Raw genomic sequence first — 71,703 nt, 5'->3', positions numbered from 1 at the left:
CAAGGCAGGCGGATCATGAGGTCAGGAGTTTTTTTTTTTTTTTTTTTTGGTAAAATTTATCCTTTTTTATTTTTTTTAAATCTTATTTTTTTGAGACAGAGTCTTGCTCTGTCGCCGAGTTTGGAGTCCAGTGGCACGATCTCGGCTCATTGCAACCTCCGCCTCCTGGGCTCAAGCCATTCTCCCACCTCAGCCTCCCCAGTAGCTGGGATTATAGGCGCTGGCTATCACACCCAGCTAATTTTTGTATTTTTAGTAGAGATGGGGTTTCACCATGTTGGCCAGGATGGTCTCGAACTCCTGACCTCAGGGGATCTGCCCACCTCAGCCTCCCAAAGTGCTGGGATTACAGATGTGAGCCACCGCGCCCGACCGAAAAAATTATTCTTGAATTTAACTGTCTCAAGTAGAAGGTTCACGGTGTCTGACTTCTGAGTGGTACAACTGTCTCGTGATGTGTAATGTGAACTATATCCATGATATAATAATGGCGTAATGAACTATGTTGATGATATATGATACGTATTTTATTTGGTTTGGTTTTTCTTTTTGTTTCTTGCTTTTTCTTTTTTTTTTGAGACGGGATTTGGTTCTGTGGCTCAAGCTAGAGTGCAATGGCATGATCTCGGCTTGCTGAAACCACTGCCTCCTGGACTCAAAGGATCCTTGCACCTCAGCCTCTCGAGTAGCTGGGACCACAGGCATGCCCAGGAGGTGCACACTCCAGAGGCTGAGGCAGGAGAGTTGCTTGAGCCCAGGAGGCGCAGGTTGCAATGAGCCGAGATCGTGCCACTGCACTCCAAACTGGGCGACAGACCTCACCCAGCTAATTTTTGTATTTTTTGAGGAGATGAGGTTGCCCAGGCTGGTCTCAAACTCCTGGGCTCAAGCGATCTGTCCCACTCAGCCTCCCAAAGTGCTGGGATTGCAGGAGTGAGCCACTGTGCCCAGCCTGATTACTTATTTTATTTTATTTCATTTTATTTTACTATTTTATTTTATTTTATTTTGAGATGGAGTCTTGCTCTGTTGCCAGGCTAGAGAGCAGTGGTGTGATCTCAGCTCACCGCAACCTCTGCCTCCCGGGTTCAAGCCATTCTACTACCTCAGTGTCTCAAGTAGTTGGGATTACAGGTGTGCATCACCAGGCTCAGCTAAGTTTTGTATTTTTAGCAGAGACAGGGTTTTACCACATTATCCAGGCTGGTCTTGAATTCTTGACCTCAGGTGATCCGCCCACCTCAGTCTCCCAAAGGGCTGGGATTACAGGTGTGACCACTGCACCGGGCCCTGATAGGAATTTTTTAAAAGAGAGCACTTTAACAAGGAAGCTTTCTTCTGTTTATCAGCATCATCCATAAAAGAGTCCTAAGTTCCATCACAACAAAATGAAATGCATGGTCCTGGATTGGATCCTGGTTTGAACAAAACAGCAGTAAAGGACATTTTGGAATCAACTGGGGAAATTTTGTGGATTAAGTATTAAATAATGCTAGGACGTTATAGTTAATTTTGTTGGGTGTTATATTTTGATTTTGGCTATGCAGAAAAATATTCTATTTTTTTGAGACAAAGTCTCACTCTGTCACCCACGCTGGAGTGCAATGGTGCGATCTTTGCTCACTGCAACCTCAGCCTCCCGGGTTCAAGCGATTTTCTTGTCTCAGCCTCTGGAATAGCTGGGATGACAGGCGCCCGCCACCACGCCCGGCTAATTTTTGTATTTTTAGTAGAGATGGGGTTTCACCATGTTGGCCAGGCTGGTCTTGAACTCCTGACCTCAGGTGATCCGCCCGCCTCGGCCTCCCAAAATGCTGGGATTACAGGCATAAGTCACTGCGCCCGGCCAATATTCTTATGTCTTAAAGATACATACTGAAGTATTTAGGAGTGGAATGTCATGATACCTTTATATATGTGTTTAAATATTTCATAAAAAATTAACGAAGTGAGCTAAAAGAGAAGACACTCTTCCCATAAGGCACTAGGCGCGCAGAGGAAAAGCATGTTGAGGTTGTAGTAAACATCAAGTTCAAGCCACCGCACGTAACTCCTTGGCAAGGAAAGGAGTAGCATTGTTTTCGCCTTTCCTTCCTGCTTAGACCCCTTCCTGACTCCCTCTGGTTGAGTTTCTGAGAAGCTCATGCCTCCACCAAGCTCAGGCCTCCCCGGAAGGGCTTAGCCTGGAGACTCAGGTGTGGAAAGGGCTGTCCCGTGGAGAAGTGGGCCCACGGGGACCGAAGGAAGAACACTGGAGGAGGGAGGTTTCAGATGGATAAAAGGCAAAACGGAGCTGGTTTCTTACGGGAAGCAGTAAAATGTCCATCCCTGGAAGGGTCAAGCCCACGCTGGAAGGCTTGTTGGGAGTGACTGAGTGGGGAGGGAGGCTGGCCTTGACATAACTTCTACTACGGCACCTTTCAGCCTCAGACACCAGGACCCAGGAGAAGAGTAGATCAGACTGGAGATGGTAAGAAAGAGACAGAGAGGCAGAAAGCAAGGCGGGGGCCAGGCACTGACTGAGCTGGAACTTGAGCTGTTTCTCTCATCTCTGGCTTCCCTCCCTGGGCCCTGCTTTGTGGTGCTGCTTCCTGTCTCCTACAATCTGGAGAAGCCAATTTCCTGTGGTGGCTGATTTCATTTGATAAGAAAAGGGAGGGCAGCTCAACGAAGCCATGGCAGGGACTACCCTTGAACAGAAACAGAAGCTCAGTCTTGGCACGTCCTCCTGCCATCCTGACCATTCCAAAAGGAGGGAGATTTAGGAGAGAAGCCACAAGCCAAATGATCATAAGGTTTGTTTTGAACTTTGCAAATAGTGTATTTAAAGCCAACAAAAAACAGTGACCAGCTTATTTCCTCGCTCCAGGGAGAAAAGTTCAATAGATGGGGCCCTAGGGCCTGACTGTGCTGGGTTTGGACAGGATATAAAGATGAATAGACTACCCTGGAAGCGTTTGCAACCCTCAATTGCAGCCAAAAGGCTGGAAAGAAGATCTCACTGTAAAACAAACTTAGTCCTGAATCACCAGGGAAGAACACGGAAACATGTAACAGACAGACTATATGCCATATTCCTTCTGATCCCTTTAGAGTGGTTTCGACGTAGCCCTAACGTGAGGGGCAAACAACAACAGCACCTAAAACCAATGACCCCTCGGTGGTCTCATTCAGACCTCAGATTCTAGAGGTACATCTTCCTGTGAGTCTCTCTTGGCCCCGGGGAAAGAAAGAAGCCACCTTCCCTGACAAGGGGCTAGGAGCCAAATCCCTAGAAATAAATCCACCTGGTTCTGTGCTTTTTTCCTCTCAATGGCCCTGGACCCCTCAGGAGTTCAATTTGAAAAATGTACAACTATTATGTATCCATAATAATTACAAATAAAAAATTTTTGACCTGGCCTTGTGGCTCATGCCTGTAATCCCAGCACTTTGAGGCAGGTGAGGCTTTGAGGTTGAGGCAAGGAGGATGGCTTGAAGCCAGGAATTCAAGACCAGCCTGGGCAACATGGAGAGACCATATCTCTAAAAATAAATTAACAGATGTTTTTTAAGCCAATTTGTCCCAACACCTAATTCTTTGGCTTAAACTCAAGCAATATGCCCATGAGACAAGGGCCAAAGTGCTCTTGAGAAAGAGCTAGAAATGATAAATAATGTTTTAAAAACACTCCACCACAAATGCAAACTTTTCACATTATTATCTTCCTTGAGTATCTCAATTCTGTGAGGTATTTATTATTGTTTTTTAGAGACAAGGTCTCACTCTGTCACTATACTAGAATGCAGTGGCACGATCACAGCTCACTGCAGCCTCCACCTACTGGACTCAAGTGATCCTCCTGTCTTAACCTCCCAAGTAGCTGGGATTACAGGCATGCACCACCATGCCTAGGTAATTCTTATTTTTTGTGGAGATGGGGTCTTACTATGTTGCCCAGGCTGGTTTCAAACTCCTGGCCTCATATAATCCTCCAGCCTTGGCCTCCCAAAGTGTTGAGATTACAGGCATGAGCCACTGCACCTGTTCTCTGTGAGGTCTTTATGAAAGACATTGTTAATACCCATTTATAGATAAGAAAACTGAGGGCCGGGCACAGTGGCTCATGCCTGTAATCCCAGCACTTTGGGAGGCTGAGGCAGGTGGATCGCGAGGTCAAGAGATCGAGACTATCCTGGCCAACACAGTGAAACCCCGTCTCTACTAGAAATAGAAAAAAATTAGCCGGGCGTGGTGGGGAGCGCCTGTAGTCCCAGCTACTTGGGAGGCTGAGGCAGGAGAATGGCGTGAACCCAGGAGGTGGAGCTTGCAGTAAGCCGAGATTGCGCCACTGCACTCCAGCCTGGGAGACAGAGCGAGACTCCGTCTCAAAAAAAAAAAAAAAAAAAAAAAAACCCTGAGGCCCAGAGAAGGCAAGTGACTTGCCCAAAATTAACTATGTGACCTCTAACCTAGTTCCACCATGCCCAAGATAATAAACTCCCATGAACATGTTTATCACCTTGGCCATGGTGGGACTAGTTTAGAGGTCACACAGTTACCACGCTGCCTCTACTGTGGTATACCGGGGTACCGAGGTGGTATAAGGGCATTGTAACAGTGGATTTCAGGGAGAAGCAGTGAGAAGGTCCTAAGATCACATTTCTGGGGATTTCTGCAAAACGAACCCTCATTACAGTGTTTTGATCCCAGCCCCCCAGGTCCTACCCCCAAGCATTTCTTCTCCACATGCCATGCGTGTGTGGACAAAGCTATAGACCAGATTGCAGGTGGGTGTCTATGTTCTCATCCAGTCTAGCAAGTGAGTGGGGAACTCAGAGATGTGTAAGAAAGTGTGAGAGACCTTTGCCTTCCGGGTGATGATAGTCTTGGAGATAAATGTGATGCCTCTGGGGTAGGTGAGGAACTGGGGGAGCCAATCAGCTTTTCCCTTCCCTTATGCTGTGTTTCTTATTTCCAGAGTGACTAGAAGGTGATTATTTGGCCAGACCTATACTCCTGACCATTAGGGAAAAAATGGGAAAATGTTGGGCATGAGGGAAGGGAAAGAGAAGATTGAGAGAAACTAGAACATTTATGGCCAAAGCAGAGGATAAGAAATTAGGAAAAAGCAAAGAACAAAAAGCCATGTCCTCAATAATATTGAGTGCATCTTCCTCCTTCCAAAATAAATGGCTGCCAGTTTTAGAGAAAACATATTGTGACTCAACTCACCACAGGTGTGGGTTTGACTCTGAAGTGGGACTGAGGAACTAGCTTACTTTTTCCATTCTATGTGTTTCCTCCTCCAAGTTCCTCCCCACAGGGCACCCCATAGCACCCCACCCTACCCTGAGCACCTGACATGTGCCGCTGCTGCCCCCTGCTGGGAGAACACTGTTGGATCCCGGGGAGAGGGGCTCCTTTCAGAGTGGCCACATCAGCGGCAGGAGAGGAGGGGACTTTGAGGGGTAGGTAATAAAACAGAGCATTTAAATATAGCCAGACACTAAAATCTTTGCACAAAATGTCTGAAACATCTGGCTTATAATCAGCATACAGGCCTGTGAAAAGGGATCAAGGAAGTATAAGGTAGTTGGGTACCCACCTGAGATAGAAGCCTTTTAATGAGGCCTAGACTACCCATCTCCTCCCTTTGGTGTATCTGAAGCATTTTAGTCTTCTTAAGGCACAATGTTTATTACGTGGTAAAAAAAAAAAAAAAATTCTTCAAAGACTACATGGCTAAGATTCATACTATTCAACAACCATTTTCTTCCCTTTTATTCCAAAGTCCACAAACTGACCCCAACCTACCTCTTTAGCCTTGCCTCCCACTGTTCTTCCTTGCACAGGCTGTGACCTATGTTGTCTTCTACCAACGCACCCTGCACACACACTTATACCTCTATAAATAACACATATTATAAACAAAGTTATGAAACAAGAACTGACAAAAATGAAACAAGAACAGGCAAATATTTTTAAAGCCAATAACCTCATCATTGTATTTCTTATTCTTTGAATTCTGTAACATGTGCCTATGTTTCATATTCAAAAACAATGAATTCATTAGTTTATTTTTAAATCAGAAAAAAATGGTTTAGAAATCTTAGGAACGTGATATATGTTTAATGACTTTAAAAAGCTAATAGAATAAACTCCAGACTGAGCACAAAGAGAAAATTTGTGAATTAGGACATGACAGAGGAGTAAAGACGATAAAGACATTTTTTCAAGTCAAAAATACGTGACATCAGCTAAGCAATGGAGACAATACATTGGGTCTCTAATATATCCCCTTTAAAAAGCCTCAGAAGAAAATAACAGTAAAGGAGAAATGATTGAATAGATAATAGTTCACATGAATATCCACATGTAAGAGAATGAAGTTGAATTCCTACCTCACACCATAAAAAAATTCTAAATTCTCATAGACCTAAATGTAAGAGATCAAACTATAAAACCCTTTGAAGAAAACAAAGGAGTAAATCTTTGTGACTTTGAATTAGACAATGGTTTCTTAGCTATGACACCAAAAGCCCAATTGACAAAAGAAGTAAATAAGTTGGACTTCAACTCAACAATAAAAAGACAAATTACCCATTTTTATTTATTTATTTTTTATTTTTGAGACAGAGTCTCACTCTGTCACCCAGGCTGGAGTGCGGTGGTGCAATCTCAGCTCACTGCAACCTCTGCCTCCCAGGTTCAAGCAATTCTTGTGCCTCAGCCTCCCAAGTAGCTGGGATTACAAGCTGTTACCACCATACCTAGCTAATTTTTAAAATATTGTTAGCAGAGACGGGGTTTCATCATGTTGCTGAGACTGGTCTCAAACTCCTGAGCTCAGGCAATCCACTCACCTCGACCTCCCAAAGTGCTAGGATTATAGGCGTGAGGCACCGCACCCAGCCAAATTACCCATTTTTTAAATGGACAAAGGATCTGTACACAAACAACTTAGATGCCTGTGAGGAAAGCATGCTTAGTTCCTACTCCTAAGATTTCCATTCATTTCAAGGACCTCTATTGGTGTGATAGTCTCAGTTTCTCTGCCTCTTTACTCATTCTGCTCCTTGGAGGACAGACTGATGTTAAATAGTAAATTTAGGAAGAATAATCTGGATTTGTTAGTTCTGTTTTTCTTTTTGGGGAGCAAACTGCTGGTGGTGTTTTATATATAGATACATTTATCAAATTGTTTGTATATTTGTTGCCTCGATCTACTAAACAATCAGCTAACAGACCTAAAGCTACATCCTCTAACCTGGTCGCTATCAGCAATAAAGATAATATTTTGGCTTCTATAGGGGTCAAACCCAAGCAGGGAACCCCATCTTTTTATTGGATCCTCAAAGACAATATCAAGTGACACAAAAGATGGTGAGATATGCTACAGTCATGGATGAGAATGCATTTCATCATAAAGATACCAATTCTTCTCTAGTCTGTTGATTCAACATGCATATTGATTTGAACTTTCAATTTTCAATAAAAATCCCAACAGAACTTCCTGGTGACTTGACAAGGTACATTCTAAAATCTATACAGAAGAGCAAAGGGCCAAGAATAACCAAAACAATTTTTTAAAACCAAAAGTTTGAGGGAATTGCTCTTTCAGAACGAAGACTGGGGCGGGGCACCCTGGCTTATTCCTGTAATCCCAGCACTTTGGGAGGCCAAGGCAGGTGGACTGCTTGAGCCCAGGAGTTCAAGACCACCCCGGGCAACATGGTGAAACTCTGTCTGTACAAAAAAATACAAAAAAAATTAACCAGCACAGTGGTGTATGCATGTAGTCCTAACTACTTGGGAGGTTGAGGTGGGAGGATCACTTGAGCCAAGGAGTTCAAGATCAGAAGTTAAGCCCAGGAGATAGAGGCTGCAGTGAGCCGTGATCACAGGGCTCATGCTTGTAATACCAGCCTGTAATCCCAGGAAGATTGCTTGAGACCTGGAATATGAGACCAGCCTTGGTAACATAGTGAGACTCCAGCCCTAGAAAAAATATTATTTAAAACATTATAACAGATCTATAAAAAAGATTGACCAGGTGTCATGGTGCACACCTGAAGTCCCAGCTACTAGGGAGGCTGAGATGGGGGTATCTCTTAAGCCCAAGAGTTCAAGGTTACAGTGAGCTATGATCATGCCACTGTACAACAGCCTGGGTGACTGACCAAGACCCTGACTCTAAAACAAAACAAAAACCCGAAGACTGATTATAAAATGAGAACAACTAAGAGTGTATGGTACTAGCCTATGTATAGACAAAGAGGTCAAAAGAATCAGACAGTCCAGGAGCTGGCCCATGTATACGTATGTATGGAAGCTTGATAAGTGACAGAGGAGGCACTGCAAATCAATGGAAGCATAAGCTATATTCAATAAACAGGAGCAGGATGAAATGTTAACCATGTATTTTCAATAATGAAATTTCTACTTTCTCCATAACAAAAATAAATTATAGATAGATTAAAAACCTATATTAAAAATGTTTTAAAGACTATTTCTCCTTTTGCTTTGCAGATATGGACAAAAGCCTCAAAATACCTTTTATGCCTTTCATGGCCCGTGATGCAAACTTGTCACAGTGTTGTCAACTAATACAAGCCCTAGGTCGGAAAACCTGTTTAATAAATCGCCAGGGCCAGAGGTGTAATGTAGAGGGAGGGGCCAGAGGTGTAATGTAGAGGGATAAACAAGTGTGTTAAGTGGATGACCTTTGTGAGTCTTTTTTCAATAAGCTGGCTCTTCAGGGAGGGCTACAAACCCCTCCTGTCTAAACTGTCCGGATTATTGGGTTGTTTCTAACGTTATTTCTTAGGCCAGAAAGGCTGAAACCTTCCTTGCAAAGCCACGTTGGTCAGATGATCTCTGATTCCTCCATAATTCTTTTTTTTTTTTTTTTTTTTTTTTGAGACAGAGTCTTGCTCTGTCGCCCAGGCTGGAGTGCATTGGTGTGATCTTGGCTTACTGCAACCTCTGCCACCTGGGTACAAGCAATTCTCCTGCCTCAGCCTCCCGAGTGGCTGGGATTATAGGCGTGCACTGCCACGCCCGAATAATTTTTGTATTTTTAGCAAAGACGGGGTTTCACCATGTTGGCCAGGCTGGTCTTGAACTCCTGACTTCAGGTGATCCACCTATCTCAGCCTCCCAAAGTGCTGGGATTACAGGAGTGAGCCACTGCGCCCTGCCCTCCATAATACTTAATAAATGTGTGAGGCAACAAGGAATTTTATATTCCCTCTCCTTGTACAGAACACATGATGTGTCCAGCTCTGCCCAGCCTAAGCACTCTTCCCCATGAAGTGGTGAGAATCTTGGGCACTATGTGCATCCCCTACACCTGCAGGTTGAAATATGCCTGTACCATGTGTTATTTTTGGTGCTTGCCTTTGTCCCTTGCTTAACAGAAATACTGATGGTGGAAGAAACAGAAATATTGATAGTGATGAACAATTAGGCAATATCTAACAAAGGTGGAGATGAGCATAAGCTAGAACTCAAGAATGTCACTTCTCATAATGTATTCTAGAGACTAGAGCACATACATACAGAATTCATTCTAGCTCTGTAATCACAAATGGGAAACAACTTAAATGGTCGTGAACAGAATAACTGATAGACTAGTACGTTGGTGAAATGGAATACTGTGCGGCAGCGGTCCCCAACCTTTTTGGCATCAGGGACCCGTTTCCTGGAAGACCATTTTTTCATGGCCTGGGGGTGGGGGGATGGTTTGGGATGATTCGAGTGCATCACATTTATTGTGTACATTATTTCTATTATTATTACATTGTAAGATATAATGAAACAAGTATACAACTCACCATAATGTAGAATCAGTGGAGTCCGAGCTTGTTTTCCTGCAACTAGACAGTCCCATCTGGGGATGATGGGAAACAATGACAGATCATCAGGCATTAGAGTCTTACAAGGAGTGCCCCGCCCAGATCCCGCGCATGCTCAGTTCACAATGAGGTTCACGTTGCTATGAGATCTGGTGCCGCCACTGATCGGACAGGAGGCGGAGCTCCGGCAGTAATGCCAGTGATGGGGAGCGGCTGTCAATACAGCTGAAGCTTCACTTGCTCAGCCGCCTGCTGCTCCCCTCCTGCCATATGACGCAGTTCCTAACAGGCCTTGCACCTGTGCTGGGGTTGGGGGCCCCTGCTGTACAGCAATTAGAACAATGAGAACACTGGGACACAGGGTGGGGAACATCACACACTGGGGCCCATCGTGAGGTGGGGGCAGTGGGGAGGGATAGCATTAGGAGAAATACCTAACGTAAATGATGAGTTAATGGGTGCAGCGCACTAACATGACACATGTAGACATATGTAACAAACCTGCACGTTGTGCACATGTACTCTAGAACTTAAGGTATAATAAAAAATAAAGAAGTGACAGCTCTATGTTTAGGAATGGACAAATTACAAGAACGCGAAGTTGCAGCAGGACAGAAGCAGCTCATGGCACACGCGCATGTGTGTATATCCTGTATGTGGTTTAGAAATATGCAAAAAATGCTAAGCCTTCTTTATAGATCATGGATATGTGAAAACATAACAAAGAAAACCTGGAATTGCATTAAAAAAAAAAAAAATACAGGCCGGGCGCGGTGGCTCAAGCCTGAAATCCCAGCACTTTGGGAGGCCGAGACGGGCGGATCACGACGTCAGGAGATCGAGACCATCCTGGCTAACACAGTGAAACCCCGTCTCTACTAAAAATACAAAAAACTAGCCGGGCGAGGTGGCGGCGCCTGTAGTCCCAGCTACTCGGGAGGCTGAGGCAGGAGAATGGCGTAAACCCGGGAGGCGGAGCTTGCAGTGAGCTGAGATCCGGCCACTGCACTCCAGCCTGGGCGACAGAGCGAGACTCCGTCTCAAAAAAATAAAAAAAGAAAAAAAAAAGAAAAAGTCTTTTCCCAAACTAGGAGGAGATTGAGAGACCAAAGAATGACTGAGACAAGTCCAGCTTGGCGAGTAGACGAGTTTATTTGGACCAACATGCAAGGCCTCCCGGGCAGCCGCAGGACGGCGTTAGAGACCTGCACTGTCTCCCACTCTTTTTTTTTTTTTCTTTCTTGAGACGGAGTCTCACTCTGTCCCTCAGGCTGGAGTGCAGTGGCGTGATCACAGCTCACTGCAACCTCCACCTCCCGGATTCAAGCGATTCTTCTGCCTCAGCCTCCCGAGTAGCTGGGACTACAGACGCCCGCCACCACGCACAGCTAATTTTTGTATTTTTAGTAGAGACGGGTTTCACCCCGTCGGCCAGGATGGTCTGGATCTCTTGACCTCGTGATCCGCCACCTCGACCTCCCAGAGTGCTGGGATTACAGGCGTGAGCCACCATGCCCAGCCACACTCTTGAGCTGCCTTTAAGCTAATTTTCTGGCTCTTTGCCCACTGTGTGTGCGATGGACTGTTTTTCTTGGTAGTTTCTTAGAAACCCTCCAGGATGTTTGGTTCCAAGGGACACCTGCTCCCCTGCTGGGGACTATGACCTTGGCTCATGGCCTGGCCTTCAGGGTTCAGGCAGCTGACACACACTCTTTAGTAACTTGGCTAGGGACCCGTCACACTACAGAAAAGCATAAAAACAAACACAGCAATGACACGTGTCAGGTTCTAGAGAGGGAGGGAAAGGAGTCAAATCACAGGCATAGATGTATAAGAGGCTTCAACTGTATCTGTAGTATTTCATTTATTTATTTATTTATTTATTTATTTTTGAGGCGGAGTCTCGCTCTGTCGCCCAGGCTGGAGTGCAGTGGCCGGATCTCGGCTCACTGCAAGCTCCGCCTCCCGGGTTCCCGCCATTCTCCTGCCTCAGCCTCCCGAGTAGCTGGGACTACAGGCGCCGCCACCTCGCCCGGCTAGTTTTTTTGTATTTTTTAGTAGAGACGGGGTTTCACTGTGTTAGCCAGGATGGTCTCTATCTCCTGACCTCGTGATCCGCCCGCCTCGGCCTCCCAAAGCGCTGGGATTACAGGCGTGAGCCACCGCGCCCGGCCTCTTCTGCATATTTCAAAGATGTCAAAATTGAAAAACAATAGCCACTGACTTAGCATGACAGAGAAATCTCCAAGCATAGCTTTGCAAAGGGAGATACCTGTGGGAACCAAGCCACTAGAGTCATAGAATCCCAAGGAGGCAGCAAAACGGACTTGAAATTGGGCAGAATGATGTGTGAAAAAGCACGATCCATTGGGTGTTGTGTCTGTGCATACACGGGACCTAGCAGGACACGGGCAACTGTAAACTGCTTGTGCTTGTGGACGGCTTCGTTCTCCACTTCTTGTGTTTTTCAGTTTCTTATAATGCACATATTAACTAAGAGTAATGAAATTATCCTAATTTCTATTACATTAATTTATATTAATAAATTAATTAAAAATAAAGGTTACTTTTAAAACCAGAAAAACATGGTTGGAAGAGAAAAATCAACCTTATGATGTTTTTTGACATTTGGGACATAAACATTGCCTGAAATGAAAACATAAATAAATGAAGGGAATATTGGGAAAGCTGGTAAAAATTAAATTGCTATACGTTCTACAAATTGCTAAAAGGAATAAAGTTTTGGCCAGACGTGGTGGCTCACGCCTATAATCCCAGCACTTTGGGAGGCCGAGGCAGGCAGATCATGAGGTCAGGAGTTCGAGACCAGCCTGACCAATGTGGTGAAACCTCGTCTCTACTAAAAATACAAAAATTAGCCGGGCTTGATGGTGCGTGCCTGTGATCCCAGCTACTCAGGAGGCTGAGGCAGGAAAATCTCTTGAACCTGGGAGGTGGAGGTTAGAATGAGCTGAGATTGTGCTACTGCACTCCACCTTGGGTGACAGAGCGAGACTCCATCTCAAAAAAAAAAAAAAAAAAAAAAGAGGAATAAAGTTTTAGCAAGCAACATTGGTAAATTGCTATTAATCAATTTGTGTAGCCAGGCGTGGTGGCTCACACCTGTAATACCAGCACTTTGGGAGGCCGAGGTGGGTAGATCACCTGAGGTCAAGAGTTCGAGACCAGCCTGACCAACATAGTGAAATCCGTCTCTACTGAAAATACAAAAATTCGCCTGGCCGTGATGGCGTGCACCCGTAGTCCCAGCTACTTGCGAGGCTGAGGCAAGAGAATCACTTGAACCCGGGAGGTGGAGGTTCTAGTGAGTCGAGATTGTGCCATTGCACTCCAGCCTGGGTGACACAGAGCAAGACTCAGTCTCGAAATAAATAAATAAATAAATAAATAAATAAATAAATAAATAAATAAAAATTTGTGTTAACAATTTTATTTGGCAAATTGATACATGCCTAAATATGATTTATCTTTTAAGGATCTGCTCAGATGACACCTCCTCCTCCTCCACAAAATTCCTCAGACCACAACCCTCCCTCACCTGCCAATGCCCTCACGTGGCGTTCCTCCTGCACTTCCTTCGGCTGTTCTCATTTTCTCTATGTTACAACTATTTAGAAAGGTCTCAGCTTCCTCACTGGGCCTAGATCCTTGAGGGCAGAGTTTTACGTGTCTCTGCCTGCCTGTCAGTGTGGAGTTCATGGTGGGCTCTTAGTATCTGAAAAAAGGAAAGGAGGAGGAATCTGGAACCCTAACTGAGGAAAGGATCAAATAACTAAAAATTCAGCTTCCTCCGGCCTGCAAAGTGTCAGGTACCTGTAACTGTGAGTGCTCTGAGGTTAGGCCACAAACTTTTGCTGTCTCAACATTTTCTCCTCTTGGACCATTTCCTTTGAGTTGATGTTCTGCCAGTTTCTGCATTCAGGCTCAGCCTATGGTGCCAACCTGTCAGTGTGGTGCCAACCTGTCAGTGTGGTGCCAGGGAGGTGCTCTCAGAGGAAGCAAAGCGAGAAGAGGTGACGAGAGCTCTTTCTGCGGCAGCCCCAGACACAGTCTCACGCTGAGGCATGTGCAGCAGCAAACGAGAGGCTGGGTGAGGACCAGAGGACCAGGATCCAGGCTAGAATGTGACACAGAAAAGGCAAAGGTTAGATGGGCAAGGTGTGACATCAGAGCCAGGCAAGAGGTCTCTGGCTGGGCTTTAGGGTTGCTACATTTGGCAAATAAAAATAAAGAATGCCCTCACCTCACACCCTTTAGGACGGCTATTTGGGAACACATCAGATGGGAGCGTTGGTGAGGATCTGGAGAAAGTGGAATCCTCGTGCACTGCTGGTGGGAGTGTAAAATGTGCAGCCAGTATGGAAAACAGTCTGGCAGTTCCTCGAAAAATAAAACAGAGAATGACTGTATGATTCAGCATCCCACTTCTGAGAACACACCCACAAGAACTGAAAGCAGAGCCTCAAAGAGACCTTCGCACACCCATGTTCACAGCAGCATTCCTCACAGTAGCAAAGCGCGAAAGCAACCCAGAGTCCATCAGTGAACGATGGATCCACAAAACGTGGCTCGATGGAATATTACTCAGTCTTAAAGAGGAAAGAAATTCTGACATCCTACAACAGATGAGCGAACCTTGAGTATATCACACTAAGTGAAATAAGCCAGTCACAAAAGGGCAAATACTGTATAATTCCACTTACATGAGGTGTTTAGAGGAGTCAAAATCATAGATACACAAAGTAGAATGGTGATTGCCAGCGACTGAGGAGTTGGAGGAATGTGGAGTTATTGTTTACTAGACATAAAGTTTCAATTTTACAAGATAAAAGAGCTCAGGAGGCTGGGCTTGGTGGCTTGTGCCTGTATTCCCAGACTTCGGGAGGCCGAGGCGAGAGGATCACTTCAATCAGGGAGTTGGAGACCAGCCTGGGCAACACAGCAAGACCCCATCTCTACCAAACAAATAAGCAAACAAACACAGTTCTGGAGATGGATGGTGGTGATGGTTGCACACATTATGAATGTATTTAGTATCACTAACTGTACACTTAAAATTGGTTAAAATGGTAAACATTTTACATTACGTGTATTGTACCACAGTTTGAAAATTGGGAAAAAGTGCAGTGACCACAGTGACATTTGAATTTTAAAATGAATCATTGTTTAGTATCATTATATTTCACGCAACATCGGGTATATATGTATACTAAAAAACTATTCATTGATCTGAAATTTCATCAGGCATCCTGTATTTTGTCTGGCAACCTGGACACAGGTCAGCTTCTTTAGTGAATGGTGATCATAATTCATAGGCAGGCTGAGGGAAGATTCATAGAAGCGAGGAGAGGAGCAGAGACGAGCTGGCTGGAGGGAATATATGTTTTTCCCATTTTCCTCTCCAGTCCTGGTAAATAAAACAATGGTCAAAGTGTATCTGCTGACTCTCCAGGCAAGTCAGCCACCCCAACACTACTCACGTTTATCTCTTCGAGAGCACTTACTTGTTATTGGATATTTATCTGCTGACATATCTGCCTCCCCCTTGAGGGGAAAGTAACCAAGGTTTTGAGTCAGAGATCTAGGCTGAAACAAGACTCTGAAATTTAAGGTGTGTGACTTTAGCAAGTTATTTATCATCTGTGAGCCTCAGTGTTCCATGAAATGTGAATACCATCAAGATATTCTAACAAATACATCAAATAATGTAGACAAAACACAGAGCAGCTGCCCAGAAATATTAAGCACAGCATCTCTGAAGACCTGGAGTGCAGGGACCCAGTCCTAACAGTACCGGTGCTGCAGAGCCCTAACAGTACCCACGCCGCAGAGCCCTAACAGTACCCGCGCTGCAGAGTCCTAACAGTACCTGTGCTGCATATTCCATGGAGGAGGTGCTGAGTCAAAGGAATGTGAGTGCTATGTTAATCACCTAGACTCGGGCTCTACATATTTCATTCTTGCTGCTAGTCATGATTATGATGGCAAGAGGTAAGAAGACCTCAATCATAAATTGTCCACCAGTCACTTCTGATAAAGCTCTGGAAGACAGATGCACAGAAAATAAGGCTGTACCCCTTTCCTTCACTGTAGCGTGCATTTCTTTATGGGCAGGGAAGCTGCAGGGAAGGTATTTTTTGTTAGTTTGTTTGTTTTTGTTTTTTTTTTTGAGACTGAGTCTCACTCTGTTGCCCAGGCTGGAGTGCAATGGTGCAATCTCGACTCACTGCAACCTCCGCCTCCCAGCTTCAAACGATTCTCCTGCCTCAGCCTCCTGAGTAACTGGGATTACGGGCACCTGCCACCATGCCCGGCTAATTTTTGTATTTTTAGTAGAGACAGGGTTTTGCCATGTTGGCCAGGCTGGTTTCGAACTCCTGACCTCAGGTAATCCACCTGCCTCAGCCTCCCAAACTGTTGGGATCACAGGCATGAGCCACCATGCCCAGCCAGTGAAGAGTTTTTTAACTCCTCATGGGGGTTCCCAAGTGAGGGACTTGGGTGTGATTTCATGACAACTGGTCATGATATCAGGGGACAAGTATGTTTTTGTGCAGGGAGAGGAGGCCTGCGGGTGCAGTAGGTCCTCTTAAGCCCCTCTGGGTTCCATCTTCCTACAAGAGATCCTTTTCGACTAGGCACGGTGGCTCATGCCTGTAATCCCAGCACTTTGGGAGGCCAAGGCGGGTGGATCACCTGAGGTTGGGAGTTCGAGACCAGCCTGACCAACGTGGAGGAAGCCTGTCTCTACTAAAAATACAAAATCAGCCAGGCGTGGTGGTGGGCATCTGTAATCCCAGCTACTTGGGAGGCTGAGGCAGGAGAATCACTTGAACCCGGGAGGCGGAGGTTGCGGTGAGCTGAGATTGCACCACTGCACTCCAGCCTGGGCAACAAGAACGAAACTCTGTCTCAAAAAACAAAACAAACAAACAAACAAAACAAGAGAGATCCTTTTCTGTCTCCAAACCCACAGCTCTAAGTGTCACTCTGAGAAGCAGAACATTTCATTTGGTTGTCACGGCAGAGGTTTCGAACTCCACTGCCATCCTTTCTCTAAAACACTGCCTGATTTCACCTCATCACCAAACTCCCCTCCAGGCTGGAACCCTCAGTTCATTTGAGTATTCCAAAAGCAACCAGAATGAAGCTCTGGGGTCTGTAGGAAAGGGGTCCGGTGAAAGATGTGAACATAATGACCACAAGACAGGGAGAAACTTATTACCCTCATTTTTCACGCTCAAGATAAGCACCCAGCGAGCTGCTGGGTACGAATGACTTCATATCAGCCAAACAAAAAACAGATCACCAAGCTGGCTTTCCTCTGGGTTTCAAACCTCACCGTTCTTCAGTCTCTCTCTTAAAACAGAGAACAGAAGACGAGGTAAGAAGTACAGTTTTTCAAGATCCAGAAGACCTGAGCTTTCTCTTCTTGCCCTTGATTTAACAAATCAGCCCCCGCTCAGACACAGCCTGACAGCCAGGTAGTGAGCGTTGCTTCTTGGGGCAGAGGCTGGGCAAGGTGCCATCCTGAGTTTCACACCGAGACGCCGCACTCTGCCTCCAGGTGGCTGTCGTGCTGCGAATCTCCACGACTTGATGGGGTTGCCTTGCTCTCCCGCTCTGTATCTTTTTTCCTCTTCACTCCTTTCAGCCTCCTTTGTCTTTTTTCTTCTGGGGAGTCCTCAAATGTGCTATTCCTCGTATGGCTAAACTTTGGGGTGGGAGGAAGCATGTTTGTTAGTGTCTTCCTGCACTACCCCCCATCTCTTCTTTATGGCTTCCCTCCCCCTCATTTCCCAGCCACAGAGTTGTAGGGCTGAGACTAGTGGCGTCCTACGTACTGCGTGAGCCCACTCCTCACCCCATGGCCATAGCTGATTGGACCAGTAGTAGGAATTGGAGTCTCTATCTGGGACCCTGAGTTGATCTCTTGAATGGAGGGGAGAAGTGTGGGTGGCCGTTTTTCCCAATGTGGACTATGTAGAAGACGAAGTTTGGGGAGAGAATGCAGAAATGTTTCAGGAATAAGGAAGAGGTGGTATTCCTGGGCTCCTGATGGCTTTCCATTGCTTTGTCCAACTTCCTCATGAAAACGAAGGCATTCCTGCTGTTGATCTCTGTGAGCTAGCCCTGTCTCTCTAAAATAAACTTATTTTGCTTACGCTACCTCAAGTTCTGTTGCTTTGAATATTTTTAAATGTTTCCTATATTTTAAAACATTTCCTATTTTAAAATGTTTCCTATTCTTAATTTTAGAACCAGATGAATGAAACGTTTTATATTTCACCACAATTTTTATTTTTTTAGTGACTAAAATTGTTTTTCTTTCATGGTTGGCTCCTAATGATACTTACCTATTATAGAACAGTTCAGTAATAATGAGAAATGCAGGGAATACTTACTACACGCCTGGCACTGTTCTAAGTGGCTCAATGTGCATTTCATGTAATGCTCACATCACCTTTTAAAGTAGGTAGCATGATTTCCCCTGCCCCCCATTTTACAAATAAGGGGACTGAGGCATGGAGGGATCAAATGTCCCACCCAGGGTTACAGAACTAGTAAGTGGTAGAAGAGGGGTTTGAATTCATGACTCCAGAATCCATGCCCCCAACTACTACCACTAAGTACTTTACAAACACTGGGTTACGAATGCAACCTGACAAAGACCTTCCAACAAATCTATAACACCTTAAAATTGTTCCTGGCCTTTCCCATGGTTCCAGTGAACAACCAAACACAGCATCAAAGTTGCCTCCACAAAGAAACAGAATTGGTAGAGAGAAAAATTAAAAGGTGTGTTTCCTAGGGTTGCCACAGCAAAGTACCACAAACTGGGTGGCTTCAACTACAAAAATGTATCGTTGGGCACAGTGGCTCAGGCCTGTAATCACAGCACTTTGGGAGGCCAAGGCAGGTAGATCACTTGAGGTCGGGAGTTCAAGATCAGCCTGACCAATATGGTGAAACCCCGTCTCTACTAAAAATACAAAAATTAGCCGGGCGTGGTGGTAGGTGCCTGTAGTCCCAGCTACTCAGGAGGCTGAGACAGGAGAATTGCTTGAACCTGGGAGGCAGAGGTTGCAGTGAGCCAAGATTGCACCACTGTACTCCAGCCTGGGCGACACAGTGAGACTCCGTCTCAAAAAAAAAAAAAAAGCATCATCTCCTGGAGGCTGGAAGTCTGAGATGAAGGTGTCAGCAGGGCTGGTTTCCTCTGAGGGTGGTGGGGAAGAATCTGTTCCGTGTCGCTCCCCGGCTTATATTGGTTTGCTGGCAGCCTTTGGCACTTCTTGGTTTCCGCTGGATGGCCATGATTACTGCCTTCATCTTCACATGGAATTCTCCCTGTGTGCATGTCTGCGTCTACATCTCTTTTTCACAAGGACACCAATTACCTTAAATTAGGGGTCCAGTCTGGTATGACCTCATCTTAACTAGTTACATCTGAAATGACCCCATTTACAAATAAGGTCACATTCTGAGGTACTGGAGGATTTCAACATATAAATTTTTTTTTTTTTTTTGAGACGGAGTCTCGCTCTGCCGCCCAGGCTGGAGTGCAGTGGCCGGATCTCAGCTCACTGCAAGCTCCGCCTCCCGGGTTCACGCCATTCTCCTGCCTCAGCCTCCCGAGTAGCTGGGACTGCAGGCGCCGCCACCCCGCCCGGCTAGTCTTCTGTATTTTCTAGTAGAGACGGGGTTTCACCGTGTTAGCCAGGATGGTCTCGATCTCCTGACCTCGTGATCCACCCGTCTCGGCCTCCCAAAGTGCTGGGATTACAGGCTTGAGCCACCGCGCCCGGCCTCAACATATAAATTTTTAAGGGGATGCAACTCAGCCCGTGATATTAGGCTTTATTGTTTCTTTCTTGTAGCAATTTTCAATCATTATATCTCCTTTTATCAGAAGTAAGAAATTTGATTTTAAGATGTGACAAACCAGGCCGGGTGCGGTGGCTCAAGCCTGTAATCCCAGCACTTTGGGAGGCCGAGACGGGCGGATCACGAGGTCAGGAGATCAAGACCATCCTGGCTAACACGGTGAAACCCCGTCTCTACTAAAAACTACAAAAAACTAACCGGGCGAGGTGGCAGGCGCCTGTAGTCCCAGCTACTCGGGAGGCTGAGGCAGGAGAATGGCGTGAGCCCGGGAAGCGGAGCTTGCAGTGAGCTGAGATCTGGCCACTGCACTCCAGCCCGGGCGACAGAGCGAGACTCCGTCTCAAAAAAAAAAAAAAAAAAAAAAAGATGTGACAAACCACAGACGCAGCTGCGCAGCTTTGGTCAGGCACCCAAATGTCACTGCCACTCTGATATAGGAAAGACCAAATCACTAATCCCTGAAAGAATCCTGATAAGGACACCTTTTTTTTTTTTTTTTTTTTTCTGAGATGGAGTCTTGCTGTGTCGCCCAGGCTGAAGTGCAATGACGCGATCTCGACTTGCTGCAACCTCTGCCTCCCGGGTTCAAGCAATTCTCCTGCCTCAGCCTCCCGAGTAGCTGGGATCACAGGCGGCGCCACCACGCCTGGCTAATTTTTGTATTACTAGTAGAGACGGGATTTCACCATGTTGGCCAGGCTGATCTCCAACTCCTGATCTCGTGATCTGCCTGCCTCGGCCTTCCAAAGTGCTGGGATTGCAGGTGTGGGCCACCGCGCCCGGTCTAGAACCTCTTTTAAATGACTGCCTCACTTGAGCTCACTCAGGGCCACAGAAAGACTCACAGAAGAGACAGTCGCCTCAGGTGCTCACTCTGGCGCTGCCATCATCTTGCTCTTGGTCTCTAGAGCTAGAGCTCTTTTTTCTCATACAATTTTCCTGGTTATAAACCAGAGATTTTTGCCTGGCGCGGTGGCTCACGCCTGTCATCCCAGCACTTTGGGAGGCCCAGGCAAGTGGATCACAAGGTCAGGAGTTCGAGACCAACCTGACCAACATGGTGAACTCCCGTCTCTACTAAAAACACAAAAATTAGCCAGGCATGGTAGGGCGTGCCTGTAATCCCAACTACTCAGGAGGCTGAGGCAGGAGAATCGCTTGCACCCAGGAGGCAAAGGTTCCAGTGAGCCGAGATCGTGCCACTGCATTCCAACCTAGGCGACAGAGTGAGACTCCATCTCAAAATAAAAATAAAATAAAATAAAATAAAAATAAACCAGAGATTTTTGCCTCCACTTGAGGCTGCTCAAATGTCGCTCCTGAATGGTGGTCTCCTAGTTCAGGGGAGAAGTACCTGGAGACTTAAAAACAAACAAAAGGCCAGGCGCGGTGGCTCACACCTGTAATCCCAGCACTTTGGGAGGCCGAGGCGGGCAGATCATGAGGTCAGGAGATCGAGACAATCCTGGCTAACACAGTGAAACCCTGTCTCTACTACAAATACAAAAAACTAGCCGGGCGTGGTGGCGGCACCTGCAGTCCCAGCTACTCGGGAGGCTGAGGCAGGAGAATGACGTGAACCCGGGAGGCAGAGCTTGCAGTGAGCTGAGATCGTGCCACTGCAGTCCAGCCTGGGCGACGGAGTGAGACTCTGTCTCAAAAAACAAACAAACAAAACTCCACTCTACTACCCCATGGAATTTAATTCGCCAGGGCATCTTATTTATTTATTTATTTTGAGACGGAGTTTCGCTCTTGTTGCCCAGGCTAGAGTGCAATGATGCGATTTCGGCTCACTGCAACCTCCGCCTCCCGAGTTCAAGTGATTCTCCTGCCTCAGCCTCCCAAGTAGGTGGGATTACAGGCACGCGCCACCACGCTCGGTTAATTTTTGTATTTTTAGTAGAGACCGGGGTTCTCCATGTTGGTCAGGCTGGTCTCGAACTCCCAACCTCAGGTGATTCACCCGCCTTGGCCTCCCAAAGTGCTGAGATTACAGGTGTAAGCCACTGCGCCCAGCCGCATCTTATCTTCTAAAAGCCTCCCAGATATAGGTTATCTTGATTGTGATGGATATATACATACATCAAAGCTTATCAAATTGTGCACTGTAAATACGTATAGCTTACTTGATGTCAGTTATTGTCTCAATAAAGCTGACTTAAAGAAATAAAAAGCTCCCCAGGTGATTCTAGTGGGCAGCCCAAAATGGGAATCACTGAGCTAGGTCAGCCTCAGAACAGCCCCAGAAAGGAAGACACCTGCTCAGGAATCACGTCCCGCCCAGCAGCCCCACCAGGACTTAGAACGCGTGAGTCCTGCGCTACTGATCCAGTGGTCTCACCTCAAGACCAAAATGATAGAACGTTGCTGAGCTTCTCTCAACATTAAAAAGAGGCACCCAAAATTTTTGAACTGTGGCCGGGCGTGGTGACTCACGCCTGTAATCCCAGCACTTTGGGAGGCCGAGGTGGGTGGATCACGAAGTCAAGAGATCAAGACCATCCTGGCTAACATGGTGAAACTCCATCGCTACTAAAAATACAAAAATTAGCCGGGTGTGGTGGCGGCGCCTGTAGTCCCAGCTACTCAAGAGGCTGAGGCAGGAGAATGGCTGGAACCCGGGAGGTGGAGGTTGCAGTGAGCTGAGATTGTGCCACTGCACTCCAGCCTGGGCGACAGAGCAAGACCCTGTCTCCAAAAAAAAAAAAAGAAAAAAGAAAACATTGAACTGCTAGGATTGTTATTCAGAGGTGTAGGGTGAGAAAAAAAAAAAAAATCCCCAAACAACAAAACAAACACCCCAGCAGCCTTCAGTTGGCAGAGTCATGGGTTAGAAGGCGGCTGGTTATCCTTTCAGGGTACTGCAGGCCCACCTCCCCTCACTCTGCCTGCTGGATTGTGGAGCCTGCACAGCCAGGGAGGAAAGCGACACACCAGCAGCTCTCTTGTCAAGCTGGCTGCCAATCTCCGTAACTCCAAACTCACTAGTTCCAACTGCCTGTTCAGTGCTTCCACCTCCGATTCAACATGTTCAAAACTGAACTCATTACCCTCATCCCCCAGTCTTTTTTTTTCTTTTTTTCTTTTTTTGAGACAAGAGTCTCACTCTGTCACCCAGGTTGGAGTGCACCGGCGCAATTTCAGCTCACTGCAACATCCGCCTCCCAGGCTCAAGTGATCCTCCTGCCTCAGCCTCCCAAGTAGCTGGGATTACAGGCACCCGCCACCACAACCGGCTGATTTTTGTATTTTTAGTACAGGTGGGGGTTTCACCATGTTGGCCAGGCTGGTCTCGAACTCCTGGCCTCAGGTGATCTGCCCACCTCAGCCTCCCAAAGTGTTGGGATTACAGGCTATGAGCCACCACACCTGGCCCCTCACCTCCCAATCTGTTTGTTTTTGTTGTTTTTTTTTTTTTGAGACAGAGTCTCGCTCTGTCGCCCAGGCTGGAGTGCAGTGGCACAATCTCGGTTCACTCCTTTTCAATACCCTTTCTTAATAACAGTACCATTATTCTCTCAAATGTCTGCACCAAAGTGTCTCACTCTTGACATACAAATGGTGTCCAAATGTCCTCCTGAATTATCTTAAATACATTCCTTCTCCATCTTTAGTCACCTTAGTTTAGGTTCTCATCATTTTCTGCCTAGATCTCCTGACTCCCACCTTTCAGATACTGCTTTTTGTAGTTAATCATGCCCTTGCTGAAAACCTTTGAATGGTTTCCCCATGAAAAAATAGACAAAACCCAAACTATTTAGTATGGCAATTATAATCCAGACGCAATTTCCCTGTTCCATGCCCTCCCCCACCTCTTGTCCAGCATGGTTCCAGACTTAGCGACCTATCTGTGCCTCTGTATCACAGCACATCCTATTCCACTTGCCTGGAACAGTGGATTTATCTTCATTAGCTCCCCCTACTTATCTTCTAAGCTCAGCTTAAACATCGCCCCAGGTGAACTGCTCCCTCTCTGCGCCACCCTGGACCTCACCTGTAATTTCGTTGAAGTCGTTAACCCAGTTTCCCGGCAGAGTCTGTTTCCACATTTGCTTTCACAGAAGCTTGTCAGCAACTTCGTTTTTTCCTTCTCATCTTTCCATCTCTAGTACCTGGTAAAAGCCTGGTATATGATGGATGTTAGAAAATAATTTGATAAATTATCTTTCCTGCCTTTTTCATTCTTTCTACATTACCAATGGATGACTAGTAGCTGGGTGGGCAGGAAGATCCTTCAAAATTTCAGAAGCTCAGCTATGGCCACATAAAACCGAGAGTGGCCTGCGGGGTCACTGTTAGCTCCACGGCTCCATCAGCACTGAAGTTCCTGTAGGCTGTGCTCAGAAGGGTGGCCTGCGCTGGGCTTTGCCACGTCTCTGCCCAGAGCAGCGTCTTTACAGCCAACAGGTCTTTTGTGATAAAAGTGTCCATGCTGTCCTGGGCAATTCGATCAACTATACCACTCTTTGGCCTATCGAGGGGTTAGCAATGTCATCGACAACTCTCATTCCAACCTGAAGCCTCCTTTCCTTTAAAGGTGAGGAGGACCAACAAAGGGGCACAGATGAATAATGTGCCCTTCAAACAAGGGTTGGGAACAGCGAGCAAGTTAGCTCCATTAAATAAACAAAGGTATCTGGTCTATTCCCACTACAACAGGCCTCTAATGAATCTAACTTGAGACACTAGAATTTTAATACATTATTTCAGGGAGACTTTCTCAAGGGAGCTATGACCTCAAAACCATTACTTGATTTTATCCCCATTTTATTTCTAGAGCGAAGGGGGCAGAAATATAATACGGTGTACAAGTATCATATCATATCCTAGACAGGACTTGACCTCCCTAATCTTTTCTTAATGTTTTCCTGCCTTAAAAGAAACAGAAATTAAGCACTATCAACAGGGTGACCTAAGGAAACTCCCTAAATGATTCCTACTTCTTGAGCCACTCATCATGAAATCCTACATACAAAAGCTGAATTCACAATCTTACATCTTAAAGGGCTACTTCTTTCAGCAAACTATATTCTGAAGACTAGAGAACATGTTGCTGTCAACGGTATTTTAGAGAACACATTAAATAAGCAGCAAACAGTTCGGGGGAGGATCCAAAAAAGAAATCAGGACAACAGACTGGTAAAGCTGTCTCCGGCGTCTCTTTCCACTAAACAAAGAGGCAAATACAGAACATTTACACCTATTTTTCTTTTACAAAATTTAAATGCTTTGGGTCGGGCACGGTGGCTCACGTCTGTAATCCCAGTGCTTTAGGAGGCTGAGGCACACGGATCACCTGAGGCGGAGGCTGCAGTGAGCCAAGATCACATCAACTGCTTTCCAGCCTGGGTAACAGAGCAAGACATTGTCTCAAAAAAAAAAAAAAAAAAAAATTAAAATGTTTTGTATGAACTTTAACATATTAGGCAAATTTTTAGCAACATAATCAACTGATTCTCTTTTAAGCTTTTGGATCACAGGAGCCATTTATGCAGCCAGTTCAGGAACAGCATGCCTGTCTCTTATAATTCTTGGCGAACAACTGCATTATCCAACAAATGTCAGCAGGGGGGTGGGGTGGGGGGGCGGTAGAAGCAATTGGGAAAAAAGACCCTAGTGAATTACTGTTCCTTGTCCACTTTCCATTCTAAACATGGGGAATGTGGATTCTATTATGAGAGCCATGGAATTTATAGGTAAATTCCATCACCACCTTTGGCTATTAGGCACACCCCAATTTTTCTTTCTGACCAATGCGTAACAAATTTCTTTAAATGTAAGCAATCACAGGTGGTTAATGTTTAACCTTTTATTAAGAAACTAAGGCAAAACAACAGAATTCCAAAAAAATAAAGATACAGAATTCTATTTTAAATTCTAAACAAATATAAAAATCAGAGTTTACCAGTATTTTCGAGTAGAGGGAATGGCTAAATGCATTCGCAGTAATTACTTCTTCCTTACTAGCCTCAAGTTTGCACCCCTTTCCTTCCTGCTTCACTGGGACTAGAACACAGAATTTCTCATTCATCTTTCGCTACTGTAATTTTTGCTTCTATAGTCTAAAACTTCAGAGGAGCTTTTGTCTCTCTCCGTAGTTCTTTCTGTTTCTTCAGCAAATATGTGAGCACCTGCCTATTGGGCTTACATGCTGTGGGTACAAAGATGAGTCCGTCAGAGATCCTGTCCCAGTTTAGGGGTGATATGACACCAATAAATAATCAATAAATAAACAAGGTATAAATAAATACAGCATGAGTCAACTATAGATATATAAAACGAGGGAAATTTCAAGGAGAGATTACATTCAGCTAGAGAAACGGAGGAATGTTTTTGAGGACAGCATTTGGGCGGGGTGTGGCCTGTCCCTAATAAAGGCTTCGAAGTGGTCCTGATTATCTACCACAATCCCAATTGTGGAACTGTGGTGGTCTCCATTTCTGGAAAGTAATCTTTTCAATGCTAACCTTTAAAACTCCTTAAATTTCTGGCCCAGCACGGTGGCTTACGACTGTAATCCCAGCACTTTGGGAGGCGAGGCGGGTGGATGGCTTGAGGCCAGGAGTTCGAGACCAGCCTGGCCAACACGGCAAAACCCCCTCTACTAAAAATACAAAGATTAGGGCCGGGCGCGGTGGCTCACACCTGTAATCCCAGCACTTTGGGAGGCTTAGGCGGGTGGATCACAAGGTCAGGAGTTCGAGACCAGCCTGGCCTACACGGTGAAACCCCATCTCTACTAAAAATACAAAAATTAGCCAGGCGTGGTGCCGGGCGCCTGTAATCCCAGCTATTCGGGAGGCTGAGGCGGGAGAATCGCTGGAACCCGGGAGACAGAGGTTGCAGTGAGCCAAGGTCGTGCACTCCAGCCTGAGTGACTGTCTCCAAAAAAGAAACACACACACCACTCCCTTTCTATCTCTTCAAACTACTCACTTCTTCAAAATAACAACAACAAAAATGAGTAATAATATTAATATGACAATCTACAGAGTTTGGGAGCTTAAAAGTTAAAGCTGGGTGCGGTGGCATACACCTGTAATCCCAGCTACTTGGGAGGCTGAGGCAGGAAGACTGCTTGAGGCCAGGAGTTCAAGACCAGCCTAGGCAACAGAGTGAGACCCTGTCTCCAAAAACAAACAAAAGTTCATTACACAATAGTTTCTTTATGGTTTGGAGATCTGCTATTTTCGAAACTCTTTCTCCAGTCAAATCATTCTAAAAGGCAGAAAATGCCTGAGCACTGAACAATGATTTCAAATATTAACTGGGTAAATCTTACTTTCTTTAGGTGTCTTATCGAGTCCGTATGTACACTTTATGTGAATGAGGGAGATGAAGTAAATGGCTTAACATTCAAGTCAAATAATGAAAAAATAATGGCAACTATGCAATGACATTGACCACAAAGTCCTCGTATGAAAAGATTTAATGAATTATGAGCCGCTGGCCATTACAAACTTCAAACCTTAATATTTCTGCTTTCCTGTGTAAACCGGGTAATTAAAACAGCCTGTCGCAAGGATGGCAGAATAGTAGGCATAACAGTAATGTCTGCTTCCACATTTGCACGCTTCGTTCACGAACCAAAGAAAGGGCTCCATGTTTCCCAAGCCAACAAAGCACAGTCAGTTACGCCCTCCCTGGTCACACTATGAACTGAAACAGAACACTCCTTTGACTTTTAATAGCACTTTCCATCCACAGCACAAGCACCTGCCCATTATCTTCTCCTTTACCCTCAATACCCTTGTGAGGTAGTGAAGGGAGGGAGCAAGGATTTTTTTTTTCTATTTTGCAGATAAGAAAACTCAAGGTGAATTTTAGAACAATGGTTCTCAACCTTGGCAGCATATCGAAATGACCAGAAAGTTATAAAAATCCTTATGACCAGCTCATATTCCAGACCAACATCAGAATCTTGGCATACGGAACCCAAAGCATCGACACGTCTTCAAACACTCCAAAGTGACTGCAAAGTGTATACAGCCAACGTTGAGAACCACTGGTTTGAATGATTTATACTCAATCTTCAGGCGCAACTGTCTTCTACCTAAATGCTCTTCTCAGCACCAATGACAAAGATATTCCATTTCCTTGAACACTGTAGCAGTTTAATATTTTGTAGAGCTACTACTGGTTTTTAGTGACAAATTTACGTAAATGAAGGCTCTTCATTACGCAGATACTCATGCTATTAACCTCAATTGCATGTGATTTGCAAATGGGATATTCTGGAATTTAAACCTTTGAGACAAGAATGGCTTGTTGTTAAATATTGAGGCAATTATTTCATTCTAGGTCCAATATGCAATAACCATGTGTTTCGGTTTTCCACTCAGCACCTTCAAAACTGTTGCAAATGAATGTTTACTAACAAGACAAAAGAGACAATTATAAACCAAACTCTCAACAACAGCTCTTGGAATGGCCACATCACAACCTGAAAAAGAAACAAGTACTTAAAGGACTTGATCACTTTCTAACAAGTCCATCTTCATCCTGAACCATTTCTCGTTTAATCAAATTTTAAACTTTGCTGAACTGAGTTGTTCTACACCAAGAAAAATAAATTTCTATACCATCTATATTCTCTAATACGGTTAACATATAATTCCACTCAATACAAGGAGGTTTCTTCTTAACCTGGACATCAAAAAGAATCTTTAACAGATTTCTTCTTTTCAAGCAATGTATCAAATACACAATAAATACTTGTAAACTTTTCTGGTGGCAACAATCAATCTTTGTTCTATGGCTGAAATCCCTTGCTTCATAGGAGTATTGACAATCTTAACTCCCAAGGAACAACCCAAGAATCCCGGCCAGCTGCCTGGTGTCCCTAATTAGATTTAAAACAAAATACACATACAGCAAGAACTCAGAAGTACAAAGATTTTGCTTGCCTTTGCCAATTCCTATGTATCTAAAACCATACAATTTATACTTTCATACAGAAAGATGTCTGTTTCTTTTCTAACAAAAGAAAAACTCTCAGCTCATGTGGGTTGGATTATTAATTCAAAAGCATTTTAGTGATGAGAAAAAAGATTTGTAAGTCAAAATAGGAGTTAATGTTAAACTCTTCTACAGTGTAACCTTCAAATATTGCCAACCTGAAGTTTTCAGCACAAGGTGTCATATTTCAAGTCCCATGGGGGCAATTATCTATAATGAGATTAAGAATATTCTTAACCTGTTTCAGGTGGGTAAGTAAACATTTTCTTTATAGCCCCAATAACGAGTTTGAGGCTTAGATTAGTTGCATGATGTAAACAATATGAAATTAATTTTTTTGATAATATCTACAGCATTTATAAGGCTACAAAATAAAAGGACCATTAATCAATTCTTTTTTTCCTAGGCTCTAGGATTAATATTTGTGGCCAAAAAAGAACAAATGACAATGTTCTATGTTATGAGACACTTCCTTAGAAGGCCAGAAATAAAACTGGATACCAAAAGATACACATTACTATTATGTTGAGATCATCCTTACTGACATATGTATAATTAGAAATAGATTTGCCTTCCTTCAATCTTTAGCCAGGAGATTGAGAGATCTTTACTATAATTTTGATAGTAAAAACAAAAACAAACCAGACTCTAACAGCTATGGGAACTGGAAGCCACAAATAATACAAAATGAGTCAATACAACACATCTCCTCTTAAAATCCTCTTCTTTGTAGTTAACCTAGCTGTCCCCAAATGTTATTCCAATTTTGTTACCATGTAGTGGTTTTTAAGAAATTAGAACTAGAACAAAGCAACCTGTTTGTCCTTTTTGTTTTTTTTTACAGTTTTTTTTACACACATATTGTATATACAACTTTTAAAATAGCTGCACAATTTTATATCTCACTTTTAGAGAAGTGCAGTCCAGGCAGACCATGCTTCTCAATATATTAAAAATATTAAATAAAACCCAACCAGTTTCATACTTTTCTAATAGTCAAGCTGGCCAGAAAAAAAGGGACTGGAGAAAGAACAGGCAGTTGTAAAATGGGATCAGTCTTCACAAACACACTACTTAAAAATCTTGCTATTTCCTTATCTTATCCCTTTGACAGCATCTCTACAATCTCACCTTTCAAGTTGGAAATAACACATTGCTAACTTGGAGACAACATCGGTTGCAACATGCATATGTCAACTGCCCACACAACCAACTGCAACCCTGAGGATTTTTCTGGCCCAGTAGAAAGAGGAAACACGAAGATAATCTCTGCTGTAGAGCTGCTTCTCCAGTTTACAACAACTTCATGTGTTTTCAGGATGTTTCTTGGACATGCACGTATGACAGTCACTTCATGGTTCTACTTCCCATAAGCAGATCTCTCCTCCATTCTGTCATCACAAGAAAGCCACTGTCATCCGTCCAGAGGTTTTCCAAGGTAAACCAAAGTCACTTCTGTGTTGCCATATACAGCAGAAACTGCTGGGTATAAGCAGACCTTTGGAAGTCCTCTAAAGGCAACCCCCAGGAACTCATATCCACGTTCAAAAGCTAAAGTCTTATCTTCCATGTCCAAGATGACTCGAATTCTTTCTCCTATCTGCAAACAGACATCAAAAGGTTAGAAGAAACTCTGCCAAGGGCATAGCTAGAAGACACAAGACACAAATCAAGAATTTGAAAATATTAAGAATATTATCCTGAAAGCTATCTAGAAAAATCACAAGGGAAGCTTTCTAGTCAGGGAGAAACACCTACAAAAAAAGGACACACATCTGGTCAGGCATGGTGGCTCATGCTTGTAATCCCAGCATTTCGGGAGGCGGAGGCGGGAGGATTGCTTGAGCCCAGGAGTTCAAGACCAGCCTGGAAAACATGCTGAAAATCCATCTTTACTAAAAATACAAAAATTAGCTGGGTGTGGGGGCGCAAAGCCGGTATCACACCACTGCCCACTACACTCCAGCCTGGGTAACAAATCACAAATGCTTACTTTGATAGTTTTAAGACTCACATGGAATCTGCATTTAATTACTAACAATTTCAATGTTCCACCTGAACACTCTCTAGACTGATTTTATTCACTCTTTGTTTAAAGGTTTTTCTTAAGGTTAACACTAAAATCTGTAACTTGGCATATTTTATCAGAAAGAACAATCTGAATTAGCCTCTCAAATTACTATACTATACATACAATGAAATTTTTTTTTTTGAGACCGAGTCTCGCTCTGTCACCCAGGCTGGGGTGCAGTGGCGTGATCTCGGCTCACTGCAAGCTCCGCCTCCCGCGTTTACGCCATTCTCCTGCCTCAGCCTCCCCAGTAGCTGGGACTACAGGTGCCCGCCACCTCGCCCGGCTAGTTTTTTGTATTTTTAGTAGAAATGGGGTTTCACCGTGTTAGCCAGGATGGTCTCGATCTCCTGACCTCGTGATCTGCCCGCCTCAGCCTCCCAAAGTGCTGGGATTACAGACGTGAGCCACCGTGCCCAGCCATACAATGCAATATCATTCAGCCATAAACAGAAATGAAATTTTGATATATGCTACAACATAGACCCTGAAAATATTATGCTAAGTGAAATGAGCCAGACGCAAAAGGCTAAATGGTATGATTCTATTTACATAAAGTATTTAGAACAGTCAAATACATATAGTTGTAGAATAGAGTTTACCAGGGGTGGGGAATGAAGGAAACAGGGAATGAACATAATAGAGATTACGATGGGGTGAGGAAAAAGTTTTGGGTATAGATAGAGGTGATGGTTACACAACGTGTGAATGTATTTAATGCCACTGAATTGTATACTTACACATGGTTAAAATAATAAATATGTATGTTTCACCACAATTTTAAGAATCACCATAGTAAGACACATAGTTTTTATTTTATTTTTTTAATTTTGAGACAGAGTCTCGCTGTCTCCCAGGCTGGAGTGCAGTGGCGTGATCTCGGCTCACTGCAAGCTCCACCTCCCGGGTTCACGCCATTCTCCTGCCTCAGCCTCCCGAGTAGCTGGGACTACAGGTGCCCGCCACCGCACCTGGCTGATCTTTTGTATTTTTAGTAGAGACGGGGTTTCACTGCGTTAGCCAGAGTGGTCTCGATTTCCTGACCTCATGATCTGCCCGCCTCAGCCTCCCAAAGTGCTGGGATTACAGGCATGAGCCACCACGCCCAGCCTGACACAGCTTTTAAAGTTTACAGAGCATTTCCACATATAATGTGGAATCATGAATAATCCAATCTGGCTACAAATTCTAACGCAGAATATAGAATAGGCTTATTAAATAGTCAATTTGTGGGTCACAACTCTGAAACACCTGTTATAAAAAACAGCAGCACTGATTATTAAACGAAACTGGAAGCAGAATATATCCAGATTTTTCCCATTTGGAAAAGTAAGCAAAAAAAAAAAAAAAAAAAAGGATGTTTCATCTTTATAGTTTGCATTTATAAAAGGATGTTGCATCTACAAAATTGGAGAGAGAAAGTCCTAATGTTTGCAATCAAAATTTAATTCTTCCTGATTATGATAACCCCTGCTATTGTCATTTACTTTCCTTCACTGTGTTTCCTGTTAACAGTAACTGCCAACATCTGCTTTTTTCCTCCCTTTGCCCACCTCACAGATTAATCCATTTTATGGATCTAAGAACCTCCAAATCATCATCACCACCACTACCACTCATACCAACAAAATATTAACAACAAAGTAGAAATGAAAAGCTAATTCTGTTGGGTATTTGTTTTGTGTCTTATTTGTATTATCCCATTTAATCCTCACACTAATCCTAGGAATAAACCCTATTTTACAGAAGTTGAAACTAAGTAACAATTACTCCTGGTGAAATTTGCAAATTTGCTTCACCTTTGAGCATACAGCATGCACAAAGCACAGGGTGGAGAAAGCAGAAGTCTTACCATCTTTAGGTGTCAGGGGGTAAAACTTGGGAGATAGCAGAGCAGCTGGAAACTTAGAGGAGGAACTCCAGAAGCAACAGAACCACAGAAAGGATGAACCCCAAAATCTGAGAATTAACTGCCCAAATCCCTGAGTGGCCACTATATTACAAAGGCACAAGGTAAACCCCCAGGACTGAAAAAGCAGCAAAGCTGAAAAACTGAGCAGACATTAGCTGCTACACATCACAAGAGACGCAGTTTATAGTTTGAGTAGAGGCAAGTTAACTGCCTATTAAATCAAGAAAACCTATACTTTTCAGAATAAAGCAGCCTCTAGAAACAAAACGTTCAGGAGTTACTACTACATATTATCTACACATCTAGGTTTCAATAAAAAAATTACTAGATATGAAAAGAAACAGGAAAGTGTGATTCACATTTAGGGGAAAAAAGAGCAATCAATAGAAGCTGAACCCAAGTGGGCCTAAGTGTTGGATTTGGCAAAGACTTCAAAGCAGCTATTATAAATATGTCCAAATAATTTTTTAAAAATATAATATAAATAAACAAGGAATCTCAATAGAGAAAAGGAAATTTGCTCTAAAAAAGAACCAGGCCGGGTGCAGTGGCTCACACCTGTAATCCCAGCACTTTCACTTTGGGAGGCCGAGGCGGGCGGATCACGAGGTCAAGAGATTGAGACCATCCTGGCCAACATGGTGAAACCCCGTCTCTACCAAAAATACAAAAATTAGCTGGGCATGGTGGCACGTGCCTGTAGTCCCAGCTACTCAGGTGGCTGAGGCAGAAGAATCGCTCGAACCTGGGAGTCGGCAGTTGCAGTGATCCCAGACTGTGCCACTGTACTCCAGGCTGGCACCAGAGTGAGACTCTGTCTCAAAAAAAAAAAGAAAAAGAAAAAAAAAAGAAAATTCTAAAGCTGAAGTGTACAATAAGCAAAATTTACTAGCCCAGCTCAATAGCAGAGGTGAGATGGCAAAAGAAAAAAATTTATAACCTTGAATACAGAACAACACAAATTATCTAATTTAGGTCAAGCACAGTGGTTCACACCTGTAATCTCAGCACTTTGGGAGGCTGAGGCAGGCAGCTGCTTGAGCTCAAGAGTTCGAGACCAGCCTGGGCAAAATGGCAAAACCCTGTCTCTACAAAAAATACAAATATTAGTCGGGCATTGGTGGGGAGCACCTGTAGTCCCAGCTACTCTGGAGGCTGAAGTGGGAGGATTGCTTGAGCCTGGGAGGCAGGTTTCAGTGAGCGAAGATCATCGCGCCACTGCACCACTGCACCACTCCAGCCGGGGTGTCAGGGCAAGACCCTATCTCAAAAAAAAAAAAAAAGAAAAGAAAAGAAAAGAAATTATCTAATGCAAAGATTAGAGAGAAATAAGGTTAGGGGAAAAAAAAGAACACAGCTTCAGAGGCAGAGATAAGGACAACATCAAGCAGTCCAACATTTACATTAAAGGTAAATGAACTAAACACTTAAAAGTCAGAGACCGAAGTCGGGCACAGTAGCTCATGCCTGTAATCCCAGCACTTCGGGAGGTCGAGGCGGGTGGATCACTTGAGGTCGGGAGTTCGAGACCAGTCTGGCCAACATGGAGAAACCCCGTCTCACTGGGCACGGTGGTTCACGCTTGTAATTCCAGGACTTTGGGAGGCCGAGGTGGGCGGATCACGAGGTCAGGAGTTCGAGACCAGTCTGGCCAACATGGTGAAACCCTGTCTCTACTAAAAATACAAAAATTAGCTGGGTGAGGTGGCGCATGCCTGTAATCCCAGCTACCCAGGCGGCTGAGGCAGGAGAACTGCTTGAACCGGGACCCGGGAGGCAGAGGTTGCGGTGAGCCAAGATCACGCCATTGCACTCCAGCCTGGGCAATAAGAGTGAAACTGTCTCAAGAAAAAAAAAACCCCATCCTCTACTAAAAAATATAAAATATAAAATTTGCCAGATGTGGTGGACATGCCTCTAATCCCAGCTACTCGGGAGGCTGAGCCAGGAGAATCACTTGAACCTGGGAGGCGGAGGTTGCAGTAAGCCAAGATTGTGCCATTGCACTACAGCCTGGGCAACAAGAGTGAAACTCCGTCTCAAAAAAAAAAGTCAGAGACAGAGACTGGGTTAGATAAAAATCAAGATCCAACTATATGCTGTATAGGAGCTCCACTTTAAATACAAACACAGATTGACAGAGGATTACTAGAGTCAAAGGAGGTCATTTCATAATAAAAGAATAAATCAGGCAGGGAGATATAACAATTAGAAATGTATATGCACCAGTAGTAACAGAGCTCCAAAATACATGAAGCAAACACTGACAGAACTAAAAGAGGAAAGAGACAAATTAGTAAGCATAGATGGAGATTTCAATACTCCTCTCAGTAATGATAGAAGGGGTAAAAAAAATCAGTAACACTATATAAGACTTAAATATTATCAGTCTTCACCTAATTCTCATTTACAGAACATTCCATTCAACAAAATATACATTTTTTCAAGCACACATGGGACACTCATCAAGAAAGACCACATATTAGAATAAAACAAATCTCAATAAATTTAAAAGGACAGAAACCACAGAGCATGTTCTCTGAAAAACACAGACTTAAGTAAGGACTTTCACTTACAAAATCATTACAAGGGTAAGTGATAAGACTTTCTTTTTAGTGATAAAGTCTACACACCCTTCTTATAGTATCTGCAGAGCCTAAAAGGATAGTGAGGAAACATTCTATGAAAAAAAAATCCTTCCAGCTTTTATACCTCAGGAAATGGGATGTATTTTTGGTTCTTCTGGTTTAGTATGCCTGACTTGAGGTCATTACTGAGGCTGGAACTTTCATGCCACATGTGGCTCTGAAATATGCAGCCTATAGTTCTTTAAAGACTTCCAGTTTCTTATCAGATTATTGTATATTACACCCTGCTGAGTCTATAGTAATAAATATGGCTTTTACAAATAGGAACTATAATTTTAACTTGAGTCAAATGAGTATGCCTTAAGCCTAAGATGAAAAGAATAAAAAATACAGCAGTTTGCCTGAATCTGCCTGTCTCTACAGAAATCACTGATGCCTCCAGGGGCTCTGAATCCGCAGACAGAGGGTATGTGTGCATGTGCATGCACAGAGATGTATCTACTGGGGTAAGGAGCCTAGAAAAAGATTTGGAAGTGCCATGATACAGGAAAGATGACCATCTAGAGCAGGCGTATTCTATCTTTTGGCTTCCCTGGACCACACTGGAAGAATTGTTTTGGACCACACATAAAGTATACTAACACTAAAGATAGCCAGTCAGCTTTAAAAAAAAAAAAAAATCGCAAAAAACTCTCATAATGTTTTAAGAAAGTTTATGAATTTGCATTGGGTGGCAATCAAAGCCATCGTGGCTACATGCAGGCTGTGGGTTGGACAAGCTTGATACAGAGCATGAACCGGCAAACTACGGCCCCTGGACCAAATCTGTCCTGCAGCCCATAAACAAGGTCTGTGGAATACAGCCACGTTCATTCGTTTACATATTATCGATGACTCCTTTTGTACTATAGAGTTGCAAGTTGTGACAGATCCTTACCTTGAAAATGACATCAAAAAAAAAAAAAAAATTTGTGACAGAGACCATACGGACTGCAAAGACGAAAATATTTACTACCTGGCCCTTACCAAAAGGTTTGCCAACCCCTGATCTGGAGCAAAGATAGGCTGCTTAAACTTGTATTAGGAAACAAATATTGAGATAGATCATTTACATATTTATTTTAAAACGGTCAAAAAAATCTCCTTGAGGCCAGGCGTGGTGGCTCACGCCTGTAATTCCAGCACTTTGGGAGGCCAAGGTGGGTGAATCACGAGGTCAGGAGTTCAAGACCAGTCTGGCCAGGATGGTTAAACCCCATCTCTATGAAAAATACAAAAATTAGCCAGGCATGATGGCAGGTGCCTGAAATCTCAACTACTCGGGAGACTGAGGCAGAGAATTGCTTGAACCTGGGAGGTGGAGGTTGTAGTGAGCTGAGGTAATGCCACTGCACTCCAGCCTGGACAACAGAGTGAGATTCTTAAAAAAAAAAAAAAAAAAAAAAAAGAGTATTTTCCTGCATAGCCAAAATCAAAATATAACACCCAACAAAATTAACTATAACCTCCTAACATTAAAAAAAAAAAAAAAACTTGAAGTCTTGGTATTTGAAAAAATAAAAAAATAATAAAAATGAAAATTACCAAAAAGACAAATAAAACTGCTATATGAAAATTTGAAAATTTAAAACAAATTAAGGCATGATTTGACAAAGGCTCATACTTGAGAAAAGCCCGTTTCTCACCTGATATTTCGGTGCATTGTTGCACTGTGGAAAACTGCCATTGACTTCTCCATTATGTAGGAGATTATTGTCCACCAGATTCCAGCCCCAGCTCTGGTCATCACTGCCCAGCAATGCCACATAACCTTGGCACTGCATGGGGGCCCGTTTCGTGGCAATTCCAATCACTGCCACAGTGCCCAGAGGGCCCTCCCACCACACCTCCCATGCATGGCGGCCCTCACTGAAACCAATCTTGGTCCTTGCACCATCAGTGCTCTGAGCAATGGGGTTTCGATGTAAAGTAAAGCCATTCTTCTTAATGTAGACATTCCTGGAGCAGTCATTAGTGCTGAAGGCATGTTGAAAAGCACGTATCTAAAAAGATGAAAAACAGACCAAATAAATAACAATGTTATTTTTCTTAAATATTAAAAACTTCAGGCTGTATGTTTTTAAATAATGAAGTTATATATTTTAAAATAACACAAGTATTTCCAAATAACGGCTAAAGTTTCAGGATGGGATACTAACAGAATAAATAACATTAAAAGTAACTGCCAAACATTTCATCACTGACCAAAATTTTAAATTGTAGTATTTCCTCAAACAGACTTCTTAAAACATCAAAAGATACCAAAAAAAAAAAAAACCTTATATCTTAGAGATAATACTGAAACGTTTATGGATAAAATAATGATATCTGGGGGAATTGCTTTGAAATATCCAGAGACAGAGTGGTAAAGTGTGCAATATAAACATGAAACTAGACTGGCCATAAATTAATCATTGGCAAAGCTTGGTGATGAGTAAAAGGAAGTTCATCAAACTATTTTCTCTACTTCTGTTTATATTTGATATTTTTATATCAAAAAGTTGAAACGTACAGTTTTCATATGGGCAAAGATGTCATCAAAAATAATTATATTTTACATAAAATAGAAACTTTAATCATAGCAACTCTAAAGTTTATGAAAAATTTTAGTAAACACAAACTACTTTAGATCCTCAGCCTACTTGCTGGGTATGACTTACACAATAAAAAAAAATCACCAATCTCATTTTACCAAATCAAATAATCCCTTAGATAGCATCTAAGTTCAAGTACTAAGATTTATAAAGAGAAGCTATCAATAAGACAACTTAGTTGACTCTTCAGCAAAAACAAAGGTTTACACTTCCAAAATAAAGAGCGTATGAAAATAGCTCTTCTATCCAAACAATAACAACTTCTCATGAACAGTTTCAAACTTTTAGTTTGTGTAAATTTTTTTTCAGACAAGGTCTCTGTCACCCAGACTGGAGTGCAGTGGTACAATCGTAGCACACTGCAGCCTTGAACTCCTGGGCTCGAGTGATCTCCCATCTCAGCCTCCCAAGTAGCTGGGGTTATGGGTTCGAGTCACTACGCCTGCCTGGTTTGTATGTTTTTAAAAAATCCCTTCTTTACTTTAGCCAAACTACCAAGCAGAGGAAGGCTGGGACCTATGCTTTGGTGAACCTGAGAAATCAACTCCAGTCACAGAAGCTCAGCATTTAGGAAGACCCTTAAAGACCACCTAGTCCTTCTCAGGAATTTCAACGCGAGTGAGTGCGAGAGGCCCAAAGAGAGGCCAAGTATCTGGTTCCCTCACCACCTGTTCATTTGCCACTCGCTGGCACTCTACTGTTTCACTGTACTGCAGGGCACAGATGTTCCCATGCATTCACAAGGAGGCTGTAAAACTGAAGCATCCCCAATGTTTTTCCTATCTGCTCGTATTATAAAATACTTCAAAGCACTTATAAGACCAAAGCATAAGATTCAGTGAAGGGGCTGGGCGCGGTGGCTCACCCCTGCAATCCCAGCACTTTGGGAAGGCAAGGTGGGCAGATCGCTTGAACTTGGAGTTCAAGACTAGCCTGGGCAACGCGGTGAAACTCCAACTCTAGTAAAACTACAAAAAATTAGCTGGGCATGGTGGTGCACGCTTGTAATCCCAGCTACTTGGGAGGCTGAGGCAGAAGCAATGCTTGAGCCCAGGAGGCAGAGGATGCAGTGAGCTGAAATCGCAGCACTGCACTCCAGTCTGGGTGACAAAGCAAGACCCTGTCTCAAAAAAAAAAAAAGAAAAGAAAAGGAGATTAAATGGGGGAAGGAACATGTCCCCAAAATAGCAAATACTATCTAAATAACTCAAGAGAGTAATATCAATAATTCACCATAAAATAATTAATATTTCCCTATGCCTACTCCCCAAATCTTATAAATTCCAATTGTACACTGACACTATTGACAGCCTCTTCCTCAAACTTTTTTTTTTTTTTTTGAGACAGAGTCTCGCTCTGTCACCTAGGCTAGAGTGCAGTGGCTCAATCTCAGCTCACTGCAACCTCTGCCTCCCGGGTTCAAGCGATTCTCCTGTCTCAGCCTCCCCCAAGTAAATGGGATTACAGATGTGCACCACCACACCTGGCTAATTTTTGAATTTTTAGTAGAAACAGGGTTTCACCATGTTGGCCAGGCTGGTCTCAAACTCCTGACCTCAGGTAATCCGCCTGCCTCAGCCTCCCCAAGTGCTGGGATTACAGGCGTGAGTCACCACACCTGGCCCTCTCTTCCTCGAACTTCTATGACATCTTCCCATTTCCCTGGACTGATCCTGTATCATTTCCTTTCTTGGTGACCACCCTTCCTCCGCCACCACCACCAAATTCTCCAAACTCAGTTCTCAACTCTCTATCTGAATTATTTCCAGACCTCTCTTTCTAAAACAGCACCTTTACTACATCTCATCCCAGTTCTATAACCTTTGGTAGTTCCATACTTGGTATCATTACCAACTGCAAATTCTTCTGCCTGGCTTTCAAAGCCCTCCAAATCTGATTCTTCCTACTTCCCTTTCTACCTTGATGATGTTCTTCTTGCTTACAGTATTATATGTGTTTTCTTCTCCCACACATTCTCTAACACTCCCTCTATTAAGCTATTTCTTTTTTTAGACGAAGTCTCTCGCTCTGTCACCCAGGCTGGAGTGAGTGGCGCAATCTCGGCTCACTGCAAGCTCCGCCTCCCGGGTTCACGCCATTCTCCTGCCTCAGCCTCCCGAGCCTCCCGAGTAGCTGGGACTACAGGGGCCGCCACCACGCCCGGCTAATTTTTCCTATTTTTAGTAGAGATGGGGTTTCCCTGTGTCAGCCAGGATGGTCTCGATCTCCTGACCCCGTGATTCGCCCACCTTGGCCTCCCAAAGTGCTGCGATTACAGGCATGAGCCACGGTGCCTGGCCTACTAAGCTATTCTTAACCAGGGCCACCCAATTCCCTTTGTTTCTCCCTCTGCTGAGTGCTTACCCACCACTTTCTGTACCGTGTCACAATTTAGTAGCTCTTATTTTCTAACACATCTTTCGCCACTGATTCTAGTGAAAAATAACTTGCAAAAAAATCTAATCTAATCTAAATTGATCAAACCTCTATGGGAAACAGAGGACAGTAGAACATGTCAAGCAACACCATGATAATGAAATCAGCAAAATTGAGCTGAGAGTAAACAACCTGGTTTCCTCAACAAATAAGATGGGAGGTTGGGGATGGTGAGTGAATATGTAGACTACAACAGCCTTAAGAGACATACCAACCTTTGCCATGGGGACCCTTATATAGATCTTGATTATATAAAACATAAGTTTAAAATGCAACTTTTTTTTTTTTTTAGATGGAGTCTCGCTCTGTTGCCCAGGCTGGAGTGCAGTGGCCAGATCTTAGCTCACTGCAAGCTCCGCCTCCCAGGTTTACGCCATTCTCCTGCCTCAGTCTCCCAAGTAGCTGGGACTACAGGTGCCCGCCACCTCGCCCAGCTAGTTTTTTGTATTTTTTAGTAGAGACGGGGTTTCACCGTATTAGCCAGAATGGTCTCGATCTCCTGACCTCGTGATCCGCCCGTCTCGGCCTCCCAAAGTGCTGGGATTACAGGCTTGAGCCACCATGCCCGGCCTAAAATGCAACATTTAACATTTATGAGACAACTGGCAATCTGAACACTGAATTTTTGATATTAAGGAATTAATGTAAATTTATATTTAGATGTGATAAGCATATTGTGATTACATTGTCTTTATTTTTTAGAAACAGATACTGGAAACTTCATACGAAATGGGAAAGCAGGCCAGGCATGGTAGCTCACACCTGTAATCCCAGCACTTTGGGAGGCCGAGGCGGGCGGATCACAAGGTCAAGAGATCGAGACTGTCCTGGCTAACATGGTGAAACCCTGTCTCTACTAAATATACCAAAATCAGCTGGATGTAGTGGCAGGTGCCTGTAGTCCCAGCTACTTGGGAGGCTTAGGCAGGAGAATCGCTTGAACCCAGGAGGCGGAGGTTGCAGTGAGCTGAAATCGCGCCACTGCACTCCAGCCTGGGTGACAGAACAAGACTCTAAAAAAAAAAAAAAAAAAGGGAAAATAAAGACCAAATTAATAAATTAAAAACAATCCATAGCCTCACAGTCCCATGCACAACCTGGATTTTGTTATGGCAAAAGCAGCATGAAGACCTAGCTTAAAATCTAAGTCTGAACTTTACAGAATTCTCATCAGATGCCAAATATGACCGAAATAACGCTACGGAGTAATATGTAAAACGTGAACTTAAAAAAAAAAAAAAAACTAAACAGATTAACAAACTCCACTTTCCTGTTTTATGCTATCCTAAACGTTTTCCTATCCTTCTCTGTTATCCAGGCTCCTGGAAAAATCCATTTGACGCCTCCATCTTCCTCATCCCATTCACCCAGTCAGCTGTCCACCTATGTATATTGTTTTCTACAACAGCTCTCCAGCCATCCCCTTCTCTCCTCTACGTACCTGTTCCGGTCTGAAGTATCTCTGCTGTAGGCACTAACCCCTGCCCTCTCCAACTCATCTAAGGCCTAGTTCTTTTAAAGTACAGCCTTTGTCACTCTGCTGTTCAAACTTCTATGGTTTACAACTGTCCAGTACAAAACCCAAACTATAGACTGAAGGCTATATTTCAAGGCCCTCCATGATATATCTAGTCCCATAACATAGCTTTATAATATTTCCCTCTATCCTTTCATTCAATCTAACTGTATTATTTTATATATTTAGCGCAGATCTTTCCTCTAAGCTCCAACCTCCAACAGCTGCCTATTTGAAATCTCTGTCTCAAAAATACTGTAAATGCTGCTCTCCCAAAACTGAACTCATTGCCATTTCTTCAAAACTTAGCCCACCAGCCTGGGCAATATTATGAGACCACATCTCTACAAATAAAAATTAAAGGGCCGGGCACGGTGGCTCAAGCCTGTAATCCCAGCACTTTGGGAGGCCGAGACGGGCGGATCACGAGGTCAGGAGATCGAGACCATCCTGGCTAACACGGTGAAACCCCGTCTCTACTAAAAATAATACAAAAAACTAGCCGGGCGAGGTGGCGGGCGCCTGTAGTCCCAGCTACTCGGGAGGCTGAGGCAGGAGAATGGCGTGAACCCGGGAGGCGGAGCTTGCCGTGAGCTGAGATCCGGCCACTGCACTCCAGCCTGGGCGACAGAGTGAGACTCCGTCTCAAAAAAAAAAAAAAAAAAAAAAAAGGCAAAATAATCATTTTCAATCCCCACACCTCAAATCCTTCTTGCTTAAAACTCAAAATGGCTTCCCTATACTTTGGGCCCAGTTCACTTCTTCCATCTCTTTTTTTTTTTTTTGAGACGGAGTCTCGCTCTGTCGCCCAGGCTGGAGTGCAGTGGCCGGATCTCGGCTCACTGCAAGCTCCGCCTCCCGGGTTCACGCCATTCTCCTGCCTCAGCCTCCCGAGTAGCTGGGACCACAGGCGCCCGCCACCTCGCCCGGCTAGTTTTTTTTTTTTTTTTTTTTGTATTTTTAGTAGCGACGGGGTTTCACCGTGTTAGCCAGGATGGTCTCGATCTCCTGACCTCGTGATCCGCCCGTCTCGGCCTCCAGCATCACCTTTGCTCTGTGCTCCAGCCACACTGACGTATTTTCCGTCCCTCACACTCCTAAGGTTCCCTCCTGGAAGGCCGTTCTCTCTCCCCTTGGCCTACTTATCATCCTTCAGATCTCAGTACATGGATCGCTTCCTCTGAGAAAGCCTTCCCTCACCTCTCTCACCTAGATTAAATCCTCCACTACTGACAATCAGAGCACTAGGTATCCTTCCTTCATACCACTATACCAGATGCAGTTTTACGTCTGTGTGATTATTTGATTAATATCCATTTCCCCTACTAGACTGTAAGCTCCGTAAGGCAAGACATCCATAAGAGTCTGTGTTTCTTTTATCTGCCATTGCTTCTGCAAAACTGAGCATAGTGCCTGGCACTCATTTTTTTAAATAAAAATATATGCTGTACAAACCTTTTACTTTCCTCTTGTACTGCTTCTGTTTAGATACTTCCTCTTCCTAAAATATTCAACTCCTTCTCATCTTTAAAATTCAGCTCAAATATAACCTCAACCTCAAATCTTCTCCAATCTTCCACTCAATTTGTAAATTTCTCCTTTCACTGAACTTCTAGTATACTTTTTTATGTGTGTAATAGTAAGGAGCAGTTTTTACCACATTAACAGTTCTTTCCATACATTTTTTTCCTCCTCTACTAGACTGAAAGACTTTCCTGCTCGACTATTTGACTCCTTTTGAATTAATCTTTTATCCTGAAAATATTCAAGAAAAGTCCTACAATGTGTGAATGAACAGTGATTGGTACAAGTCTACAACATCTATAATGCACATAGCAGAAAGGGAAAGTATTAAAAACCTCAGAAACCTAAAATATCTCTGGAAGGATACAAATCGTAAGACAGGTTGCATACCTGGAGAGGAACTGGGTAGCGGGGGGACAAGGATGAAAGGAAAACATTTTGCTTGATATTATTTTGCTTCTATTGAAGCTTGACTCACACGACACATTATCTATTACATATTATAATATGATTCTTGAATCATGTGAACATTTCTATTACAAGTCAATTACCAAAACAACAACTCCTAGTTTAGGCTGGGTGCAATGGCACATGCCTGTAACCCCAGCACTTTGGAAGGCTGAGGTGGGAAGATCGCTTGAGCCCAGGAGTTTGAGACCAGCCAGGCAACAAGGTGAGACCCGTGTCTGTAAAAAAATAAAAAAGTAGCCAGTGTGGCGGCACATGCCTGTAGTTCCAGCTACTTGGGAGGCTAAGCTAAGATCACTTGAGCTCAGGAGGTCGAGGCTGCAGTGAGCTATGATTGCGCCACTGCACTCCAGCCTAGGAGACAGAGTGAGACCCTGTCTCAAAAACAACAACAAAAACTCCTAGTTTAAAATAAGTAAAAACAATCAGCTTTATGGAAAAATAAAAACTAAATAAAATGTATGAAACCTACACATTTACCAAAGTAGGACAAAACTCCAATAATCTGCATTTACCTATATAAATTACAACCAGTATCCACTGAATAGCCAACATGCACAAATAGTCCTAGTAAATTATTGTTACTTCGCTTAATAGAAAAACAACTTGAGGCCGGGCGCGGCGGCTCACGCCTGTAATCCCAGCACTTTGGGAGGCTGAGACAGGCGGATCATGAGGTCAGGAGATCGAGACCATCCTGGATAGCACGGTGAAACCCTGTCTCTACTAAAAATACAAAAAATTAGCCGGGCGTGGTGGCGGCGCCTGTAGTCCCAGCTGCTCCGGAGGCTGAGGCAGGAGAATGGAGTGAACCTGGGAGGCGGAGCTTGCAGTGAGTGGAGATCTCGCTACTGCACTCCAGCCTGGGCGACACAGCAAGACTCCGTCCCCCAAAAAAAGAGAAAGAAAAAAGAAAAGAGAAACAACTTGATAGTTGACATATTTCATGGCAATGTTCCCTATCTTCTATAACTAAAACTAGTTTTACTATAGAAGTATAAATTTTACATGCTTCACATGAAAAAACATTTTTTACTTCTTACTCCGACCCCTGTTGGCAAGCTAATATTAAAAAGGGATGTTATCGTGTGGTGGCTCACGCCTGTAATCCCAGCACTTTCGGAGACCGAGGCGGACGGATCACCTGAGGTCAGGAGTTCAAGGCCAGCGTAACCAACATGGAGAAACCCCATCTCTACTAAAAATACAAAATTAGCCGAGTGTGGTGGCACATGCCTGTAACCCCAGCTACTCGGGAAGCTGAGGCAGGAGAATCGCTTGAACCCGGGAGGCAGAGGTTGCAGTGAGCCGAGATCACGCCATTACACTCTGTCTCAAAAAAAAAAAAAAAAAAAGGATGTTACCCTTTTAGTTACTAATGCGTTTATTATGTTTACTACATTAGTCAGACTTTATCTTCTTATACGATCTTGGTTGACTGCTATACTGAACAGCTGTTAACCATTAAGCTGAACCCAAGGCCAAGACCCTTTGTTTACATGGCCTGAGAATCCTTTCAGCCCTACCACAACCTGTTCTTGACATTTTTATTTCGTATATGAAGGCGGGCGGAATATGCACAAGAATCTAGGGGAAAAAAAAAGGACGCAGCGAAACTGTAATCAGCACCTTAGATGACAAACAGAAGAAGAGAGACACGCCATCCATGTGGAACTATTAAAAAGTTAGCAAGGAAACAGCCGACAACAGTGGGACACAGCGGTGTGTTAAGTGGTGCCCGTGGGTGTTCTATAAAGGCCTGTATCTTTAAGTGAGCAGGATGACTAGGACTACACCCACTTGTGAGCCTCAAATATAGTGGAAGGAACTAAAGAGAACTTGGGGAAAAATAATGAAAAAAAAAGGTTAAAAATCAGAGTTTGGAAAAGATGAGATAAACGTGGAGTGAAAGCAAACTAGAAACTTAGAAACTAAGCCCCTGTTAAGGTAGCGGGGATTATTTAATATAATGAAGTCCATTTGGAGGCCAGGGAGAAAATTAGGGTGAGGGCATTAAAAGGTACAAGAGTGGTGGTCTGTCTTTAACGGGGAAAGCTGTCAAAAGTTGAATGAGTGATGCAAACTACCTAGTTGTTTGAAAAGTGGATCACGGAAGTGGGGTGGGTTAAGGAGCAGAACTTCGATCCAAAGAAAAGAGAATCTTTATGTTGGGGGGAGGTGAGGAAGGTACTGACTGGAGCCGTGGAAAGGCGGGCTGGTGAGGCGACGCGTCTGACTCAGAAGCTTGGATGAGAAACACCGGGAACGACGCCGGGGAGGGGGACTGGGGGCAGCGGTGTGGCCCTGGGGCTCTCTCACCTTGGCCTTGTAGCTGGGCAGGTTGCAGAGGATGTCCGTGCGCAGAGCCTCTTCTGCCAGGCTGCGGGCGCACAGGCTCCGCCACACCTCGCTGTTCTCATCGCCGTGCAGGCAGCGGTACCAGTGCTTGCACACCAGGGCGCAGCTCCGCAGCTCGGACAGCTCCAGGTAAGAGAACACCAACTCCAGCACCCGGCTAGGCAGCCGGCCCCCGGCCCCAGAGCCCGAGCCTGCGCCCGCGCCCGCGCCGCCGCCGCCGCCGCTACAGCCAGCACCGCCCGAGGCTGCCCCAGCCCCCGGGGCCGGCGCCGCCATCGCCTCACCAGCCGGCCCGAGGGCCGCCGCCGCCGCCGCCGCTTCCCGCCGTCTCTGCTCGGAAGGCCAAGCCTCGCCCGGAGACCGGAGCGGCTCGCTCACCGCCCCTTTCAGTGCCAACCGCCGGCGCCTCCACCACTCCCGCCCCTGCCCGGGGGCGTCCGCCGCGCGCCCCGCCTCACTGAGGGCAGACGCACCGGCGGCACGGGCGTCCTCCGCCCCTCCCCCGCGGCTCAGCACGGGCGCCGAAACCGCCCGACTCGCCCGGCCTCTCCGAGGCGCGCCAGTGGCTCCGCCATGCGGGTTGAGGGCACGAAGCAAGGGCGCACGCCCAGCTCGTTCGCGGTTCCTCTCGGCCCCGGATGTGACTGTTAGGCTGCGCCGCCTCGCGCCTTACGCTCGACGGGATTGGGCGCCGGCGGGTGAGGTCATCACTGGGCGCCGAGGAGGGGAGCGGGAAGAGCAGGTATGAGGCTGGCGCCGGTGGCTTCGATGCTGCTTTCCCGTGCCTTTTCCTTTTTCTGGTCTGGTGGCTCCGCGTCTGCTCGCCTGGGCCCCTTTTCCTGTGACGTTTCCCTGTGTCAGTTAGGTCCTTGCTTCAGACTCCAACTCAACGCATGAACTTTTCTTTCCTTGCTTGCCAGTTCCTAGTTCTCCCACCTTTTTGTGTAGCTTGGGCGGCGGAGGTGGTCTTTACCTGGTCAGGCCCTCTCGTTCTCCCTAAATATCGGCAGTTAGCCCAACGTCTGTGCCTGTGTGCCTTCGGAAAGTAAGGTGGCTGCGACTGAACACCCCCGCGCCGAAACCTTCGAGTGCCATTTGAGTGCTAATTAACTGCTTCCGTCTTTTGGACAAGGTGTGGTCTTTACTGGATCCACCGCTTAGTAAACAGATGAAGGCAATGTAGTTTTAGTCAGTTAAACATTCCAATAGGGAGAATGACGTGGAGGCCATAATTATAGATGGATTTTTGGAAGGGGAAGAATTTCAGCATCCCAGCCTGGGCAACAATGCGAGACCGTGTCGCTACAAAAAATAGAAAAATTAGCCGAGGGTGGTGGCGTGCGCTTCTGGTCCCAGCTACTTGGGAGGCTGAGCCCGGGAGGTCGAGGCTGCGGTGAACCATAATCGACTGCTGTTCTCCAGCCTGGGCGACAGAATGAGCTCCTACCTCAGACACACACAGACACACAAGAATTTCAGCATTATTTGATTATACTACGATTTCTTAGGTGGCCCCAAAAGTTTTCCGACAGCCTTTAAAGAATGCTTAGTAAGAGAATAATAATAACCATCATTTGAGTCACGGTGTGAACCAGGCACTATAGTAGGTCATTTACGCAGATTTTTATATACATAATTCTCAAAACAACTCCATGAGGTAAGTAATTAAAATAATAAAGTTCACAGACTTCCTTAGTCAACTCCAATGTCTTGGAACCTTTATGTAGTAAGAAATCTTTTCTGAAGCTTCTTGCTATATCCGTTTCTTAGTCTCTAGTAAAAGCAAAGGAACGGCAGCTACCTCCCTACCCTCTGATACATGGTGTTTGATTATTACTCGCCTGTCCGTTCTCCTCATATGTCTTTTTCACCAAGTCCAGTAACCCTAATTCTTTCCATTCTTACCAATGCCAGCGCCACAGCCCTTCAGTCATTTTGGTTGCTATCCAGCTTCTCCACATCAAGTCCAACTTTAGAAACCCCAGGCCTGTGAAGAAAAGTTGACCTATGCTGACTATGGTGATGGTGACTCTCTCACTAATTTCTTTTAAGTTTTCGAGGATAAGCAGAGTTGATCTACCTGAAAAAGAGATAATGAACTAGACAGAATGAACAGCCTTAAAGGCACAGACACTTGAAAGGGACAGTGGTGGTGTGACTGGTGCAGTGTTTCGAGATCATTCAGTTTTAAAGGCTGGCCTTTATCCTGTCACGGTACAGCCGTTCTGGGGTCTGGAGTATGGTGGCTCTCTTCTCACAGCTCCACTAGGCAGGGCCCCGGTGTTGGACTCTGTGGTGCTCTCACCCAACAATTCCCTTCTGCACTGTCCTAGCAGAGATTCTCCATGAGGGTTCTGCCCCTGTAGCACACCTCTGCTTGAACATTCAAGTGTAGAACCTTTGAAGGATCCAATGTTTTTCTGGTGCTAATCTAGCCCAGTCCCTGAGGTGACTTTCAACAGCAGACCGTCTCCTAAGTGCCCCAGGTAGAATTTCAAAGTAAAAGATTACCCTTCTCAGCCCCTCCTTTTCTTTTTTACAAATCTTTCACCTGCTGGTCACCCACCCCACCAAGCCCCTTCCCCATGTTCAGTACTCATTCTGCGCTCTGGCCGATGAGAACTGCCAGCTGCGGCACTTCACCCTTTTAAAAAATGCTCTCAGCCAGGCGCCGTGGCTCACGCCTGTAATCCCAGCACTTTGGGAGGCTGAGGCGAGCACATCACCTGAAGTCAGGAGTTCGAGACCAGCCTGGCCAACATGGTGAAACCTGTCTCTACTAAACATACAAAAATTAGCCGGTCGTGGTGGCACGTGCCTGTAATCCCAGCTACTCAGGAGGCTGAGGCACAAGAATCGCTTGGACCCGGGAGGCAGTGGTTGCAATGAGCCGAAATTGCACCATTGCACTCCAGCCTGGACAACAAGAGCGAAACTGTCTCAAAAAAAAAATTGCTCTCAAAATAACTCACCTGGCAGGGCACGGTGGCTCATGCCTGTAATCCCAGCACTTTGGGAGGCCGAGGTGGGCGGATTGCTTGAGCTCAGGAGTTACACCAGCTTGGGCAACATGGTGAAATCCTGTCTCTACAAAAAATACAATTAGCTGGGTGTGGTGGTGCATGCCTGTAATCCCAGCTACCTGGGAGACTGAGGTGGGCGGATCCCTTGAGCCCAGAAGGTGGAGGTTGCAGTGAGCAGAGATTGGGCCACTGCACTCCAGTATGGGTAACAGAGGGAGACCCTGTCTCAAAAAAACAAAAAAAAACAAGAAAAACTCACCTTTCCCTCACCACTCTATATGATTTCATTAGGTGTTAGAAGGAAGTGATCTATTATCTGATTAAAGTAATTTACAGTAGGATATGATTAACTGCTGTGCTTGACGCTTTAGGCAACTCTATAGGAAAAGAGAAGCTTGTTGACTTGATACATGAATGTGGGGATGGTGACACTTCACCTCTTTCTGCCAGGCTTTTCCAGTTGCAGTCAGAAAAGCAAGAAACAGTGGCTTGCCGACTCATTTCTGAAAAATTGTTTGGATGTAACCCAACTTTAATTACATTTTTTCCCACTACCCTTCTACCCCAGCAATCGGATTGTTTAACTTTTTGATAGTGTTCTTTGGTGTGTTTCAAATAATAACAAATCATTTTAATTTTATAGACTAAGGAAATGATTTTGGAGGGTCTAGTTGAATCACTGATCAATGCTTTGCATGATAAATCTTGATTGACTAAATTAATAACCACAGAGTGTATGGATTTCTGGGGCTTTCCAAACTTCCCCCGGCTCCTTTTTTTTTTTTTTTTTTTTTTTTTTTTTTGAGACATAGCCTCACTCTCACCCAGGCTGGAGTGCAGTGCACCATCTCATCTCACCACTGCAACCTCCACTTCCCAGGTTCAAGCAATTCTCCTGCCTCAGCCTCCCAAGTAGCTGGGATTACAGGCACACACCACCACGCCCAGCTCATTTGTATATTTTTAGTAGAGACAGGTTTTCTCCATCTTGGCCAGGCTGGTCTTAAACTCCTGACCTCAAGTGATCCGCCCGCCCCAGCCTCCCAAAGTGCTGGGATTGCAGGCATGAACCACCACGCCCAGCCTCCCCCACCCTTTTTTTTTTTTAACATTCCCAGTAATAGCTATTTATTTTTATTTTTCTGACTGGATGAACAATCAGTAAATATTATCTATGTGATTTGGAGAGCAGGAGCTTAGTATGTAGCGTTTAATAAGATAGAGCTGTTCTTGGGGTCTTGTGAGACTAATAGAACAAGAGTTACTACTGGTTCCATTGTGGAAAAATTTATAGGAACTGTAGTCTTTATAATACTCCCTTTAGGGACAAAATTCATTTATTGCCTATCTTCTCATACTTTGGAGTAAAACTTAACAAAATGAACCTTGAAGATTGAGTTAATCTTTTCTAGAAAAGAGTTAAATTAGAAAACCTGCTAAAACTTTTGTCTATCAGTCAACATTTATTTGGCTCTCCTGTGGGTAGATTTGTAATGGAGAAAGAGGAGCATTAGAAACCCTGCCTCATTCTTGTTTCAGAGAAAACCTAAAATCCCAGCTGGGATCCAAAACCTGTAGGCACACAAATAGCAAATCTTAATGCTCTAGAGTATAGACCTCCTGACTTCAAAGTTGATTCATCATAGCAATGGTCTGGCTGATGAGAACTGCCAGCTGCGGCACTTCACCCTTTCAAAAAATGCTCTCGGCCAGGTACCGTGGCTCACGCCTGTAATCCCAGCACTTTGGGAGGCTGAGGCGGGCAGATCACCTGAAGTCAGGAGTTCGAGACCAGCCTGGCCTCGAAGAAGAGGCTGGGAAAGAAATGATCGACATTCTAAAGATTTGAAAGCATTGGCTGGGTGCAGTGGCTCATGCCTATGATCCCAGCACTTTGAGAGGCTGAGACGGGAGGATCGCTTGAGCCCAGGAGTTCGAGAGCAGCTTGGAGAATGTGGAGAAACCTCATCTCTACAAAAAAATACAAAAAATGAGGTGGGTTTGGTGGCGAGAGCCTGTAGTCCCAGCTAACCAGGAGGCTAAGGTGGGAGGATTACTTGAGGCTGAGGAAGTCAAGACCTGCATGACAGAGCAAGACCCTGTCTCAAAAAATAAAAAAAATAAAAAATTGAAATCGTTAAACAAAATTGTAACTTAAATTGACTTTTCAATATTCAATTCAAATTTGTAGAATAGCATCTTTATCATGAGATAATACAGTATTACAGTTCCTCAGCCTAAATGCTATCAGTGCCTTTCGTTTAAAATCTTGGTTTATCTGGAATTTTTGGCAGCAGTCTTCGTTACACATATTTACCTGCTGCTGGTTCAGTACTTGTCAGCAAAAATCAAACCACCAGGGCTCCCTGTTTTTACCTCCCTCTGAGTCATTTCCTCTCCAGTCCTCTCCTTTAAATATTTCTTCAGTCTCCAATTAGTTTCTTCTGTATATTAATTGAGTGCTTCTGCTTGAAAACAAAGTTTAATTTTGTCTTTTTTCCATTTTACTTTTATGAACATTTCTATATTTGATTTTTGTGACCACGTTTCTGTTACCTTGATTACTAATAGATAGGTGATTTTTTTTGCAGTCTAATTAGTGATCCTGTGTGTGACTAAAAGTAGGGGGAGGCTGGGTGTGGTGGCTCACGCCTATAATCCCAGGACTTTGGGAGGCTGAGGTAGGTGGATCACTTAAGGTCAGAAGTTCAAGACCAGCCTGGCCAACATGGTGAAACCCTGTCTCTACTAAAAATGCAAACATTAGCCTGGCATGGTGGCAGGCGCCTGTAATCTCAGCTACTTGGGAGGCTGAGGCAGGAGAATCACTTAAACATAGGAGGCAGAGGCAGAGGTTGCAGTGAGCTGGAATTGCGCCATTGCACTCCAACCTGGGCGACAGAGCAAGACTCTGTCTCCAAAAACAAACAAAAAAAAGCTTTGTGTTGGGAATGGAAACTTTGGGCAGAGTGCCAGATTATTTTAAATGATTTTTCCAAATAAGGAAATTTCTCTCTGTACCATTGGGCTAAATTCAAGTGTCTTACCTGGAAATAGCACAGCAGCTCTGGGGTCTGGCACTCGGGTAAGTTCTCCTTTCGCTTATGAAATTAAAAATTAAATTTGTCCAGATAGATTTGTTTGCTTCCTTTTGTCTTGACCAAGATGAGAGTTGTATAAATTGCCCTGATTCCTTTTTTGCCTTGACCAGCAGGCAGGCAAGGCAGGCCAGTATTATGTGGCATTTCCAGTGTGTCTATATCTGGGATTCCTAGAGGATCAGAAATCTAAATTTTGCACTGTTGTGTAAATGCAGGCAGATGATAATATGATTAAACATGTGAGTACATTTTAAAGCACTGATGACTTACTCGTAATTTTTGGTCATTTTCTGTTTCTTCAATGACTAGTAACAAAACTGTTGTCAGGTGGAGTTGTTAGAAAAGGACCTTCATTATTTAAATATTTGGAACCTGGGCAACATAGGGAGACCCCTGACTTTGCAAAAAAAATTAAATAAAATAAAAATCAGCCAGGCATGGTGGTGCACATAAGTGGTCTGAGCTACTCAGGAGACTGAGGTGGGAGGATTGCTTAGGCCTGGGAGGTCGAGGCTGCAGTGAGCCACGATTGTGCCACTGCACTCCACCTGGGTGACAGAGCAAAACCATCTCAAAATAAAAGCAAAACATTTGGGATCCCTTACAAATCCTAAGAGTCAAGTGACCTTGGGAAAATTATTTAACATTTCTGAGACTCGGTTTTATTATCCCTAAAATGGAATAATACCCATCAAAAGGGTTGTTTTGAGAATAAAATTAGATAACCTACTGATTTGAATAAGTGTCTGGTGGGGAGACCCAAGGGCCTGCCATTTTCAGCAGTTCCCCAGGTGGCTATTAGTGTAATACAGATTCTGCAATTCCATTGTACATCAGGATCACCTGGAGGATTTACTAAACCACATTGCGGCCGGGCACGGTGGCTCACGCCTATAATCCCAACACTTTGGGAGGCCGAGGCAGGTGGATCACCTGAGGTCTGGAGTTTGAGACCAGCCTGGCCAACATGGTGAAACCCCGTCTCTACTAAAAATACAAAAATTAGCCAGACTTGTTGCCGGGTGCCTGTTATCTCAGCTACCTGGGAGGCTGAGACAGGAGAATTGCTGGAAACCGGGAGGCGGAGGTTGCAGTGAGCTGAGATCGTCCATTGCACTCCAGCCCGGACCAACAGCAGCAAGACTCCATCTCAGAGAACACAACAACAACAACAACAAAAGCACATTGCTTGGTCTCACCCTCAGAGTTTCAGATTCAGTAGATCTAGGGTTGGGTCTGACAATTTGCATTTCTGACAAGTTCCTAGGTGATGCTGATGCTGCCAGTCTGGGGACCACACTTTGAAAATACTGGTGCAGTACATGTGATGCCACTTTGGACCAGCCTAATAAAAATAGAAAAAGTAACAATAGGAACACTTACTGAGTACGCATTATGTACCAGGCACCATTATGTGTGATTTACATGTATTATGATCCTATGAAATGAATGTTGTTATTATCCTCATTTTATAGAGAAGAAAAGTGAGTGACAGTGAGGTTCAGTAATTTGCCCAGTCACCTAGCTACTACAAACCTGGAGAGCCTAGCTACAGAGCTCATCATCTAAAACATTATTCAGATAAGAGGTATAACCTGATGATTTTGCAGCCCTCTCTTTAATAGAATTTTTCCTAATTTAAAATATTTAGTGTTTATTCTTCTGTGGGTTCCATATCAAAGACTGGAGGACCAGCCTTACCTAGACCCCTGATGGCAAAGGAAGCCCACTGAAGCATTTGCCAGCCAGGATACAACCCTGTGTTCAGCTAGGCTTTTGGAGACTTGATCTTTAAGTGTCCTTTTTTTTTTTTTAATTTAGTTTTTTTAAGATGTCTTTATGAAATACTGTTGATTACATCTGTCTCCTACCATCAAGTCGATGCATAAAACATGAGATTACAGTTGTTTCCCCTTCACAGAGTCTTCGGGACCATTATGGCAGTCAAGTGGACTGGCGGGCATTCTTCTCCTGTCCTCTGCCTAAATGCAAGTAAAGAAGGGCTGCTGGCTTCCGGAGCGGAGGGTGGAGATCTCACGGCTTGGGGTGAAGATGGAACTCCATTAGGACACATGCGGTTCCAAGGGGCTGATGATGTTACCAGCGTCTTATTTTCTCCCTCCCGCCCCGCCAAGCTCTATGCCTCACATGGAGAAACCATTAGTGTGCTGGATGTCAGGTCCCTCAAGGATTCCTTGGACCATTTTCATGTGAATGAAGAGGAAATCAATTGTCTTTCATTGAATCAAACTGAAACCCTGCTGGCTTCTGCCGATGACTCTGGGGCCATCAAAATCCTAGACTTGGAAAACAAGAAGGTTATCAGATCCTTGAAGAGACATTCCAATATCTGCTCTTCGGTGGCTTTTCGACCTCAGAGGCCTCAGAGCCTGGTGTCTTGTGGGCTGGATATGCAGGTGATGCTTTTGCACAGGGTCCTTGGAGAATTTCTGAGTGGGATTTGCTAACAGAATCAAATTATTGATCACACCAAATACCTTTGCTTTTTCTGTTTTCTACTAACATATCCATTTACGAACGATGAGCCTTATTTCTACATTTAATGCTAGTCTGATAAAATCTAGTAGAATTTATTCACAAAGTAATCGTTAATCCTTTACTCTTCTTTTCTCTGTACTGTAAGATATTCCTAAAACCTGAAAATTCAAATATTTGGTTGTAAACATCTGTTTAAACAAACAACGGTGAGTACTAAAGGCAGAGTTGGTCCACCCATTCTCTATAAACTCGTTTAAACAAAAAGTTAGAGGGCTCTGTTTTTACTTTAAAGTTCTGGGATACATTAACTGAAATATTGTGTATTGGTGATCAGGATCAAAGCACCGTATTCAATGCTGAGTTTTGAAAGGAGCATCGTGGCTGGGCGCGGTGGCTCACACCTGTAATCCCAGCACTTTGGGAGGCCGAGGTGGGCAGATCACTTGAGGTCAGGAGTTTAAGACCAGCCTGGCCAACATGGTGAAACCCCGTCTCTACTAAACATACAAAAATTAATCAGGCGTGCTGGTGGGCGCCTGCAATCCCAGCTACTTGGGAGCCTGAGGCAGAATTGTTTGAACCCGGGAGGCAGAGGTTGCAATCAGCCGAGATCTCGCCACTGCACTCCAGCCTGGGCAACAGAATGAGACTCTGTCTCAAAAAGAAAAAAAGGAAAAAGAAAGGAGCATCACAAATTGCCCAAATTCAGAGGAAGTCCATCAGGAAAGCAGATGTATCTAGAAACCCCATTATGTAGAGAACTGGAGGTGTTTAATTCTTAGTTTTCTTGAGGGGAAAAAATGGAATATGCTGGTCTTCATAAGAGAAGTCATGGGAAAGCAGATTTGGGCTTAACGTAAACGTTTTCAAATAGCTTGAACGTTCCCATGGCAGGATGTGCTTCCTCTTGAGAGTAAATCTCATCACTGGAGTGAGAGTCATCACAATTTCTCTCTGTTGAGCACTTAGTTCTTGACAGTGCTTTGTGTATATTCATTTTAATTCTAATCACACCCTCCTAGTTATTTTGTTTTTTTTTTTTAATAAATAAAGAAACTGAAATTCACATTAAGTATCTACATAGCCACCTGACTGGGATTCAAACCTCAATCTCTCTGGCTCCTAAGGCTATGTTTTTTCTCTAGGATGACAGGTATTCAAGCAGAGTATCATCAGTAATGTCACAGAAAAGTTTCTTGGTTTGGGATGAGGTGGCTTCTAGAGAGAGAACCATTGAGAATGACCTGTGTCCAGCACTGTTTAGGCATTTAATCTCTGTTCTCAGTTGCATACAGTATCTTCTAAGATTCTATGTTCTTTTTAATAGCATCAGAAGTTTTGACGTCCACCCTCTTGGCTAGTGGTCTTTACCTCTCCCTCCCCAACCCTGCATCCCCCTTATAATTTAAGAATGATGAGACTGTTTTTGTTGTCACCATGATGTTCCCCTCTCCTGCAAGCTACCAGTATTCAGTAGGCAGAATCAGTGGCTGTCCTGCAATGCTGGGATCTCTCCAAACAATAAAGAATTGTCCCCCAAAAAACATCGATAGTGCCTGCGTTGAGACTCACTCTACATGTATGGGGCATAGTGACCCTGCAACCTCTACCTTCCTTTTCCACTCCTAGGTTTTTTTTTTTTTTAATTATTATAATACTTTAAGTTCTAGGGTACATGTGCATAACGTGCAGGTTTGTTACATATGTATACTTGTGCCATGTTGGTGTGCTGCACCCATCAACTTGTCAGCACCCATCAACTCGTCATAATTTACATCAGGTATAACTCCCAATGCAATCCCTCCCCACTCCTAGGTTTTGACCAAGCCCTTTATAAATCTCGTACATCCTCCACCCTGGTGGTAATAAGCTGCCCTTGTGGTTGTAAAGAAAGAGCTATACAACCAGGTGGACATGTTTTAAGTAGGCAGATTGTACAGTGTGTCTTTGAGTAGTCGTTCTGTCATCCTTCAGCTATACCAGTTTTCCATCAGTAGCTCGTTAACCACTAGGCATGGCAATAGACAGGTATGCAAAAGTGATGTGTACTTTTCAGATTAGATAAGGAATGGGCATTCAGAATTTACTCTCTTGCCCCCAGTTCCAGGTAAGACGTTTTAGTGGCAGGCACTTGCTAGTGAACAGCCCAGGAAACAAGTATTTTGAAAAAGGGAGGCTCAGGTAATTTCTTATTTTGATTTGCCTGGTAAAATTGCTGAACGTTTGTGGTAGATTTGTTTTTACACTGGGCCGTACAACCATGCTTTTAAGAAATTATTTCCTTAACTGAAGTTGAAACTATAATTTTTTCCACAGTTTTCTTCCTAAAACCTGTTCATCTAGTATTATCCTAAACTTTGAGGATAGCCAGTCTATGGGGGAGCCCAAGAATGTAGGCATAATAATAGTGGAAGGGAGTTCTGACTATTTTGAGTTCCTTCTCTCTGAGCAAACAGATTTTATCTCAAGGCAGCAATTGAATGATTGCCATGTTTAGCATACCTATCTTTGTTCTTATGTAACAGTAATTATAAAATTATTTCTTTTGACTTAGGTTTGAATAATTAGGCAGGGCCAGGCGTGGTAGCTTACGTGCCTGAGGGCTTATGCCTGGGATCCCTGCACTTTGGGAGGACAAGGCAGGCAGATCGCTTGAGCCCAGGAGTTCAAGACCAGCCTGGGCAACATGGCAAAACCCTATCTCTACAAAAGATTACAAAAATTAGCCAGGTGTGCTAGCATGCACCTATGGTCCCATCTACTTGGGAAGTTGACGTGGGAGGATCACCTGAGCCCAGGGAGGTCGAGGTTGTAGGTAACCGTGATCTTGCCACTGCACTCCAGCCTGGGTGACAAAGTGAGACCCTGTCTCAAAAAAAATAAAATAGGCAAAGCACATTCAAAGAGGCAAGGAACTTAAAAGCAAAGTGTGGTTCGTTAAGACACTTGAGACTGCTTAATTTTTTATTTAATAGGTACAAAGTAATATTTATATATGTGAGGTGTAAAGAATAACATTAGGCTGGGCGCAGTGGCTCATGCCTTTAATCCTAGCACTTTGGGAGGCCATGGGAGGTGGATTGCTTGAGCTCAGGAGTTTGTGACCAGCCTGGGCAACATAGCGAAACCACGTCTCTACAAAAGATAGAAAAATTAGCCAGGAGCATGGTGAGCGCCTGTAGTCCCAGCTACTTGGGGGACTGAGATGGGAGAATTGCTTGAGCCCGGGAGGTTGAGGTTGCAGTGAGCCAAGATCGTGCCTCCGCACTCCAGTCTGGGTGACAGAGTGAGACCTTGTCTCAAAAAAAAAAAAAAAAAAAAAAAAAAAAAAAAAAAAATTAAATAAATACCTGTACACCTACCATTCAACTATACTTTTTTTCTTGAAAGACTTAGAAAATTAAACTGTCATATTTCTGTAGCATACATGTTGATTTTCTTTCCCTGCCCCTTTCTGCATCTGAAAACAGATGATTCAAAGGTTTGTTATTCTTTCTCGATTTTGTAAGACCAAAGTATCAACACTTACAGACCAGAATGGTGGAGAAGGCTCTTTTGTTTGTTTTTGAGACAGGGTCTTTGTCATCCAGGCTGGAGTGCAGTGGTACAATTATAGCTCGCCGCAGCCTCGTACTCCCTCAAGTGATCCTCCCACCTCATCCTCCTGTGTAGCTGGGACTGCAGGCACAAGCCATCACACCCAGCTAATTTTTTTAATTTTTGCTAGAGAGGAGGGCTGGCTCCCTATGTTCCCCAGGCTGGTCTTGAACTCCTGGGCTCAAGCAGTCCTTCTGCTTTGACCTCCCAAAGTGCTGGGATTATAGGCATGAGCCACTGCACCTGGCCTTAAGAGGCTCTTTATCTTGAAGATGAGTCTTTTATATGGAAAGAAACGTTTTTGTAAAAGGGGGATTTTTTTTGAAAAGTCACTTTGTTACTATTACATTCACTTCTGAACATTTGCTGGTTCCCCACTTTTTCTCCCTTCGATGTTTTACAGAACCATAATCCCCAAACTCTTTCATTCTTTTCTTTCAGTATCTCTAGCTCTCTTGCTTAGGATGATAACTGCTTGAACAGCTGGTTGAGAAATTAAGTGTGAAACACCTCGGAGCCTTCAGCTGCTTGGAAAAGTCAAGAAGCGCAAAGGGAATGTCCAGACAGGAACAGTCTGGAATCCTCAATACATGGAAATGATTCTAGACTTGGTAGAATCTGGGATGGCTGTTAACACATTTAGATGATTTAAGTCAAATACAAAGGTGTTTCAGCTGCTGAAACACTTTGGATGTAGTTTCTGTTTGAATGTCTTTGGAGGACAGAAAATACAGTCCATTCATAAGGACTGTATGAGAAAGAACTGGGGCTATCTGCCAATATAGTGAAGCTAGCAGATTCTAGAATGTCCATTTTCCTTGTGTGTATGTATATATATATTTTAAGATGGAGTCTTGCTCTGTTGGCCAGGCTGGAGTGCAGTGGCATGATCTCGGCTCACTGCAAGCTCCGCCTCAGATTCACACCGTTCTCCTGCCTCTGCCTCCCGAATAGCTGGGTCTACAGGTGCCCGCCACCATACCCAGCTAATTTTTTGTATTTTTAGTAGAAATGGGGTTTCACAGTGTTAGCCAGGATGGTCTCGATCTCCTCACCTCGTGATCCGCCCACCTCGGCCTCCCACAGTGCTGGGATTACAGGTGTGAGCCACTGCACCCAGCCATGTTTAGATTTTTTAATAGAAACTGTTTTTGAGCGTTGTGGCTGATGTGTGTAATCCCATCACTTTGGGAGGTGGAGGTGAGCGGATTGCTTGAGCCTAGCAGTTGGAGACCAGCCTGGGCAACATAGCAAAAACCCTGTCTCTACAAAAAAATACAAAAATTAGCTGGGTGTGGTAGCGTGCACCTGTAGTCCCATCTACTTGGTAGGCTGAGGTGGAGGGATCACTTGAACCCGAGAGGTGAAGGCTCCAGTGAGTCATGGTCATGCCACTGCACTCTAGCCTGGGTGATAAAGTGAGACCCTATTTAAAAAAAAAACAAAAACAAACTATTTTCATATCAAGTTTCAGCACTCCTTCCTGTTATATTTTCTTTTTTTTTTTTTTTTTTTTTTTTGAGGCGGAGTCTCGCTCTGTCGCCCAGGCTGAAGTGCAGTGGCGCGATCTCAGCTCACTGCAAGCTCCGCCTCCCGGGTTCCCGCCATTCTCCCGCCTCAGCCTCCGAGTAGCTGGGACTACAGGCGCCGCCACCACGCCCGGCTAATTTTTTGTATTTTCAGTAGAGACAGGATTTCACCGTGTTAGCCAGGATGGTCTCCAACTCCTGACCTCGTGATCCGCTTGCCTCGGCCTCCCAAAGTGCTGGGATTACAGGCTTGAGCCACCGCGCCCGGCCTATATTTTCTAATATTTATTTGTTTTACTTTAGCTTATTTTAATTTGTTAGTACTTTAATTTCACCCAAATAGTGATTGTTCGTCACATAGTATGATGTTATAAACCCAATTCAAAGAGATTTTCATCTAAGAGAAGCAGAATATAAGCCAATAAGAATTGATGTCACTGCTTTTGAAAATAAGCCAATAAGAATAATCACAAGGGAAGTTACCTTGAATAGGAAACCAAATTCTTAATAGCATCAGCAATGCTAATCTTGCCAATTCAGAGCTATGCTTTTCCTGTCTAAACAAGGTCATGCTTTTTCCAGTGTCTATTAAAATTATGAGTTATAATTCAGGGATGATGGTAAACTACATGGTAAAACAGCTGTCTGTTCGCTTTGAAAGTATTAAGAGTATTTTTCTTTGCAAAATGGTTGGCACAGGAAAAGAATGAATCACTAGATGATAATATAAAACCCATTCACAAAGCTTATTTAAAAAAAAAAAAAAAACAGGTCGGGAACAACGACGAAAAGCCAAATGAAATTAATACCAGGATGTTATATTAGTCAACAGACACATTTGGAATTTCTCCTCTTTCTCAGCCATTATGCTAGGCATTAGCAAAGACTAATTAAGTCTCAAGAAACTGATACGCTAGTAGAATATGTCAGTTAATAGAATAGAAACTAGATACAGGAAAGAGAAGCAGGCTGAAATAGGAAAGCCCTCCTGGAGGCACCGGGACTGAGCGTAAGCCCCTCGGATGGGTAATTGGGTGATGTGAAAGGAAAGGAAAGGCATTCCAGATAGAAACCATTTCAGTGATATCCAGATTGAGTTTATTTACTTGATAGGCCTTTTTACCTATAACCAGCATAGACTAAAACTAGCAAATTTCGTAACGTTTGGTTTCACTTGAAGAGATGAGAGCAGAAAAACCTTTAGAAACCTGCTTAACAATTACACTTTGATGGGGTTTATTAATCAAAAATTACTCAGGATCTTGTTTAATTCTACCTTGATTCTACCTTACTGCAATCTAGTTTTGGTCCTGGGGTAGCATTCCACTGGCATGTTATGGCAGCATTTGATTATTTTTTTTGTATTGCTGGGAACCTACCTTACTGCTCATTCTCAGACCACTTTAACGATTGTATTAGAAGCTGAATAAGCACACGGTAGCTGAGCAAATTGACTAGCGTTTTATATGACTGTATAATTTCTTCTTACTTAAAGGTGATGCTGTGGAGTCTTCAAAAAGCCCGACCACTCTGGATTACAAATCTACAGGAGGATGAAGCAGAAGAAATGGAGAGCCCACAGTCACCTGGTCAGCTCTTCAACCCTGCCCTAGCCCACTCTATCTCTGTGGCTGCGTGTGGTGATATTTTTAGTTGTGGTGCAGAAGATGGTAAGGTTCGAATCTTTCGGGTGATGGGAGTTAAGTGTGAACAGGAACTGGGATTTAAGGGCCACACTTTAGGGGTATCCCAGGTCTGCTTTCTCCCAGAATCCTGTTTGCTGCTTACTGGAGGGAATGATGGGAAGATCATGTTGTGGGATACAAACAGTGAAGTTGAGAAGAAACCGAAGAGTCCTACAAAACGTACCCACAGGAAGAAACCTAAAAGAGGAACTTGCACCAAGCAGGGTGGAAATACTGACGCTTCAGTAACGGATGAGGAAGAACATGGCAACATTTTACCAAAGCTAAACATTGAACATGGAGAAAAAGTGAATTGGCTCTTGGGTACAAAAATAAAGGGACACCAAAATATATTAGTAGCTGATCAAACTAGTTGTATATCTGTATATCCCTTAAATGAATTTTAAATCCAATAAAAACATTTGAAGAATTGTGGCAAAACTGTTTTCAGATTTAAAAAAAGATCCTGGTTCTTTATTTAAGCTGTTTGTTATATGTAAAATCATACTATTTTGCTGTACAAATTTTAAGATATTTGAACAAAAGACAATTGGATACTTTATATAGTAAGTGATATATTAAAGTTTGGAGGAAGAGAATGAATATTCATTGTGTACCATGTACCAGCCATTTTACATATATTTGATTTCTTGTTCTGAATCAATGAAGTTTTTTTCCCCATTTTAGTGCCACAGGAATTAAGACTTAGAGATGTTATGTAACTTAAAGATCCAGGAAGATTGCAGGCACAATGACTTGTCTGGAAAGGACCTTGTTACGCTGCCTACCCTAGGGAAGCCCACGTCCTGGTCCAAATCGGTCACATTAGTTACTTCTGGCCGTGTGCAATGGCTCATGCCTGTAATCCCAGCACCTTGGGAGGCCAATGCGGGCGGATCATCTGAGGTCAGGAGTTAGAAACCAGCCTGGCCAACATGGCAAAAATCCATCTCTACTAAAAATACAAAAATTAGCTGGGCCTGGTGGCACGTGCCTGTAATCCAAGCTACTCAGGAGACTGAGATGGGAGAGTCGCTTGAACCCAGAAGGTGGAGGTTGCAGTGAGCCAAGATCACACCACTGCACTCTAGCCTAGGCGACAGAATGACTCTGTAAATAAATAAATAAATAACATTAGTTATTTCTGATCCCAGGATGTCATGAGGAGCATTACCACATTGGAAGAGGAAACCTGTTCTTGCTTGTTCTGTGTAAAGCCCAAATTGCTTTGCTGACAATTACCTTTTGCTGTGTTTCTAAAAAAAAGGGTTCCAGGGTCAAATCAGTTTAGGGTGTTATGCAGCAATCCAGGCCATGATGCTGGTGGAGTGAGAATAAATTGTAGTTATTAACGAGCAGAAATTCTGACTAAGCAGAAGATAGAAAAGAGAATAGAGGCCTAGAGAGGGTGTCAAGAGTTAGGTTCCTTTTCATTGAGAGGTGGATTGCTGTCTTCTCTGCATGTTCTTTCAGCGTTCACTCATACTGCCTACTCTTATATTTAAAGTTTTTTAAATTTTAATTTAATTTTTTTTATAGAGAGGAGCCTTGCTATGTTGGCCAGACTGGTCTCAAACTCCTGGCCTCAAGCGATCCTCCTGTCTTAGCCTCCCAAAGTGCTGGGATTACAGGTGTGAGCCACCGTACCTACAGTCAAAGCTTTGAAGAGATCATCTGATTGGTTACCATTATTCTTGTTTGTAGAGATCTCTTTTTCATAAGTTCAGTTTTAGTCAGGACTCCTGTTGCAGGTGACAGAAACCAAATTCAAATTGGCTTAACAGAATAAAAAGGAATGTATTGGCTCCCATAACTGAGAAGTCCAAGAATAGTCAGGTGCATACTGTTGGGGTGGCTACGCTGGCAGGGTACGCAAAAGAAAGCACCCCAGCCTAAATTTACAGAGAACCAGGATATCATTTTGAATATAGCTTAGTTCTAATACTCAACTGGCCACTCAAGGTGACAAATAGGAGCTTCAGTGGTCGCCCCTCGGAAGCAAGCTTTCAATGTCCCCACCTGTGGAAGGCTGAAAAACATCTTCCAAAGATAACAGGTTGTAATCACTGGAACCTGTATTACTTATTACTATTAAATATGAATTTTAATTATTTAAAATATTGTGAATATGAGATTGCTATGTAATTATTAAACAATATTGATAATTATAATATTTATATTTAATGATAAGTAAATCTATAAACATTTGGCAGAAAGATCTTCGCAGATCTGATTAATTTATGAATCTTAAAAGATTGTGTTAAAGAAAATAATGATATTTTGCAAATAACCTATGCACATTCTCCCATATGCATTCAATCATCTCGATTACTTATAATCCCTAATACAATGGAAATGCTATAAAAATAGTATTCTGTTTTTTATTTGTATTATTTTTTATCATTGAATAGATGTGTTCCATTGTTTTTCCTTCCCTGAATACATTTGAGCCACGGTTGGTTGACTCCACGGAGTGTGGAGCCCATGAGTACCGAGGGGTAACTACGTGCTTTTCTGTTTTTATTAGAGTGTAAGATACTTGAAGGCAAAGACCACCTACCCTCTTTCACTTCAGAGTATATTGTGTGGCCTGTCCTAGGCTCCCCAGCCAACACAAACAGTACTCATAATGAACCAAAGGAGACCCAGGAAGTTCAAATGTGAAAAAAATGTGCATAGAAAAAAGCCTGAGGGGAACTGGTGGCAGAATTGCCTGGCAACTAAACCCAACCCTTTGCTTGTTCTTCAGGTTATTTTTAGTTTATTTATTATTTATTTATTTATTTGAGATGAAGTCTTGCTGTGTCACCCAGGCTGGAGTGCAATGGCGTGATCTCAGTTCACTGCAACCTCCACCTCCCAGGTTCAAGCAGTTCTCCTGCCTCAGCCTTTTGAGTAGCTAGGATTACAGACACCCGCCACCACACCCAGCTAATTTTTGTATTTTTAGTAGAGACTCAGTTTTGCTGTGTTGCCCAGGCTGGTCTCAAACTCCTGACCTCAGGTGATTCCCACGTCGGCCTCTCAAAGGGATGGGATTACAGGCGTGAGCCTCCACACCCAGCCTCTTCAAGTTATTTTTAACACCAGCTATCGGGACTACACATTCTCCTAACCAATGCTCAACTCTCAGACACCTAAACATGCTCATTTCACATTTCTATTTTCTTTTTCTTTTTTTTTTTTTGAGACAGTCTCACTGTCACCCAGGCTGGAGTGCAGTGGCATGATCTTGGCTCACTGCAACATCTGCCTCCCAGGTTCAAGCAGTTCTCGTGCCTCAGTCTCCCAAGTAGCTGGGATTACAGGTGTTCACCACCAAGCCCAGCTAATTTATTTGTATTTTTAGTAGAGATGGGGTTTCACCATGTTGGCCAGGCTTGTCTTGAACTCCTGACCTCAAGTAATCCACCCACCTCAGACTCCCAAAGTGTTGGGATTACAGGTATGAGCCACTGTGCCTGGCCAATTTTTGTATTTTCAGTAGAGGTGGGGGTTTCACCATGTTGGCCAGGCTGGTCTTGAACTCCTGACCTCAGGTGATCCGCCCACCTTGGCCTACCAAATTATTTCACATTTCATGTACCCTCTATAAATTACAAACAGTTTGTGGTCCTGGATACACAAACCTGAGGCCGATACCGTGCCACCCAACCACTCCTTGCCAAGGGCAGAAGTACTTTCAGGATTAATCAGTTACATTCTGGCAGAATCGTGTAGTTCTGGTGACATCAGCCTATGACCGGCTCTCCCTTGACCACAATTTTGCTATTTACAAGCAAAGAATTAGTGAAAAACGGTAATGCACAGCACATATGTTTTGTATGTGTGTATGTGTGTGTGTCTTGTTTGCTGAACTATTTGAAAGTGAGGTCCCTTGACACTTTGTACTAGTCTGTTTTCATGCTGCTGATAAAGACATACCCAAGTCTGGATAATTTACCAGGAAAAAGGTTTAATGGACTTACAGATCCATGTGGCTGGGGAGGCCTCACAATCATGGTGCAAAGCAAAGAGGAGCAAGTCATGTTTTACATGGATGGCAGCAGGCAACGAGAGAGAGCTTGTGCAGGGAAACTTCCCCTTATAGAACCATCAGATCTTGTGAGACTTATTCACTATCATGCAAACAGCACAGGAAAGACCTGTCCCCATGATTTAATTACCTCCCACTGGGTCCCTCCCACAACATGTGAGAATTCAAGATGAAATTTGGGTAAAGACACAGCCAAACCATATCATTCCATCCCTAGCCCCTCCCAAATTTTATGTCCTCACATTTCACACCCCATCATGCTTTCCCAACAGTCCCCCAAAGTCTTAACTCATTTCAGCATTAACTAAAAAATCCACAGTCCAAAGTCTCACCTGAGACAAGGCAAGTCCCTTCCTCTATGAGCCTGTAAAATCAAAAGCAAGTTAGTTACTTCCTAGATACAATGGGGGTATAGGCATTGGGTAAATAAAACTGTTCCATACGGGAGAAACTGGCCAAAACAAAGGGGCTACAGGCCCCAAGCAAGTCCAAAATCCAGCAGGGCAGTCAAGTCTTAAAGCTCCAAAGTGATCTCTTTTGACTCTCTGTCTCACATCCAGGTCACACTGATGCAAGAGGTGGGTTCCCATGGTCTTGGGCAGCTCTGCCCCTGTGTGCTTTGCAGGGTGCAGCCTCCCAGCTGCTTTCACAGGCTGGTGTTGAGTATCTGTGGCTTTTCCAGGTGAATGATTCAAGCTGTTGGAGCTACCATTTTGGGGTCTGGAGGATGGTGGCCCTCTTCTCACAGCTCCACTAGAGGGTGCCCCAGTAGAGACTCTGTGTGGAGACTCTGACCCCACATTTCCCTTCCACACTGCCCTAGCAGAGGTTCTCCATGAGGGCCCCGCCCCTGCAGCAAACTTTTGCCTGGACATCTAGGTGTGTCCATACATCTTCTGAAATCTAGGCAGAGGTTCCCAAACCCTAGTTCTTGACTTCTGTGCACTCACAGGCTCAATGCTATGTGGAAGCTGCCAAGGCTTGGGGCTTGGACTCTCTGAAGCCACAGCCCAAGCTCTTTGTTGGCCCCTTTTAGCCATGGCTGGATTGGCTGGGACACAGGGCACCAAGTCCCTAGACTGCACACAGCATGGGGACCCTGGCCCTGATCCACTAAACCATTTTTTCCTCCTAGGCCTTAGGACCTGTGATGGGAGGGGCTGCCTTGAAGACTTCTGACGTGCCCTGGAGACATTTTCCCCATTGTCTTGTGGATTAACATTTGGCTCCTTCTTACTTATGCAAGTTTCTGCAGCTGGCTTGAATTTCTCCTCAGAAAATGGGATTTTCTTTTCTATTGCATTGTCAGGCTGCAAATTTTCCAAACTTTTATTCTGTTTCTCTTTTAAAACTGAATGCTGGCCAGGTGTGGTGGCTCACGCTTATAATCCCAGCACTTTGGGAGGCCAAGGCAGGCAGATCACGAGATCAGGAGATGGAGACCATCCTGGCTAACATGGTGAAACCCCATCTCTACTACAAATACAAAAACAAAATTAGCCGGGCATGGTGGTGGGCGCCTATAGTCCCAGCTACTTGGGAGGCTGAGGCAGGAGAATGGCATGAACCCTGGAGGTGGAGCTTGCAGTGAGCTGAGATCCGGCCACGGCACTCCAGCCTGGGCAACAGAGCAAAATTCCATCAAAAAAACAAACAAACAAAAAATCTGAATGCCTTTAACAGCACCAAAGTTACCTCTTTAATGCTTTGCTGCTTAGAAATTTCTTCTGCCAGATACCATAAATCATCTCTCTTAAGTTCAAAGTTCCACAAAGCTCTAAGGCCGGGGCAAAATGCCACCAGTCTCTTTGCTAAAACATGGCAAGAGTTACCTTTACTCCAGTTCCCAACAAGTTCCTCATCTTCATCTGAGACCACTTCAGCCTCGATTTCATTGTCCATATCATTATAAGCATTTTGGTAAAAGCCATTCAACAGGTCTCTAGGGAGTTCCAAACTTTTCCACATTTTCCTGTCTTCTGAGCCCCCAAAACTGTTCCAACCTCTGCCTGTTACCCAGTTCCAAAGTCACTTTCACATTTTCAGGTTATCTTTTCAATACCACTCTACTGGTACCAACTTACTGTATTAGTTCGTTTTCAGGCTGCTGATAAAGACATACACAAGACTTGGTAATTTATACAGGAAAAAGGATTTAATGGACGTACAGTTCCACATGGCTGGGAGGCTTCACAATCATGGTGGAAGGCAAGGAGGAGCAAGTCACGTCTTAAATGGATGACAGCAGGCAAAGAGAGAGCTTGTGCAGGGAAACTCCCCCTTATAGTACTAGTGGAAACAAGAATATAACAGCCTCCCCATGTGCTGTTACAGGCATGAGCTACCGTGCCCAGCCGGAACAAACTTAAATTCAACAATTAAGTATTTTTGGATTTTAAAACTGTCTTATTGAGTTATACTTCACATGCCATACAATTTATCCACTTGATGTATACAAATCTACTTCTCTACAAAGTTCACAGAAAAAATAAAGTATAAAAGTCAGTGGTTTTTGTTTTTTTGTTTTTTTAGACCTAGTTTCAGTCTGTCACCAGGCTGGAGTGCAGTGGTGCAATCTTGGCTCACTGCAACCTCCGCCTCCCAGGTTCAAGTGATTCTCCTGCCTCAGCCTCCCGAGTAGCTGGGATTACATGTGCCTGCCACAATGCCCAGCTAATTTTTGTATTTTTAGTAGAGACACTGGACAATTCAATGGTTTTTAATAAATTGAGAGGGTCCTGCTGGCATCACCACAAGCTAATTTTAGAATCCCCTTATAGAACCATCAGATCTCCTGAGACTCATTCACTGTCACGAGAACAGCACGGGAAAAACCTGCCCCCCGATTCAGTTACCTCCCACCGGGTCCCTCCCACAACATGGAATTCAAAATGAGATTTGGGTGGGGACACTCAAACCATATCACACTTAATCTCAAAACTTCAGCATGCGTATCCTAAAAATGGACATTTTCCAGTATAACCATAATACTGATATCATGTATGAGAAACTTAGCAATAACTCACATTCTTGGTCTTGACTAGCCATTATGCCTCATACCATCCTTACTGCACAAAAGCCCTGGTGACAGGAGAGGGTAGCAGCCAGAACTGGTCAGAAGACAAGCCCCTCAGCAGCCATGAGCAGGGCTTATGGAGGTGAGAGGCTGGGGACAAGAGAAAGCTGTAGCTCAGTCTGGAGTTTGAGCAGAGGCAGGCCTTCTTTCTAGTCAACCCTCTTCCTGTGGGATATCCCCAGTTGGGGAATACTGTCCCTTTCACTGAGCTAGAGTTCACTTAGAGACTAAGTTGCTAGGCCAGAGGGACATTATGGAATAACGTAGAGTCTCGGCTGGAGTGAACAAGGTACGCTGCCATCACCACTACCACCTGGGTCAGATCCAGCCAGAGGAGCAAGATTGAATCTAGGCCCAGGAGAGCACGTAGGAAAAATACAGACCACCTCCTCAGTACTTGAGGAGAGCCTCTGCCATTCCCTTACTCTTGGTGAGAAAAGGGGCTGGGCTGTGGTTGAATAGAGCCTCTCCATAGCCATAAGAAATGCTTGAATCCAAAGTTTACTTGGGCATGATTTTCCTGTAATTCCAGTCAGTGAATAAAGAAGCATCCAGAGCGTGGAGTGATCAAGTAAATACAAGTCCTATTGATTTACAAATATTGACACAACCGGTCACAGGTATGTAGTGAGCTAAAAATTGAGTGCACTTTTTTTAGGTTTAGCTACTAAATACTTAGAATTTCTACAAAGTGCACTGTCAAATGTGTAACATCATAAATTTAATACACTGAAAAGTGTTTATAAGAGTTGTATGCCTTCTGAGTTCACAAACTTTTTTATTTTTATTTTTTTGAGATGGAGTTTTGCTCTGTCACTCAGGCTGGAATACAGTGGTGCGATCTTGGCTCACTGCAACCTCTGCCTCCTGGGCTCAAGTAATTCTCCTGCCTCAGCCTCCCGAGTGCCCACCACCACAACTGGCCAATTTTTGTACTTTTAGGAGAGACAGGGTTTCACCACATTGGTCAGGCTGTTCTTGAACTCCTGACCTCAGGGGATCCGCCCGCCTCTGTCTCCCAAAGTGCTGGGATTACAGGCGTGAGCCACCACGCCTGGCTTCGAAACAGAATTTTAAACACACAGATGATGGCACATTCCTTCCTTCTTAACTATATCTTGACTCTTTCAAATAGATCTTTCAAAGCAGAAATTAAACCTCTGGGGAAATGTTGTTTCTAATAAAAAAATACAGGATGATATGCAGGAGAACTTGGAAGGCCACAGGATTGAAGTCTTCCTGTGCCAGGAGGGGCTTGGGGAGGCAGCAGTTCCATATTCTCACTGGTCAGGTGATTCCCACGTGTCAGGGGAACAACCAGATTGAAACTCAGGTCAGTAGGGATTCCCAGTGTTCTACAGGTTCTCCAGTATACTTTATTTTTACTTAACTTGCTGTTGCTTTATGTAATTGACCCATCAACGAAAATTACTAAACTTACTTACTAAACTTTTTTTTCTTAGTATGCCTGCGTGTGTGTGTTGTGACTTTAGAAAAAATTTTAACAATGTCAGAGAGAAGACAGACAGCTGCTGTTTCACACACTGGACATAATTGTTTTATAGTACTGGTGGAAACAAGAATATAACTTTAAGGAACAAAACTTTATTTTATTTTGAGACAGGGTCTTGCTCTGTTGCCCAAGCTGGAGTGCGTGGCATGATCATGGCTCACTGCAGCCTTGACCTCATAGGCTCAAGTGATCCTCCCACCTCAGCCTCCCCAAGTGCTGTTATAGGCATGAGCCACCATGCCCAGCCAGAACAATCTTTTAAATTCAACAATTTGGGGGGTGGGGATTTTAAAAACTGCCATATTGAGGTATAATTCACATGCCATACTATTTACCCACTTAAAGTACACAAATCTGCTTCTCTACAAAGTTCATAGAAAAAATAAAGTATACAAGTCAATGGTTTTTAATACATTGAGAGGCTCCTGCAGCATCACCACAACCTAGTTTTAGAAAATTTCTCTCCCCCAGCCTAGGAAAATCCATTCCTACCAAAACAAACGAACAAACACACACACACAAAAATTAGCTGAGCGTGGTTGTGCGTGCCTGTGGTCCCAGCTACTTGGGAGGCTGAGGCAGGAGGATTGCTTGAGCCCAGGAGGCAGAGGATGCAGTGAGTCAAGATTGTGCCACTGCACTGCCAGCCTGGGCAACAGAGACAGACTGTCTCCAAAAAAAAAAAAAAAAAAAAGTCTCTTCTCCCAAAAAGAAACCTCACTGGAAACAATTGGAACCCATTAGCAATTACTTCCCATTTCACCTTATACCACCACTCCACCCCTACCCTAGGCAACTGTTACTCTGCTTTCTGTCTCTGTAGTTTGCCAACTCCAGACATTTCATATACTTTGACTCATGTAACATGAGGTTTCTTTTTTTTTTTTTTTTTTTTTTTTTTTTGAGACGGAGTCTTGCCCTGTCACCCAGGCTGGAGTGCAGTGGCCGGATCTCAGCTCACTGCAAGCTCCGCCTCCCGGGTTCACACCATTCTCCTGCCTCAGCCTCCCGAGTAGCTGGGACTACAGGCGCCGCCACCTCGCCCGGCTAGTTTTTTCTATTTTTTAGTAGAGACGGGGTTTCACCGTGTTAGCCAGGATGGTCTCGATCTCCTGACCTCGTGATCCGCCCGCCTCGGCCTCCCAAAGTGCTGGGATTACAGGCTTGAGCCACCGCGCCCGGCCGACTCATGTGACATGAGGTTTCTTCAGACTGGCTTCTTTCACTTAGTGTTATGTTTTCAAGATAATGTTTTAGCATGTGTCAGTACTTCATTCCTTTTTATGGCTGAATAATATTCCATTGTACTTATATACTATACCACAATTTGTTTATCTTCTCATTAGCTGATGAGTATTTGGGCTGTTGCTGTTTTCGAGCTATTCTGAATAATGCTGCTATGAACAAGACGATACCTAGGAGTGAAAC

General features: G+C 44.0%; 2 protein-coding genes across 4 annotated transcripts; one reads left to right on the top strand and one right to left on the bottom strand.

Annotated features, from left to right (window-relative positions):
* Window positions 1–27,163: 27,163 nt before the first annotated feature.
* Window positions 27,164–46,620, bottom strand: FBXO45 (F-box protein 45). Its single transcript, XM_030936790.1, has 3 exons — window positions 46,178–46,620; window positions 36,967–37,323; window positions 27,164–30,310 (listed from the first exon to the last, which is right to left on the bottom strand). Exons 1-3 carry the CDS (start codon window positions 46,490–46,492, stop codon window positions 30,125–30,127), a joined length of 858 nt encoding a protein of 285 aa, XP_030792650.1. The 5' UTR covers window positions 46,493–46,620; the 3' UTR covers window positions 27,164–30,124.
* WDR53 (WD repeat domain 53) lies at window positions 46,223–62,091 on the top strand. Of its 3 annotated transcripts, XM_010381188.2 has the most exons (3): window positions 46,803–46,958; window positions 54,262–54,757; window positions 61,461–62,091. In XM_010381188.2, exons 2-3 carry the CDS (start codon window positions 54,278–54,280, stop codon window positions 62,055–62,057), a joined length of 1,077 nt encoding a protein of 358 aa, XP_010379490.1. In that variant the 5' UTR covers window positions 46,803–46,958; window positions 54,262–54,277; the 3' UTR covers window positions 62,058–62,091. The 3 variants fall into 3 exon arrangements, with proteins under 3 accessions (XP_030792642.1, XP_010379490.1, XP_030792640.1); XM_030936782.1 differs by lacking the exons at window positions 46,803–46,958; window positions 54,262–54,757 and adding an exon at window positions 46,223–46,345; XM_030936780.1 differs by lacking the exon at window positions 54,262–54,757 and having other exon boundaries at window positions 46,809–46,958.
* Window positions 62,092–71,703: the final 9,612 nt, after the last annotated feature.

The sequence above is a fragment of the Rhinopithecus roxellana genome, chromosome 1 (genome assembly GCF_007565055.1).
Source record: "Rhinopithecus roxellana isolate Shanxi Qingling chromosome 1, ASM756505v1, whole genome shotgun sequence".
In the NCBI taxonomy this organism is placed as follows: Eukaryota; Metazoa; Chordata; class Mammalia; order Primates; family Cercopithecidae; genus Rhinopithecus; species Rhinopithecus roxellana.
This window is presented reverse-complemented; position numbering and strand designations above follow the sequence as displayed.

Excerpts from the sequence above, each read along its gene's own strand:
- FBXO45 (XM_030936790.1), bottom strand. The coding sequence starts at position 46,492 with ATGGCGGCGCCGGCCCCGGGGGCTGGGGCAGCCTCGGGCGGTGCTGGC. Across the intron at positions 37,324-46,177 it reads TGCCCAGCTACAAGGCCAAG|ATACGTGCTTTTCAACATGC; the intron begins GTGAGAGAGCCC and ends TCATCTTTTTAG. Across the intron at positions 30,311-36,966 it reads ACAATGCACCGAAATATCAG|ATAGGAGAAAGAATTCGAGT; the intron begins GTGAGAAACGGG and ends GTCTGTTTGCAG.
- WDR53 (XM_010381188.2), top strand. The coding sequence starts at position 54,278 with ATGGCAGTCAAGTGGACTGGCGGGCATTCTTCTCCTGTCCTCTGCCTA. Across the intron at positions 54,758-61,460 it reads CTTGTGGGCTGGATATGCAG|GTGATGCTGTGGAGTCTTCA; the intron begins GTGATGCTTTTG and ends TCTTACTTAAAG.